The following is a 72,089-nucleotide window of genomic DNA, read 5'->3' on the forward strand; positions in this document are numbered from 1 at the left end:
TCCCAAAAATTGGAAAAACATATGGAATTTGTTTTTCAAAATTTGGGAAAAATTAAGAAAGTTGAGATTTAATACTCAAAAAATATTTTGAAAATTATTAAAGGGCTCGAAAAATTCTAGAAAAATGGAATTAAATCACAAAAATTCCGATAAAATAGAATTAAGCCGCGAAAAAATACGGGAGCACCCAAGAACATTATCTTGGTACGAAATTCAACAAAATACACGTTGTACGATGCAGAAATCTCTATGAACTTTCGATAAATCACTACAGTATTTCTCGAAAGTTGGGGGCAAATGATAGGGGTTGGATTAATTAAGTATTACGACCCGATCCAATAAAGGCTCGAGTAACCAGTTCAACCATGATAAACTCCGCGTCGGCCCAATGACGGCCCAAACCATATGTATATGGATCGTGAGGTAGATTTAGATAGGCTCGAGGCCCATTCGAAGGTCCAACCACGAAGCTGAGTCCTACGATACGGCTGACTCTCGTGGATAAACGTCCCGGAGTCCTAAGTAAATATTGACACCCAAAGATAAGAGTTCTGTCTTATCTGTTGCTTCGAAGCGTACTTCGATACGAAGTCTGGTACGGGGAATCATACTTCCATACGACTTCTGACTCCGAAGTACCTATATAAAAGGCTCTACCCCTCATAACTAGAACTACGTTTTGGACTTGATTCTTCTCCAAGCAGAAGATACGTAGGCATCTCGCACCGAGACCAGTCCAAAGCACGAATCGCTCACCCCTCGTTTTCTATTCCACAACAGTTTGCATTTGCATAATTCATGAAAATATATAATACCGAGTTAATTTCTTGTGATGAGTTCATTTACATAATTTCTTGACTAGTAGTCTTGATCATATGTGATGTCTTGCATGCTTAGAAATTGCTTGTGCGGAAATTTTATTACACTATAAAATGCTCTAGAGACGAGACTTAGGCTAGCTTAATTCTTGAGTCTTAGCTATGAGTCGGGCGTAGAATTTTGACGATTCCCTTTTGAGCTTAGAGTATGTAAATCTTAAGTTTGGGGAAGCTATGGGATGTATACGCCTTTCTTAAAAAAATAGAAATTTGAAAATAAAGTATCGAGTACTCCTTTGAGATCAATGGGTGACAATGTAATGTCTTGTGAAAGGGACGATCCATGTACTTGTGCTGGTATTAAGTGCAATTGTACTAGAAATAAAAAAAATTGGGGATTTTTCACAACCCATGATTACTGGAGAATTACTTGACTTCAAAAAAAAGAAAAAAAAAAGAAAATAATGAGCTAGCGAAGTCTTATGGTTGTCGTAACTTACTTACCCTGAGAAGCGTCCCAACCTTAGACCGAGTATGCTGAAAAAAAATATGTAAGAAAATATAAGAGAGGCATAGAAGTTCCTTTGTGACCCTAAGCTGTAGTTGACTCTAATGTAACGAAGTGATTAAGCATTATTCTGATTAACGGCTCATGGTTAAGACTCTGTTGAAGTTTGTTGGTCTCTATTTTGTTTCTTTACAGAGCATATTAAGCACGCACGATGCACTCCGTACTTGCAGTGGAAGAGTTGCATGACTAATATGTGAGATAGATGAATGCCTTGATTGTTGCATATTCTGAAGATTATATGTTGACGAGGTTAATGCTTTCATGATTTGATTCTAGTCATATTCATTTAGATATTCATATTAGTTGCATGTTTAAGACTTGGCAGAAAAAATTGGATTTTGTGGGTATATCTTCTATAAACCCTCACGAGATAAAACTCATCCTACTAGGGCTGCCTAGGGGTTTGTCGGCTTGTTGCATACGGTCAATGCAATCGTGTCATCTACGAAAGTGGTGTTAGTTAGTTAGTTAAAAGATTTTCATTTCTTTTATTTGCCCGAGGACGTGCAAAAGATAAGTGTCGGGATGTTTGATAGAGTATATATTTACATATATTTTATATGATTATAATCCTCATAATTATTATATCTTGCGTTGAATTGGATATTTATTTAATAGATTTTAATGTTTTATTGTAGGAAGCAAGGAGTTCCTAAACTTGGAAGAAATTGGAATAAAAAGCTTAATTTCAAGATTAATTAGAAGGAAATTCGGATTTATTGGATTGCTTGCACTTGAATCACTGTTTGGGCCATATCTTGAGTTCTAAAAGTCAGAATTGGGTGATCGTACCGCCCACGCGAAGCTTAGAGAATTTTCTTTAATTCAGAGGTGGTCCAATATCCAAAATCCAACAGAAGCAGCCCAGAAACAGGACACAAAACAGAGCTACGAATTTTCCTCGGAAAAACCAATTTTGTTTAGGAAACTGTTTTGTATTCCCTTGTAAGCATTAAAATCAAATATATATTTATAGGGATAGACATTAGAGAGAGTATTGTATTGTATTGTATAATTAGGTTAGGTCAAAAATACCATGTCTCTTCTTCTTCAAGACTCTGGGATTGAAGAATCCACTGTATAATCCATCTTTATTTTCTTTTATTTATCTATTATGCTAGAGTATATTTTATTCTGGAATTGAGTTGAACCCTAGTTATGGTTGATGCATGATTTACGATGATCTCTAGTTGATTATGTTAATTGCTCTTGCTTATTGAGTTGTGTTAATTAACAATTGCAGGTCAGACAAAATTTTGTGTATTGTTTGAACCGATATCTATCTACCATCGCAAGTTGGATTTAGATGGTTGTGATTTACCAATAAGGACATGAACTTCTCCATGGAAATAGGTAGAAGGAATTGTTTGGAAGTTAGGATGCTGTGTTTAATGTCTCTAAACTGCATGATACCATGGAAATAGGCTTGATTGTATTTTTAGAGAAGCCAATAATACTCGGAAGAGGTTATTGGTATTTTATAGGGCGCATCTTTCCTCTTGGGTGATTTGTCTGATTAATTGAGGGAGAAAATCATAATTGCATTAATTCATGCTAGTGGAGAGACTTGATTCTAGATATTTTTTTAGTTAATTGTTTTCTAGATTTTATTTGTATTAGTTTAATTATATCTCTAATTTTTATTGTGTTACTTGTTAGTTGGATTGAATCGAGAATAACTAGTGTTTGATACGTTTGTTTTTGTGGGAATGACTCTGACTTACCCTACTACATAGTTGAAAGGTTTGTTAGATATTATTATTATTTGATAGGCACGCGACAGCCTTGTCAAAGGTACATGCAAATTAAAGGGTTTTCACATTATATTATCATATAATTTAAGCAATTATTTTAACCTTTTTACTATTTTTTGTTTATTTCAGATGGGACAGAGAGCACAACTTGAAAGATTAAGGGGGAAATACTCAAATGCAATCCTTACATCTCACTTGAATGAATACAGAGAGATTGTAACAAAGCAGGCAAAAGCTTCTACAAAAAGATTGCAAACAAGACAGTCATGTCCATTGTACTTGCATGATCAAGTTCAAAGAAACCCAAGAACACAGAAATTTATGGGAAAGTTCTATTTCCAGACATTGAAACAGGACATGAAGAAGCATAATGAAGTACAGGCAGCTAGAAAGTTTAATGTATAGATTTCTATTTGTCGTAAAAACATACATCACTTGTGTTAAATACTTGAATTTCAGTGGTTTTTTAAGGAACTTATTAATTACTTGTTGTGCATGTAGATATCATTCAATTTCTTTTTACTCCTTTTTTACATTCAATAAATAGCAGTTTGCAAAATCATAACCAATTGGCAAACTAAAGAAAAAAGTAAGCGCTTAAATATCAACATACACATAAACATGTATAACACCTAAAAAATGTATTGAAAGCACCAAAGCATTTATTAAACCACTAAATTTACATAAAAAGCCGAAAATAAGTATACAAAGCACTATAATATATATACCAAGCACCAAAAATAAAGTGCATATAATTTCCTTCTTCCTTCAATGTTTAAATAAAAAAACTATTTAATATATACATTATTATAAACACACTTAACTTTATTTCTAACTTACACAGTTTCCCTTGAAATACTCTTTTTTCCTACTTAGAAAATCAAAGAAATCACCAAACAGTATATTCAAAGCACTAAAAATTATATCTGAATGTAGCAAACTAAATATATACACACAAAACACTAAAAAATGTACACAAATCACTAAAATAAAAAATATTTGATGAACTAAAAACAATGACTAAATCTTGACATTATCATCAAATATTATCTTTACAGAGTCTTAGAAAACCACACCATAATTTCTTAATGATATTACAGAGTCTTCATTCAAAAAATTGAGAATATTAATCAGGTATTTTAACTTAATCTTCATCACTTCCATCACTTTTAACTTAATCCTGTCCTGCAGCTACCTTTTTACTTGTTGGACATGTTCTTTTATCATGAAACGTTGAACTACAAAGCTTTCTCTTTCTTGGTCGTTTGTTCCCTTTGTTTAATGCCTTCTCCCTCGCACTAACCAATCGTTTTAGTCCGTAACCTTTATTTTTACACTACTCTGGAGCATGAACAGTAATACCATCACTTGGTTGTGGACCAATTAATAATTCCAGATGCGCTTTCCTTGTTATGTAAGTGTCATCACCAAGATCATGACTAAGCTGTTTAATTATGACTTCAACATAAGCCAACTTTGCAATATCAACACCAGCTTTATCATCAATTTCTGAAAACTAAACCATATATTTTTTTGCTTCAAAGACACAGATTGTATTTTGATAAAGTCATCTGATACACCTGGTAAGTTTGATGAAGACATATTCTCTGTATTCTTACTCCATCTGTTAAGAACAAGGTTTTTTGGGTATTTCACAACCTCAAAGTCTCTAAGAGCACAAAATGCATGTTTACATAGAAGCCCACACATTATAAACTTCTTGCAAGAACACTCTGCATGAAACGAACAGACTTTAACATGAAAAAATGGAATATATTATACTAAAAGAGTACAAGTAATAAGCAAAAGCAATTCATATTTACTAATACCTGATAGGCATATAATTACCTCAAAAACTTGATCTTTTACAAAAACATCTTTCATTTCATAAACCTTAATCCCATCAACCAAAGGACCAATACTTTGAATTCTCATATTATAACCTGATGTCACCATCTCTTTCTGCACTTTGTAGAAAATTGGTCGAGTATACAAATCTGCAGCTTCACCCTCCATGAACAACTTTGTAATTGAAGCTGGTTTTGTAGATGACCCCTCTTGATTAAGCCGGTCAGTTTCATTTCTTTTGCGATCCATTGCACTTTCAAATCGCAAATAAAATTCACACAAAGTTCGCTCTGTCTATGAAATTGACTGAAGAAATTATTCTAACTTTCAGACATGGATCTCGTCCTCATTAAACCAAACATCGGCTTGTCACGGAAAAAAGCAAGAATCCATGAAGCTCTGATAACATACATCTCCCAAAGCCACTATTACCCTCTAATTTGAATTCCTTTAACACTGAATTCCAGCCTTTCTCAAACTCACAAGGTTCTTTATAGAAGACCATATATATATTTCTTCGTTTTCTCCATAAAATCAGTTTCCTTGCACAAAAAGTTCCCAAGCTGCAACCAATATTCGAAACATATAAACATTAATAAATCATAAAATATAAAGATCAACCTCCAAATAAAAAAAACAAAACCAATACCTTCATTGGAAATTTCTCCATGATATGCCACATGCACAAACGATGTTTTGTGGCAGGATTCCCTTCTCTAGCAGCAAATGATCACTACGCCATATATGGTCTACGGCAACATCCAAAAAAAATGTTAAAAATGCTTTAAAATGTTGCTATAAGGTTTAAGGCAACATTTTTGTCAAAATAGTGGGTGTTGGATATCGGCTTGTAGCCTTAGAGCGTAAGCCAACATATTTTAACAAGCTACGGCAACACCCAAAAAATGTAGTGTTAGGTCCATATGGCTACATTTTGTTTATAATAGCAACACCAAAGTGGGTGTTGCCATAAGATCTATGGCAACACAGTTCATTTTTCAGCAACAAAAGGTTGATGTTGCCATTAATTCAATAGCAACATCTTACTCACTCTATGGTAACATCCATTTTCTAACACTGATCAGGTTTTAGCAACATTTTTTATTAAATATGGCAACACCTTTATTAAAGAAATTTTGACATGTTCTTATCTAAAATGTAACATCCCAAAACAAATCAAGCCAACTAATCACAAATTCAGATTCAACAATAAACCAAACATCCAAATTTTGCAACCATAATTCAACCATCCAAGTAAAATAGCAGTTCAAAGTCTTAAAATTCCTACGTCATCATGCATTACATTACAAGTTAAACTTTGCAAAATATGATTAGAGTATCTAAGTGCATCACACATCAAGTCAAGTAGTGTCCGTGGTGGTTGTGTTCGCTCCACTTGCAGAGGCATCATACGTCGGCTCGACACTGAGGTCTTGAATATCAATCTTGAGGTCTGGATTCTTTTCTGCCAACTTGGACACCATTGCCTTGACATTCTCCCGAACCTTCTGATCCATTTTTTCTTCCATCTCTTGAGCAAGTTGTTCTCGGATCTTTTCTGTCAAACTGGCCAACACCTGATCAGAGATAGTAGCCTCACTGTGTGTCACAGATTTCCCCTTTGCTTCCCTTCTCTGAATAAGTCTACCTAGTAGGTACGAGCGGCTGTGTTTCTTGTCACCATATACAAGTTTGTTAGCATCCTCAACGGTTCCCGTTTTAAGAAGTTTTTCAACATTTTCCTACAATAAGGATGTTAAACAATATCACAATCTTACTAAAGTACATCAGGATATAAAAATAGAAACTGTAGGCACATGTTATATTTTACATATATATACTAATACAAAACTCACAATCTTTTTTTCAACCGCATCAGTAGGTAGCTTATACTCTCGTGCAGAGTCTCTTTTGCGTGTTTTCACATAAATGTCAGCATCTGATATTGGTGGTGCTGGTTCATCCGGTTTAGCCGCCTGTTCCCTAGCAATTTCCTTGCATATAAAACACCAATACCACAATCAATAAAAAAAAGAAGGCATAAACATAACCTTACAACACCACAGTGAGTATTTAAAACTGGTACTTCTCACCCACAACAAAACTTAGGCATATTAGCTACCAATAAATTAACTAAATCTGTCTCACTATTTATTTTACTTTTTACCAATAAATTGCCAAATTATACCAACTTTCAATTTTAGACAGATTAATTTCTAAAACTTACAAAGCGAGGCTAATTGCTGACATACCATTTTGTGGCAGACTTGGGCGAAACTCCTAGGCCCGACGGTATGTGTTTCACTTACAAAGCTTCGAGCCCTTATATTTTTTATCGCCTTGTCCTATGGAGGGCAAAAAAGAACAAATCAAAGCACATAATTAATATAAGTGATGCATTGGCAAATAAGAGGAATTCTTACCTTTATTTTTTCATCAGCCCAATAAATTACAAGCATTTTAAAATCTTTCAAAGGGACATCCCTCGGCCTGTTCTCGAGCCTCTCCTCATCAGTACCATACTTACTATAATGTTCCCTCTTGATGCAAGCCTTGTATGCCCTAAACTGATCACGCATCGTTGTCATTACCCATTTATAACCCTCCTCAGGAATGATGTATTTATCCTAAAATAATGTAGGGGAATTTTATTTGTCAGAAGAAATATATTTCATAATGCAGATGTTGATTAAAGTGATAAAAAATAAAAATATTATGTTACCTTCACATACTGCCATAGGATGTCTTTTTCAGGACTTCACTCCAACTACGACATGTTAGAGAAACAAACTCCCTTACCGTTGTTCCTAAGAAATTGCTGAACTCAGATAGCAAATGATCGTCATCATCTGATATAGGTTGGCCTAGATCCGACAGCTTGATCTCCTTCTTCTCACCTCGCGTATGGACATGACCTAGTTTGGATTTTCCTCTCTTTCTCTTCTCTACTTCAGTTGGTGCATCTGATATACATCATATAAAAGCACTGTAAAAATATAATTTAAGCAACTAGAATTCACAACTAAACTAAACTATAATTTCAGTTGGCTTTACCACTTTCTGGTTGGGACTCTTGATTTTCTGGTTGGGATTGGGACTGCAGGATCGCAGCCTGCTTTTCTTGCTCACGTAACTCCAAATATTTCTCCATTGAACCAGGAGCACTACTTTTTAGCAGCTTGAGCTTCTCCACAGTAGGAACATTATTTGATTCATCATTTCCCTACAAAATGATAGTATATAAAATAGATATACTTATCATATATTTATAATTTAGGTGAAATTGATAAAGAAATTCAACTGCAGAATAATAGGTTGCAACCTGATGATCAGTCTGAACCTCAACTCTTTTCACTTCCTTGTCACATGGCTTAGGCATTTTAGATGCTCTGGAACGAGTTCTGGGCCCATCAGTTTGAACCACAACTTTCTTGGCCTTTTTCTTTGCCTAAACAAAATATACATGTTTATAGTAAATTTTGGAAATTAAAAGATGCTAGAACAAATTTTGTGAAAAAATCACAAAAATATACCTTTGACGCAACTATATCCTCTTCATGATCACTCTGTTGCTCTTGGTCATTTTCAGGGCACATATATTCACTTCCATCTTCATCACTCAACACATTATTGGGTTTGTCTTCATTCAGTAGTTGGACAGAATTCCTAGTCCTCCGCTTTAAACCAAGTTCCTCAAAAATTTTCTCGTTTTCCTCAATGTTTCTAATTCGACGCATTTCATACTCATTCACTTCACCTTCATGGACTTCCCCAGCTCCTTCCACCAAATCCTCATGTACCGGAAGAATCTCAAATCTTTTCATATATTCATCCAATCCCATCAGTCCACCTTCCCGCTCTGTTGAAATTGCATCTTCCCGCTCTGTTGACTTCAAATCTTCACCAGCCTTTTTTGTTGGAATTACAGAAGTAGAACTTATTTGTTTTTCCTTCCGAGACTTGTTCAACCTTCGTTCCTTCTCCTGATTGATTTCCTTTATAGTCACAAATTGACGCTTTTTAGGAATCCTCTGCATAGCCTTAACAGGGCATGTTTTTGGCCTTACAATAACATGAGGTTGCATTTGCTTCACCGGCTTGACACTGCTATCAACATCACAGTCAATATACAAGTCCAAAGAAGAAGAATCAGTCGTGAGAATAACCTCATTTATATCCGCATCATTACACAATAATGCCCACTTATTTTTTTCCTCTGCTCTCATATAAACCCCACCAATCTCTTTATAGCCTATCTCTAGCACCCACTCCATCAGTACAGAATATGAAAACAGATCAAGATCATGGACATCGTAAATTACTTCCTCCCCTCCAACATACTTGTCTTTGGTGAAATACCCCTTGTGATGCAGCCGGAAACTCATACCATTACATGCCATCCTGTAGTTAATCAAAACAGTCAGCACCAATAGAACAAAAAAAATTGATGCAGATGATTAAAAAAACAAGGACATATTACAATGAAGCATATAACTAAAAAAACAAGGACATATAACTAAAATAATGAAGCAGTTTATCAAAAAAAGTAATGAAGCATATAACTAAAAATAAAAGAACAAGAACATGTTTATAAGCTAGCTATATATCTACTATATTTTCAGTATATTTTAATATTAATTCTTTTAATATAAGATTATATTAGATAATTACTCACTATTAATGTTGTTTCTTCAGCTACAAATTCTCTTGTTGGGACATCTGCTCTAGACCAGCTACCTTCATCTTCACCATCTTCATTTTCTATTAATGAATGATAACCTGAAGTCTCATGTGTAAACTGCCCATTAATGTCATCATCACTTGCATTTATATCGTGTTTATCATCGTATGGGTCATAAAACTCTGCTGACAGCCTCTTGACAGGATAGTAAAATTGTTTTTCAACAGGATCTTGAATGTAAAACAATTGATGGGCTTGTGTTGACATAACAAAAGGGTCATTTTTATGACAAATCTTGTTAAAGTTGACTCGAGTGAACCCTAAGGAATCCTTGTCAGCAACATACCATGTACACCTAAATAAAACAAAACTAGAAGCCCCCCAATAATCAACTTCAATTATCTCTTCAATGGAACCAAAATAATGAACATCACCAACTGTTGGGTTCTGGTCCTTGGAACTAGCAAAGCTGGTGGTTAAGGCAGTTAAGTAAACACCGCTGTTTTGTGTTGTGCATATATTATCCCTTTTCTTCGTATGGAACCTATATCCATTCACAACATAACCACTATATCGCTTCGCTGCTCGATTAGGACCTCTGGCTAAGGATGACAATTCCCTTGAAACATTCTCTTTTTTCGCAATTTCATTCCTAAACCAATCAACTAATTCATCAGTGTGTGTTCTTGCTCTCTTGAATATGTTGGACTTCACATTTTGGTCAAATAATGCATGATGTTTCCTACAATTTTAGATGATAACAGTATGTCAATAGATGTAAGATAATAAAATATTTAATTTACTAATTTAATAGGTTACAGACTTACTTAATCAACTCTTCTACATCCTTGTCATCATAGTTAAATAAAACGTAACGATGAGCTTTGATCCATACATCTTCAGGCAGATGAATAGATTTCCCCATTTTATTCCTCCCTGAACCAATAGCATATCCACCAGTTTTTGAATTTAAGCTTCTGTATTCATTTGATGACTTTGTTTGGCTGTCACATAGGAATCTTGCACAGAATGTAAGACATTCATCAGCGAGGTATCCTTCCGCCATCGACCCTTCTGGCTTACTCCTATTGCGAACGTATCGCTTCAATTTACCTAGGTATCTCTCAACTGAGTACATCCATCTTTGATGAACTGGGCCGCCAAGCTCAATTTCATTACAGAGATGTATTGGTAAGTGCACCATAATGTCAAAGAATGCAGGAGGGAAAATCATTTCTAGTTGACAAATTATTTAAATAATATCCTGCTGAAGTTTCTTTATATCCTCCACCTCAATTACCTTGGAACATATTTTCCGAAGAAATTCACCGAGTCTAATTAACGGAACTGCAACCTCGGGCTTCAGTGCCTTTTTAACAGCAATTTCTAGTAAGTATTGCATAATAATATGTGCATCGTGACTCTTGTACCCGACAATCTTTCTATCTTGGACACATTTGCTAATATTAGAAGCAAACCCGTACGGAAACTTTGCATTTTCAAATACTGAACAAAATATATCCTTCTCTTTGTTTGTCATGTCAAAATTTGCTGCCCTGATCTCGAGATGCTTTCCATCAGTAGAGGTGATAGGATGAAGGACCTTTCTAATTCCGAGTTCTTGCAAATCTAATCGTGCATTTAAATGATCTTTAGTTTTACCAGGAATATTTAACAATGTACCTAAAATACTATCACATAGATTCTTTTCAATATGCATAACATCAAGGTTATGCCTTATTGAATTTTCACTCCAATATGGTAAGTCAAAAAAGATTGACTTCTTGTTCCAAGGATTGACATCGCAGCTGACTTTCCGTTTCCCGTGCACTTTACCGAATTTATTCTGATAACCTGCCAACAACTTCTTGATCATGCTTCCTGATATAACTGGTGGGGCTTGGCCAACCTCAACTTGACCATTAAACCGCCTTTTGTCTGACCTCCATTTATGATTTGAATCCAAGAATCGTCGATGATTCATATAGCACATTTTTCTGCTATTCTTCAAATACATCGACGATGTCTCGTAACTACAGATAGGACATGCAAGGTACCCCTTGGTACTCCAACCTGACAACATGCCATAACCGGGAAAATCGCTGATCGTCCACAAAACTGATGCCCTTAGCATAAAATTCTGATTCCTCGAAGCGTCGTAAGTTTCTACACCTACATCCCATAACTCTTTCAACTCCTCAATCAGAGGTTGCATATAAACATCAATATTATTTCCGGGATCATTGGGACCTGGTATAAGTGTGGACAAAATTAGATTTTCAGGTTTCATGTTGAGCCATGGAGGCAGGTTATAGTTGACTAGGATAATTGGCCACGTGCTATGACTAAGGCTCATTGTACGAAAGGGATTGAACCCGTCGGAAGCTAAACCTAATCTGACATTACGATTTTCGGATGAAAACATTGGATATTTAGCATCCATCGTCTTCCAAGATATACCATCTGCCGGATGCCGCAATTTTCCGTCTTTCTTTCGATCTACTGCATGCCACAACATTAGCTTTGAGATTTCTTCACACATGTACAGTCGCTGCAGCCTTGGTTTTAAAGGAAAATATCTCATAACTTTTGCTGGAATTTTGTTCTTTTTATTTTCTTCTTGCTTATCACTCCACCTTGAGACACCACAGCTTGTACAAGAAACTAAATCCTTATTTTTACCCCAGTAAATCATGCAGTCATTTGGACATGCATGTATTTTCTCGTAGTCTAGACCTAAATCCCTAATAACTTTCTTAGCAGCAAAAAAAGAACTAGGTACCTCAATTTCAGGAAATGCCTCTTTTAATATTTCTAATAATCCACTAAAACCAGACTCTGTTACTCCACTAAGACATTTCCAGTGGTAAATCCTAACCAAAAAACTTAGCCGAGAATGTTTTTTGGAACCGGGATACAAGGGCTTTTTGCCATCTTCAACTAGGCGATAGAATTTCCTTGCATCTGCATTCGGTCCCCTGTTGGCATAAGTAATATTCAACATCCCTTCCAAATCATCGTCAAACCCCATATTTGCTTCAGAATCCACCAAACTACTACCACCATTCATATTTGAGACATCATACACCCAATCTGCAATCTCCAGTGAAGGACCTTTGCAGATAAGGTGATTATAGACGTCTTCAGGACCCCACCAGTGCTTACTCTTGCATCTACTACATGGACACTTTAATTCATCGTCGACTGCATACTTAACCATGGCATTTTTGACAAAATTTCCGACCCCTTTACTATACTCTTCAGTGAACCGTGGAAGATTTATCCATACTTGGCCTTTATGACTCATAACTACATTTAAAACATTTTGAAAACATAACAAGAATATAATCACCCCTAAATATATAACCTAACTAAGCAATTAATCCTATAATCAGTATAAGATGCACATGATATCTATCATTTCACATAGTAATATTCACACATGAGGTCTGCTTACTTACTTCCCCTGTGAAAAATCATGATTTAAATGTGTGTGCATAGTTATCTATCTCATAAAACCAAAACAGAACACAATGTCCACCAGATTAGCAAATCATCTAAAGCAAATCATTAAAAGCAAGGAACAAAATAAAGCCACAACATCAAAACCCCAAATTAGCCCCTGAAAATCAAAATTAAACAGACAAGCTAGGTTTATACATATATAAATCAACATATCCCCAAATTAAACCCAACTTAAAAATATAAAATCCCTAACTTAAGAATCTAAAATCCCACAGAAATTAGGGTTCATCAAACCCCCCAAATTAGCCCGAGAAAATCAACAATAAACAGACTAGCTAGGTTTATACATTTATTAATCAACATATCCCCAAGCTAAACCCAACTTAAAAATATAAAATCCCACAGAAATTAGGGTTCATCATACCTCCAAATTTAACAAATTACAACCACAAAGAGATGAACACAGACTAACAAATTTAACAAATTAGGGTTTTTAAACCCCCAAATTAAACTGAAGAAGTAAAAGGATGAATGTGTTTACCTCTATGTTGAGATGGTCGAAGAGAGACGTCGAGAAAGACGAGCTGATGAGCCCGGAGAGAGACGCCGAGAGAGACGAGCAGAGAGAGACGCCGAGAGAGATGAGCGGAGAGAGACGCCAAGAGAGAGCGTGAGTGTTTTCGTGTAATAGAGAAAGAGAGATGAGTGTGAGTGTTTTTGTGTAATAGAGAAAGAGAGATGAGTGTGAGTGTTTTTGTGTTTTATTTTTTGTTTTTCTGAAATTAGAATAAGTGGGCGGGAATTGAAATATACAAGGGGCGGGTTTTATGCACCCGCTTTTTTTAGTAAATTTTCGAGTTTCTAAGGCAACACCGAGAGATATGTTGGCATTGAGGTTTTCTCGAGCATCTAAGGCAACACAAATGGCAACATCATGCCCCGATGTTGCCATACATCATTTATTTTCGATTTTGGTCACCTAAGGCTACATTTTAGGTGGCAACATAGCCATTGGGTGTTGCAGTAAGCCATATATGGCGTAGTGGATACAAGGACTGCTTACTTCATTGCAGGACATAATTGGTTAGTAATTATGCAGACTGGATTTTCACCCATTGCTTTAACCAATTCATCAAATTCCCATTTAAAGTGGGGAATATCTTCTTTCGATAAAAGTGCAAAGGCAAAAGTAACACATTTGTCATACTTATCAACACCGGTGAATGGACAAAAAAACATATTATACCTATAATCAACAAAATATAGACATATCATATATCACATATAAATAAAACTAAACAAAGCACCGAATATAACACAGGAAGCACCAATAGATAGCATACACAACATATATAAACAGAATGCAAAGCACCAATAAATATAATACAAAGCACCAAATTAATTATCAAAAAGCATTCTTATTTGTGTCAAATGTAGCATCGAATGAAACAGCATCCCCATAAATCTCATAATTCCTTCTAGCAACTGAATCATCCCAGAATAATTTGGTCAAGCGTCCTTCTCCATCCAGATCATAAGCATAATAAAAGCTTTCACAACTATCTTTTTTAACCCTAAACTTATCAATTATCATTTGTGCATCACGTTCACCAACGTACTCCTTCAGATCTCTACTGAAATTCCTATAGTCCCGAACCATAGCACCAATATTTGAATAACCACCAACCATCTCCTTCATTAACGTATATGCCTTACTTGGTCTAATATTTACTTTTGAAGCATTAAACACAAAATTACGAGAAATGCATGACATTTCACGGTTGACCCTTAGAAATTGCCTACCAATCTCAGAAGCTAAGTCATTATTGTGTGCCTCAACAAATTTGGACACTCGATAACTGCCTCCGGCAACATAAATCAAAACAACTTTTGCATTGCAATCACATCGTCCAGAAACAGTTCTTCTACATACAACTTCATTTCGAATGCCATTGCATAGAACCTCTTTCTTCTTGTTAAAACCAGCTTTACTACAAACCACATATTTGCTAATAGTTGTACCATCATCATTTTCTTTTCAGCACTCTTACGTGTATCAAAACCACAAGCACGACCATACTCCTTATAGAAACTCAGACCAGCTACCAAAGAGTCAAACAACTGATCAACAAATGGTCTACAACTATTATCAGGACACTTGGGCAAATAATACCTACTACCTCCTGGAATTATACTAAGATTGAAACAGAGTCATCACTTTCCACACCTGATACACTACCAGAACCTTGACCACAAACAGATGTAGCATCATCAACATCTAACACGTGCTGAATCTACGCTACCACCACCTACACAAATTATCACAATTAGACATTAAAAAAACAAAAACAAAAATAGAGCAATACAAAATAATATAAACTCTATCGCAAAAACAACTTATATAACTACTCATCTTCACTCGACATAAACAACAACAACAACAACAACAAAGCTCAACAAAAGAACAACATCAACAGAGCTCACATTACAAAAGAACAGTTAAAAATAGATACAACACTAAAAAAAAATCAAAAACAAAATTAACAACGCAATCAACAAAATTAATATTCAGAATCTCAAAAAAACAAAAATCATAAACAACTCAACAACAGAATCAAACTTTAATATACACAAAAATTAACATTCAATATATTCAAAATTACCTTGATTGTCACTGATTCTTAAAATATCTTCAACAATCATACCGAAAAATCTATAATATCAATTCGATTGAAGAAAATTGCTCAATATACTCGTGTTGAATCACCAAACTCCATTAACACATACAGATGGAAATACATAGCAGCGAGTGCTGCAGAGACAGGCAGTACCGGATGAGAGAAAACACGAGAGAGAGATGGGAGAGAGAGGAATCAACGAGAGTAGTCACAGACAAAAATCATGAAATTGTGCGAAATAAGTTTGTCAGGTAAAAGTGTAAGTTAATAAATAGATTTCTGCGGCCAGGATTAACTTTTCTTTTATAAAAATCAATGGCTCACATTAAATCTCAGTTCTCATATTTTTAAAAGTTCTCATTTGAGCACAAGCCTACACACACACACACACACACACATATATATAAACACACACACACACACATAGAGTCATGCTCCAGTGAGAACTTTTTAAAATGAGAACCGTGAGAACTTCCTTAATTTATCATATTTTGGCTAATCTAAACATCAAACTAGTGGGAACCCAATATAAAAAATGTATATAAAACTAGTCTCTCCCTAGCTAGTAAAAAAAATTCAAAAAAAAAATCAAATAAAAAAGTCCACTGCAACGTCATCAGTGATTTTTTTTTTTTAATTTTTGTTTTGGCTAGCTAGGTGGAGACCTTAATGATATACATTTTTTGTGAAGGTGCCCCTGGCGGGGCCCTTCAAATAAATGAGATTTTGATAAATTAAAAAAGTTCTCACGGTTCTCATTTTAAGAAAGTTCTCATTTGAGCAAGTGCCTATATACATATATACATCTATATATATACTTATATATACATATATATACATAGACACACACACACACACATATATATATATATATTAATACAATTAAATTTTTATAAAATATCGAGTTTGTTAACGAGTTCAATTCACGAGCTAGTTCACAAACTACGCTCACGAGCCATGTTCACAAGGTATGCTCACGAGCCATGTTCACGAGCCTAGTTCACGAACCATGTTCACGGCCGAGTTCACGAACCATGTTCACGAACTCATAATTCGAACTTGTTCGTGAACTATCGAGTCGAACTCTACTATGCTCAAGTTCAGCTCGTTTATAAAACGAACCTTAAAATTGTGCTCAAGATCGACTCGTTTATGAATCGAACCGAGATTTTTTCGAACCGAACACCGAACGGTTATCGAGCGTATCAACTCATTTACAGCCCTACCTGGAACTGGTACGTCAATCTCCTCCAAGCTAGGAACTGAAACTTTTGTGACAGGACATTGATGTTTCTCGGTGTTATCCTTGCATCTATCTGTCAAGCGTTTGTCTAATATAATCCTCTGCTGAGTGTCAACACCTCTGTCTGTTAAAAATACAACATAATAATTACATTGTAAACAAAAAAAATTAATAACTTTGCATAAGTCAGGCGTACCCATATTGAAACTTCGCATTAATTGTGCCTGATCGTCGATAGAAGAAATTTATTCTTCGGAGCAATCCTAGACGCTGGCAATTCAAACAATTTAGAGGGTCGGCGGCCATGCTTTTCTGATGCCGATTTTAGCTGCTTGGAAACTAAACTACTTGACCCTATTGCTGGTTTGATAGAAAACTCAGATAGATGAAAATAAAGAAACACATTGAAAACTTCTCACAAACAATCATGTCCTTAAACAAATGTATATTTGTGTTTTTCTGTGTATTAGTACGTGAAAGGTCCACAAATCTCATGCGTCTTTCTAACGGTGTTAAATCACATTTCCAAGAGGTTTTTAGATTCACATTATCTCCGGTTGATATCTTGTGCGTGAGGGCGACACCAGTCACAGAAGAACTTCCACATAATGTATCGCCTACAAAACAAATTAACATCACAAACACATAAAATGGCGCACTATCTCAAATTACCGGGCTAGTTTTGAAGACTCACCTATAAGGTCAACCTGGTTGAAGAGCCTAGATGACGGTGCAACCTTACTCGAAAAACATGCTCTGGATTCAAAATTGCTCCCGTCTAAAATCATAGGTGATGGCGTTGTACTCTAGAGAACACAACTCCTTTCAAAAAAGTTTGCTGCAAAAAATCACATCACATTTGCATAAACAAACCAGAAAGCCTATCCGGTGAATTACGATGATTAGTACAGTTGATGAGGAACCTGGAGATGCACATGAAGGATTAGGCTGCCTCCTTTCAGCATTAGATCCATTCTCTGGAAACATAGAGCACTATGATCTCAAATTATGTACTCTGGAAGTAATAAAACATTAAATTTGAATAATGCTAATTATTCAAGTGCAGGAATCATAACCAATGCCGGGATTCATCGAACGCTGCGTTGCATAGTTAGGATGATGATTCTCCTTCGCCACGGTCTTTCTTTTGTTGACTTTAGTGAAACCATTGTTTGTGCTAGTAACCACAGACTGTCGCTTGGGAACATTGCCACTGATGGAAGGAGACAACAGTGAAAGAGGAACTCGCTTACGACCACCTGCGTAGACGAAGGAGAGTCACGTTGAGTCAATAACTCGAACGAAAAGATACATGTCATACTAGAAAGAACATTACCATTTTTATCCATTGTATACAGATCAACCGCCTGAACAATCTCGACAACGGAGTCTTCGAAAGATCAAATATTTGAAATATAACCCTAAACGTACGATTATACGATAGATATTGAAGAACAACCTTGAAGAACGAAAGCAGAATGCAGACTCCGTCCAAAGAAGAAATTTCGTGAACGGAATATAGATGCACTGTATCATTGATGACTATACATTACAACTGCTGTGAGAGATTCAAATTTCCTGTAATAACGCGAGTCATGCTTGGCAGTTTCTCACATTCTATAATTAAGGTGTTGATTCTGAGTGAATATCTACATTGTATTTGAGATGGATAGTTCCATCTCGGTGGATATTCCGAGATCATGTGTAAAAATAGTGTAAAACTACGTCGGGTTTACCCATTTGTAAATGGAGCATCCGGTAATAAGTAAAAGTACCAGAAAGGGCATGATTTGCTTGATTAAAATAATAGTTTAGGAAGGACAAAAAGTGTAAAATTCCAAACGTAGCGCTAGCAACTATCAATCAATCAATATCAATATATTCTAAAATTGTGCTAGCATTAGGTTCTCTTCTTCCTCTTCGAAATGACTAATCTTGCCCTTCTTAATTTTTACTTACTATTAGCCTACATGTACAATTTAGACATTTTACTTATTCTTGGATCATCCATTTGTAAACGGATCAAACCTATATCCATTTCAGTTGTTTTTAGCGCTTAAGTTGGATTATCCATGGCCATACGGGTTTGAACTGATTTGTCTCAACTGCCTCCCTCCACTCACATGTATTTTATCTTACCATCAGTTTGAAATTCAAATTCTTTGATTCGTGGAGGCCTGATTTTGACACATTTCAATCCTATACTCGGTTGCAACACATTCCGGTGGCGTCCTTGATCAAACACAGGTCCCTTCTGGCTTCTTCGTCGACATGCCCGGTAGGTTATCTGCCTTCCACAGTTCACGCTTATGTCTTCTTCCTCCACGAACTGATAGTCATATTTTGCAGGCAGTGAAGTGTGAACGCACTCCGAACGGTCCTGTGTCTCCTCCTTCCGTCAGTAATGGTATGCCTACTATATGCGATCTTCGTTACAGTAATTATGGGACGTGTTTTTGTCTGATATCTTTCCTCTCGCAGGATGTAAGCGGGTTGCTCTGGGGCTTTTCTCGCCTAATTCAAAGCAAACTGGAAGTGTTTGGCATCCTCCCTCGCATAGAAGATAGTTGTATATAAATCTTCTAATTATTAAAATACAAACCCACAGGTATGTATAATTGTATTATCAATTTTCAACTTGCTTCAATCTCCTCCTTTATGATATATTATTATTATTATTATTATTATTATTATTATTATTGATTGCTAAATTTTCTTCCATTTATGATTTGATATGCACTATTCCATCTTAGTGTTTGATAAAATGCACCAATGAAGAAATTTACTTCCGCATTCAAAATATCTTCGAACAAATGTGCTCGATCAGATTTATTAGCAGGTATACATGTTTGTTTCTCAAAATTTTTTCTTCACTTGATTATTCACGGTCTTAAGTATTTATATCACTGAGCTTTCTTGGGTTTTTCACAGTATTTAACATGGATTTGCACCAATGGTCAACCGTGCGATTGATGTTTCAATGAGATATTCTATGTTTTGCTTTCCTGAGGTTTTCTAGGATACAGTATAATGTGGCATTCTGGCTTACTGTTTGTTCATTTACAGATATCATCTCGTGTTAATGGATGCAACAGGTTAATTAAACTATGGATAGTTGCTTATTGTTTGGTCACAAGATCTGGATGGAAGAGGACAGTGCTTGGACCTTAATGAGAGAAAGAAAAAGATGGAAGGAGAAGAAACATGATCTCTCTGGCTTTGCAAATCATTCTACAATATTTCAGGTATGGAGCTTTTAATTCACATCTTTCTCTTCTCTTTATGTTCATTTGTTTTTATCTTTATGCTCAACTTATTAGCATTCTTATTGTTCAACTTTCTATCATTCTAATATGAGGCAAATTAATGAAATTGATATTATCATTTGTTGTCCATAATGAATGGTTCAATTGCCTGTTCTATGAGTTGTTAAGAAGTTGTTTATTTAAATGGGAGTTGTTGGATGTGTAGAGAAAGTCCTGTATTAATGTTTAGAGGAATGTCTTTATTTGTAGACAGTTATTATCCCAAGACTAAGCAAGCAAGATATGATTGAACTGGGGAGATGTTTCAGGTTGCTGTGAGTTGTAGTGATTGGGAATACATGGCTTGCTGTATGATATTCACACAAGGTGAGTGTGTATTTCTGCTTGATCATCCTTACATTATTAAATTCTGAATTTTTGGGCCATGGTTGTCCAGGTCCTTCCATTACCGGAAGTGCTACAGCTACAACATACATGTCAAGAGTTGATGCAAGTTACTCAAATTTCATCTTAGTGCATTCGAATCCCGACATTCGAATGACAGGTTTTACGGTCAAGCTTTCTATCTCTTGACAAATTATAATGTGTCTCATTAGTATGTCATGCAAGTTATAATGTTGATCAGCTTTGTTATGAAATTCTCTGTATAGACATGTAATGTACTTGCCATCAGTACTGTTTTGACATCCTCTGTATAGGCAGGTAATGTACTTGCCATATTATTGTTTCTTGGACGTTTGCATTGTGTGTTTTACAGGTTCCTCGGGCATTAAAACACCAATATATCTTAGCTCTTCTTCTACGTATGCATATACTCATTCTTCCTATCATACTAATCAAGTCCTCTTTCAAGTACATAAATATTTTCTTTGTAGGTTATGTATTTAGGTTTCAGAGCGGGTCGGAATACAATAAAGTTTGTACATTCTTATATAAAAATATATAATTTAATGGGTGTTCAAATTCTCACCAACCATTTATTAAGTTGTTAGTAGATGAGTAGTGTCAGGACATGAAATTAAAGCTGTTGGCCAAGGCAAGTTAGTTTTTGTTAAAATTTAAATGGAAAAAAAATTGCGGTCATGTCACAAGTTTTAGCCAATTAAGTAAATATTAGTTATGAGGGGTATGAGCAGCAAGTAGAATTTGAGATATAATAGGAAGTTGAAAATAACTTCCATCTTGAAACTCATTTGGTTAGTGGCTTCAAAGATTTGAATTCCAGGATATGTAACTTTGCCATGATGCCTTAAAAGATTTGAATTCGAAGACATGTTTTTGCCAGTCTGGACAAGGAGGCATCTTTATTTGCTTTTATTAGTTTTCCTAAAATATTATCATCTTTTTATTCAACAGGCATGCTGATCTTGCAGAGTAGCCAGGCAGACATCAGGGAAGTAAACCAGCGGCCATGAAATCTTGACAATATCCACGGTTACAGGTTTATGATTTAGCTATGCATAAAAAGTACTTCTTAAATTGCATTTTCAATGAGGCCAATTTAAACACATAAGGTGCTGATAGTTCTTTAAATGTCATTGTCATCTTGCTGTCACATGTTTCTACATATACGCTGTTAGAAAAGTTTATAGATGAAGGTTGGAAACTAAAATAAGTCTCAGCTCTCAAGATTATTGGCCATGATTTCTCCTCTATTACTTAAGTTGGATTTCAGGAAACGTGTTATTCTTTAGTGCCAAAGATTTGCTTATAGTTTCTTATATTGGTAGAACTCTAACATGATCGAGATCATGCTTGGACTTGGATTTGGGCTTTCTCTACTCAAATCTATGTGAACATGTAGAAATCTAAGCAAACCCGGATGACTTGGATGATGCAGGCATGGGAATGAAGACATTGTTGGGGTGAACCATGGTGCTCAAGGAAAAGGATGATAGAAGATTTTGAAAATTCATTACATGATTATAATGTATGATTTCATTTTACTTTTATTTTGTTATGGACAAATCACAAAAGGCAAGCAAAACAATGAATAAAAAGAGTGTTTTTTTTTTTGCTAAATTAAATCAAAGTTGTGTTGAATGTAGTAGAATCATATGTTTATGCATGTTAAGGTGCCAATTAATATTAAGCTGCTAATGTGATGGTATAATCTAATAGTCAAGTTATTTGAATTGTCAAATTCAGATTTTTAAATTTTGAGTACTTCACAGAAAGTAATTTTGAATCGTCAACTTAGAATTTCTAAGCAAATAGGGATTGACAAGTGTTTCAATACTCTTATAAAATATAGTTTAACAAATTATTTTAAAAAAATTCTGAATAAAATTTAATATTTAAAATTTCTATACAAAAAAGTAAAATTTAAAATATAAGTTATAAATCTATTTTAAGATTTTAAAATAGAGCAATTTTAACGAAAAAGAAATTGAATTTCTCATGACAAATGGATTTTTCAATTAACAATGGTAATAAAATGTAAATAAAGTAAATTTTAATTTTGTAAAGTTTGGAGGTCATAATTTACTACATAATTTATTCAAAAAAATTTAAAAATTTTAACGTTCATAAAGGTTTTTAATTTCACCCGAAAATAAAATTTATTATATTAGTTTAACAACGAGAATTATACAATATTTTTGAGGTTTCATGTATGCCTTTTAGGAAATAATATTTAGATATAAAAAGTTATTTGATAATGATTAAAATCAAATATGAATTTATGTATATGAATAATTATATATATATATATATATAATATGCAATAAATATTGATATAATTTTTGAATTTTTTTAGAAAGCACCAAATATTAAAAAGATGAAAAAGTTATATATAACGAATCATATAAACAAAATTCTTCTCACACAATTTAAAAAGTTATTCATTATTTTATAATTAAAATTTGATAACATTATCATACATAGTTATATATTCAAACTAGGCATTAATTGTTAATTAACATAAATAAACGATAAACACCAAAATATAATGAAAAATACAAGGTCGCGTTAACTGAAATAAAATAATAATAAAATTAATTTATAAAAAAACATAACAAAATTACTGTGTGCGAAGCATGGACAATATTAATATGTGATCGAGTCAGCAAGGAATCTTCATCTTTGATTAATATAGACAACCGGTTATGATTTAAAAAATTTAAATGGAACATAGAGAATTTCCGTGTGCGAAACACGGGCATAAAGCTAGTTAAGAATATATTGATATTGATTGATTGATAATAAGAGTTTGGTTATTTGAGTTCAAACAGAAGTATTATATCAAAACAAAACCAAGTTGATATTAATTTCGGTTCAAACTGAAAAATCAAGTTAACCGTGTTTTTGTAAACAATGAAACAAAATTGAATCAAAATTATATACGATTCGATTTTGCTCACAGGTGTAGGAACAAAATTTCAAATATCTTTCGGTATAATTAGCTATGAGATTATCTTACTCAAAACACTTTTACTCCACGTCAGATTTTCTCTGACGTGGCCATCAACTACTGGCCTGCCATAGTGTCATCACACCTATGTCCATCTCCACGTACACTCAAAATTAATATCACTGTTAATAACTCCCCCTTTACACACACACACAAAACACACAGTATTCATTTTCCCCAGATCTGCATACTCTCTCTGTAAGTCTCCGATCTTCTCGTGCTCTAAACATCTGTATGTATATGTTCCGTGTGATCGATCTCAGTTTCAATTGTTTTCTAGATCCAATTCAATCTCGATTTGTTTAATTAGATCTGTTCATGTTGTTATTTTGATGTGATTGTGTGTATATGTACGTATGTGTTGATGTGATTGTCTTATGTTTGCTAAAATTGCAGTGGCATAGTTGTAATTCCAGTCGCTTAATTTCGTGTTTGTAAATGTTGTAATGAAATTGAAGGAGGTGGAGATTCGGGCTTTAGGATGATTTGTTTCTGGATTTATTTAGTTTGATGTTTCTCGGTGTAGTTAAATTGTTATTATATTTAGGTTGTACTTCGAGTGAAATTTATTTTTAATTTCGTGTTTATGTTTAATTTGATATAGATGTTGGAAGTGTGTTTGAAGTTATATATTTTGTGATGATTTTCTTTAGTTTGCTGTTTCTCAGAATAGTTAAGTTTGGAAGAATTGCTAGTAGGTGCTGTGTTTTGTTTATCATTTTATCAGTGTGGCGTTTCTCAGACTAGTTGATGGTAAAAATAATAGTTTGTTAATGTCTTTTCTTTTGACATTATATGGATGAAATAATTGGAGTGTAGATTTTTTTGGAATATAATGAGGTGTTTTAATGTTTTTAATTTCTTTTGTTCGAGGACTTTCGGACTAGTTAGTTATTTATAGGTTGGGAAGAATCTAAAATACGTGAAATGTTTTTTTTACGTTTTTTTAGTTTGACAATTTGTTATAATGTAGATAGGCTTGGATTATATTAAGTAGGTGTTTTAATGATTGTGAAATCTTTAGTTTGACGTTTCTTTTTTAATTAATTATAACAGGTGGGCAGATTTTGTAATTTGTTAAGATGGGAGGAGGTTTTAGAGTGCTGCATTTGGTTAGGCCATTTCTTTCGTTTTTGCCGGAGGTACAAAGTGCTGACAGGAAGGTTCCATTTAGAGAGAAGGTGATATATACTGTGATCTCTCTCTTCATTTTTCTGGTGTGCAGTCAACTTCCTTTGTATGGCATACATTCTACTACTGGAGCAGATCCTTTCTATTGGATGCGTGTGATTTTGGCTTCGAACTGTGGGACTGTCATGGAGTTGGGTATCACATCAATTGTGACATCAGGACTAGTGATGCAACTATTGGCTGGGTCAAAAATAATTGAAGTGGACAACAACGTTCGCGAGGATCGTGCACTCCTGTATGTATATATAACTGCTATAATTTTCTTAACTTTACCTTGTGTAATATTGCCTTGTTATCGCATTAATTTTGCATATCTGCAATATTCTTAAGATAATGTAGCAGAGTTTTTTGTGTGCATTTTGTCTTTCGACACTGTTTCCTCTTTTTATTCTTAATGTTATGAACTTGGCTAATTTCTCTAGAAATGGAGCTCAGAAGTTGCTCGGAATCTTGATTGCTGTTGGTGAAGCTGTCGCGTATGTTCTTTCTGGAATGTATGGCAGTGTTGGTCAGCTTGGAGTTGGTAATGCTATTCTCATTATAGTTCAGCTGTGCTTTGCCGGTATCATAGTGATATGCTTAGACGAGCTTCTTCAGAAGGGATATGGTCTCGGATCTGGAATATCTCTGTTCATAGCTACCAATATCTGGTTAGTCTTTGGTATTAATACTAAGTTAACATAAAACTTTATTGTATACATCTGAATGTAATTGAAAATTTTGTTTGGTGTTAATTGTTCGCAAAAATCTACACGCGCACGTGATCACAAGTAATATATTTGTTCGTTCCCACAGAGACTGGTGAATTAAGAATACGCACCTATGCAACAATGTATGAGTAATTTTCACTGCTAAGACAATTAACAAGGATATGTTCTTTTATACTAATAACTAAATTTACTAATCAAAATCAGAATAGGAAAACACATGGGATTCTAACTTCCTTATCGAATTCATCTAGAATTGAATTTACTGATTAACATGCGACTGCTGATCCTAATCAGACAACACGAAAGTAATACATGCCAACTCTCGTTGCACACATATCATACCAATCAAAATCCGCAATTAAGACAGAGATCTCATGGACACCAACAAAGCTCAGACCCTATATCTCTATAGCGGTAGTGTAAGCAGAGAGGTTTAATAGCAAGTCGTCTATCGTGATTACACAGGGTGATAAAAATAGTTCAAGTCTACCACAAATTATGTTTCATTCACATAATCCTATGTTTACATGGCATAGTTCTAAATTCAATCATCCACTCTCGCTTCAGAAAGAATTAACAAACAACTTAGAAGTTAGCTACGCTCCTAAGAAGAATAAGCACGGCTCATGCAAAGAAATCAACGTATGTCACAAAATCAAGTAATTAATATTCTTTACTAGACTACATCGATAAATCCATTAGAATCCCATGAAGGCGGTTAGTTCATAATCGAACTAATCGACATCATGGGTTCTAATGAAAACATGATAAATAAAATACGAGAATTAAGCGGAATAAAAGTACTTGAATTAATTATAAAGAACACAACGTTACAGATTTGATGTTCACGATCTCGCTCGAAACTGTCACTTCCTCGCGAAGAACGATCCACTACAAAACTGATAATGTGCTTGATTACAAAAAACTAAACTATGATATTATTATCTCTAAAACTACTTGGAGGCTAGGGTTTTATACATGAGAAAATAAAATACATTGACCAAGTCAACCGGGCCTCGACCGCTGCTCAATTCCCTCAGAAAAGCTTCAAAAATCAGCCCGGAACAACTCTGCTGGGCGCAGCCACGCTAATCAAGCGCGGGCGCGCTAATTGACTGTGAGGTAGCGCGGGCGCGCTAGGCACTAGCGCGGGCGCGCTAGTGTCTGCCCCCGGATGGCCAATTTTCTCCAATTCCGCTCGTTCTCGCGTGCATGTCCTTCCTCGCTCTAGTACCACTTCCGTAGGTGATCACGGTTGCATTTAGCACATGCAACAAGCCCTTTAAACCCCTAGATAGCTCTAGTGGACGAGTGCGTTCTCGTGAGGGTTTGTAGAAGATGTACCCACAAAATCCCAAGTCGTGATGAATCCACAATTCTCTATTCTTGCAAATAATGCACCAAAAACAACCTAAAATGAGAGAAAATCACTTCATCACCTCAACTCGTGACCTGCACAGAAAAACACTAAAAACACATCAAAAGACACTAAACACTTAAGTACAACCAACCAATTTAAGTGGAAATGAAGGCCTATAAGTGTGTATAAATACCACTTATCATTAATTTGCAGTGAAAGTATTATCTGGAAAGCATTTAGCCCTACAACTATCAACAGCGGACGTGGTGCTGAATTTGAGGGTGCAGTTATTGCCTTGTTCCACTTGCTAATTACCAGGACGGACAAAGTTCGAGCACTTCGGGAAGCATTTTATCGGCAATGGTTGAGATCCCTAAAGATTTATGCACTAGTACCCATGTAGCGAGCGTTGGGTCAACAATCCCAAACCACGAAGGGCTTTAGGTTGTTAGGCACAAAGTCCCCTCAGACTTAATTACTCGAGTACTAATGAGCTCAACCTAGTTAATTCTACCACTTATTTATTTACTACTATTTCTTTTTTTTTTCTTTTTTTTTCTTTTTTTTTTCTAGAAAGGTATATCTACTCCTCAGTTCCCCCAAACTTAAGAATTACAGACCTAAGCTGAAGGGTGCTCAATTCAATCCTAGAATTCAAGGAATTTCGTCTAAATCCTATCTCAAGAACATATGTGAATTACAATTTCCAACACAAGCAATTTCCAAGTACTAACCAAGCATTGCAATTGAAACTACTAATCAAGAACTACGCACATAACTCATCATAGGCAATTAACTTGGCTTAACTTCATAATTCATGCAAATGCTCGTGATACTAACTACAACAATTGCCACTAAACATGTAAAATAAAAAAATTGAGAAAAATAGAAAAAACGTGAGAAAAATAAAAATAATAAAAAAAAACGTGAGAAATAATCAAAGCGTGAGAAATAATCAAAGCAAAATAAAAAACGTGAACTACATGAACTAACTAACACATGCAATAATAAACAAAATTATAATAATATGCTCTTCCTTAGATTACCACCCCCAAACTTAAAATTTTCAATGTCCCCATTGAAAGCGGTAAAAAGGCTAGAGCACCCACATACCTACTCGGAGTCCGAGTCCTCCCCCACCTCTGCTGGAGGTGAATCAGGTGGAGGATACTGCATCCCTGCTCCGAATACTGGACACTGAACTGTGACCCCCTGTGCCTGGAAAGCATTACCAAGAGCTTGTGTCAAGTCAAATGCAAACCTCTGGTGGATGTCATGCATAGTGTCCATCCGTCTCGCTAGCCGGCGATAATGAACATCTCCCATCAGTTCGGAGCTCCTCTCCGTCTGAGAAGTACCAGCTCCAGAAGCTCTAGTACGCTCCCTCCTAATGAACCCTGGACGTCCCCCTGGCATCTCATCATATATGTACCCTAGGCCTCGAGGGTGGGGAACTCCTCCTTCCCACTCCGTCATCCGGCTGATCGCCGAATGATCAATAGGTGCTGCTGGCAACTGTAATTGCTCGTTGGCTGGCCAACGAACACCGCTTGCTTGACATAGCTTTGTAACAATTGTGCCATACGGAATGGCACCAGTGGTTCCTCCTTGTAAGAACCTCAGAATCCCCTGATGAATCACATGTCCCAGATCAATATACTTGTCCGAGACAATCCCAAAGAGCAGAATAGCTCTATCCACCGTCACCTCATGCCCATGTGAAGATGGCATGATGTTAGCACAGATGAAGGCGTTCCACGCCTTCGCATACCGGTTCAAGGCGGCTGCTGGAAAAGAAACATGTGCCGGCAAAGGAGGTGCCGTCATCTTCCAATTCGTATCCGGCACACACATATCATACACCAACCTATCAAGATCAACCGGATCCTCGTCAAACCGGCGTTTGGCACGCCCAATCCTCTCTACAACCCAATCTTCTTCATTACGGCGCTTGGCACGCCCCCCAATCACTCTACGGATCGCCTCCGCACTATACTCCACACGGGTTCCTCGCACCACCGTGAAACCATCGCGATTCTCCTTGGCATTAGCATAGAACTCGCGAATAATGGCCAAGGGAACCGCCTCCGGAGCCTCGCAAAAAGACTCCCATCCCCTTTCTTGAATCATGCTTAAGAGATCCCCATCTTCAGCTGTGGGTAAGAATCCCCTCTCCTTGACTATCGACTTATTCATAAGCCGTTGAAACTCGGTTCGTGCACCATCGGAGGTGAATTCAACCTCACCCATCGAGGAAGAATCGCTAGATGTAGGGGCTTGGGTGCTTGGTCCTTGTGATCTTCGGGCTCTTTTGGGTGCCATTGATAGAGATCGAAAGTTGCAAGAGATTTGTGTGTAGTGGATTTGAGAGATTTGATGGTGGTTGTGTGTATGGATGTGTATATATATAAGTAGGGTTTATAGAATTAGAATAGGAATTAGAGATGGGTTTTGTGTTTATATAGGGATTTGAGAGCTGAAGTAGGGTTATTGAGGATATATTTCGGGCTAGGCATGCAATATTAGGATTGTGGGCTTTTAAAAACGGAAAATAAAATATTTTTGGGAGAAAATCGGGCTTCTGGGCAGACAGTAGCGCGGGCGCGCTAAGTGCAGCGCGGGCGCGCTGAGCAACTTAGCGCGGGCGCGCTGGACACTAGCGCGGGCGCGCTAGTGTCTGTCACCCAGGGCCAAATTTTCTGGTTTTTTGCGTTTTTGAGGTTTACAACGGTACAACATGGTTCCAATGCGCGGGTTGCCTCCCACGAAGCGCTTGTTTAACGTCGTTAGCTCGACGTGAAGTCCAGAATTAATCCGATTCCGATGAAGTATCCTGTGGAGGATACCTCGTTCCATAACCAAACGAATTCCAAGTAACATTAACATCTAGTGCTAAGAATGCTTCAGCAAGAGAGTCCGTTAATATATCAGCAAAGCGACCGATTCGTTCTTCAACCGCGTCAATACGCCGGATTATTCTTCGGTATTGTGCTTCATTCAATGTTGAATCAGCAGGTGATTGAATTACAGATTGGCTACTCGCACTTGTAGAAAGTAGAGGACAAGTGTTTCCACATGCATTAGGAATTGAGTCGGAGTGAGCTCTAATCCTGTGCCAATTAGTCATCTGAAGTTCCTGAGTGACTTCGACCGCTTCATCATCCTCTGATTCTTCCTCTTTTGGAATTTTCCACTTTAGGTCTCTGTGCTCAGCAGCAGCCAGGTTCTCTATCAGTTCGTAAGCATCATCGAAGCTCTTGCTCCACAGATTTCCTCCAGCTGCTACGTCTAACACTGCTCTACATTGACCATTAAGACCCCTGTAGAAATAATGAATTGCCATTCCAGGAGGCATGCCATCTTCATTGAGATTTTCGAGAATCTTCTTGAACCGGTCCCAAGCTAAACAAAGATATTCTCCCGAGAATTGAGAGAATTTACTTTCGGTGTTTCTGATAGCTGATACTTTAATTAGAGGATAAAACCTGGTACAGAATATTTTCTCCAACTTGTTCCAGCTATTAGTAGTGCTTGCCGAGAGAGAGAGAAACCATGGTCGTGCTACATCACGTAGCGTGAATGGAAAGAGTCTCAGCTTCACCAGATCCTTAGGTCCGATATTGAAATCCAATGCAATACTGAATTCCTCGAATTTCCTTAGATGCAGGTTTGGGTCCTCAAGAACAGACCCCCCAAATTGAATAGTATCCTGCAGCCTGAGAATGATTGATGGCTTAATTCGAATACCCCTGGCTGATATCGCTGGCTCAATTGTGTCAGCCTGATTATCATTGATTTTCAAACGAGAAAATTCGCGTGACGCCTCACCAACTGCTGTCCTTGCATAATCCATTGTTTCAGAATCAGAAGAAGAAGATGAATCAATTTCTTCCTTACGAGCTTTAGAACGTGTTAGCATAAACACGACTCAAGTACCTGAAATAAAGAAAAGAAGAAAAGTGAGAAGAGAATAGAATCCTAGTCAGTGAATTTTAATGCACACTGATGACAAGTACATAAACTAATTAATTAACACCGAGTCCCCGACAGCGGCGCCAAAAACTTGTTCGCAAAAATCTACACGCAAGCGCACGTGATCACAAGTAATATATTTGTTCGTTCCCACAGAGACTGGTGAATTAAGAATACGCACCTATGCAACAATGTATGAGTAATTTTCACTGCTAAGACAATTAACAAGGATATGTTCTTTTATACTAATAACTAAATTTACTAATCAAAATCAGAATAGGAAAACACATGGGATTCTAACTTCCTTATCGAATTCATCTAGAATTGAATTTACTGATTAACATGCGACTGCTGATCCTAATCAGACAACACGAAAGTAATACATGCCAACTCTCGTTGCACACATATCATACCAATCAAAATCCGCAATTAAGACAGAGATCTCATGGACACCAACAAAGCTCAGACCCTATATCTCTATAGCGGTAGTGTAAGCAGAGAGGTTTAATAGCAAGTCGTCTATCGTGATTACACAGGGTGATAAAAATAGTTCAAGTCTACCACAAATTATGTTTAATTCACATAATCCTATGTTTACATGGCATAGTTCTAAATTCAATCATCCACTCTCGCTTCAGAAAGAATTAACAAACAACTTAGAAGTTAGCTACGCTCCTAAGAAGAATAAGCACGGCTCATGCAAAGAAATCAACGTACGTCACAAAATCAAGTAATTAATATTCTTTCCTAGACTACATCGATAAATCCATTAGAATCCCATGAAGGCGGTTAGTTCATAATCGAACTAATCGACATCATGGGTTCTAATGAAAACATGATAAATAAAATACGAGAATTAAGCGGAATAAAAGTACTTGAATTAATAATAAAGAACACAACGTTACAGATTTGATGTTCACGATCTCGCTCGAAACTGTCACTTCCTCGCGAAGAACGATCCACTACAAAACTGATAATGTGCTTGATTACAAAAAACTAAACTATGATATTATTATCTCTAAAACTACTTGGAGGCTAGGGTTTTACACATGAGAAAATAAAATACATTGACCAAGTCAACCGGGCCTCGACCGCTGCTCAATTCCCTCAGAAAAGCTTCAAAAATCAGCCCGGAACAACTCTGCTGGGCGCAGCCGCGCTAATCAAGCGCGGGCGCGCTAATTCACTGTGAGGTAGCGCGGGCGCGCTAGTGTCTGCCCCCGGATGGCCAATTTTCTCCAATTCCGCTCGTTCTCGCGTGCATGTCCTTCCTCGCTCTAGTACCACTTCCGTAGGTGATCACGGTTGCATTTAGCACATGCAACAAGCCCTTTAAACCCCTAGATAGCTCTAGTGGACGAGTGCGTTCTCGTGAGGGTTTGTAGAAGATGTACCCACAAAATCCCAAGTCGTGATGAATCCACAATTCTCTATTCTTGCAAATAATGCACCAAAAACAACCTAAAATGAGAGAAAATCACTTCATCACCTCAACTCGTGACCTGCACAGAAAAACACTAAAAACACATCAAAAGACACTAAACACTTAAGTACAACCAACCAATTTAAGTGGAAATGAAGGCCTATAAGTGTGTATAAATACCACTTATCGTTAATTTGCAGTGAAAGTATTATCTGGAAAGCATTTAGCCCTACAACTATCAACAGCGGACGTGGTGCTGAATTTGAGGGTGCAGTTATTGCCTTGTTCCACTTGCTAATAACCAGGACGGACAAAGTTCGAGCACTTCGGGAAGCATTTTATCGGCAAAATCTTCCTAATGTGACAAATCTTCTTGCTACTGTTTTGATCTTCCTCATTGTGATATATTTCCAAGGCTTCCGTGTGGTATTGCCTGTGAGATCAAAGAATGCTCGTGGACAACAGGGATCCTACCCAATAAAGCTGTTCTATACTTCCAACATGCCTATCATTCTTCAGTCCGCCCTCGTGTCCAACCTTTATTTCATATCTCAGGTGATGAGTCTTTGATTTTACAGCTGAAGTAGTGATGTATGAAATGCGATAGAACCTTACTAAAATCTGTTTTTGTTTCGAACAGTTGCTGTACAGGAAGTACAGTGGAAATTTCTTGGTTAATCTGTTGGGCAAGTGGCAGGAATCTGAATATTCAGGTCAATCGGTACCAGTTGGTGGTCTTGCTTACTATGTGACTACACCATCAAGGTAAATAAGGCTTCCTGTTTCATTTCATTTTCTCTAGTTAATTGAAGAAGTTTAATTAAATTCAATCTAATGATCCCTTATCCGGAGGTGTACTGATTCTGTTATGATGTGATTCTCTCAGCTTAGCTGACATGGCAGCCAATCCTTTCCACGCTCTTTTCTATATAGTGTTCATGCTGTCAGCTTGTGCACTTTTCTCTAAAACGTGGATTGAGGTTTCTGGATCCTCTGCAAGAGATGTTGCTAAACAGCTCAAGGTATTTCTATTTGAGAAACATTAGTGATCTTTTTATCTTATATATCTCCGCAGGACTACAAGAGGTTCTGCATATTCTTGTATGCTTTCATATATCGGCCATGCTAGTTTTTGACAAGAGTAAAATAGCGGAAGGCTAGTAAAACATTGTATATTCATGACAGCACCTGTTATATGGAATTCTAGGTTTTTTGTTTAAACTACTTTAACTAATTATTGCTTTATTATTGCTGTGGATAATATATATATAATTGACCTCCTATGTACTACCGGCACATATGCACATTCTAATGGAACTAGGTGTCATGATTGTAGAACTGGTGTACATTCTAATGGAACCAGGTGTCATGATTTTAGAACTAGTGTGATTGGCTGCTAATTTCTTCTCATGATCTTAATATATTGATCTTCTTACCACTTGTGTAGGAGCAACAAATGGTTATGCCCGGACACCGTGATTCAAACTTACAGAAGGAACTCAACCGCTATATTCCAACAGCAGCTGCCTTTGGAGGAATCTGTATCGGTGCATTAACAGTGTTGGCTGACTTCATGGGAGCTATTGGCTCTGGGACCGGAATTTTGCTAGCAGTTACAATCATATACCAGTATTTTGAGACATTTGAGAAGGAGAAAGCCAGCGAATTAGGTTTGTTTGGCTTCTAATTGCCTTGTTCCTGGTTTAGACATTAGTTTGCCAGACAAGAATGTTTAGGTTGCCATTTCATTTGATCGGAGGGGTTGATTGATTGGGCACACCCTTGTAACATTCCATGGCTTGACAATTAGAAGTGAGGTTGTCAAATCCTAGGGAAAGCATTGACCTTTCTTGTTATAATACTTTGTCGAGCTTTTAAGTTTTAGAGGTGAAACCTACAAATTCAGTAAAGAGATGGTTCTATAAGTTACTTTTGTACTACCACAATTTTAAAATGAGAAAGTTTTTGGGTGTTAGCATTGATGCATTCAGGATTTGTTCTTATGGTATTCTGTTTGTTACCCCACCCACCCTCCAAAATAAAAACAAAAAACCCCGAGATGTATGTTAAAGTGTGATCTGGATTGAAACTGAAATTTAAATGAATACAGTATACGTTGATCTATGACGTGCAGATAATCAATGGGACCATAATTCGGTTTTAATTTATATATGTATATTTTTAATTCTACAACTGAAATTGTGGAAGATATCATTTTTTCAATCCTTGTTTGATACGCATGGCAATATCGAGTATTTCTTCCTTTGCTTTCGTGGATTTGTTTTGACCTTTCTTTGATTTGGATGGAATTTGTGGTAGTGGTAAACTGTTAATAAAACATAAAATGATATAGTTGTGGAAACAAACTCATTTTACATTTTATGAAAATAGAAAAGAGTACAAGTTGTATTGAGTTTTGGCGCTAAAAACGGTTATAATTCTCTTATGAAGCATTGGTTGACAGAGTTGTATAAAAACTGTGAGAAAGATTGTATTGAGCACAAATATACATATTTTCATTACTCTCAATTCTCTATCTCTCTCAATATCTCCATCTCTCTTAATCTCCCCTTCTCTATTAATTTGTACAAGTAAGTCGGGGATATGCATACTGCATCAATGGTATCAGAGCTTTCGATCCGCCATTAACAAATCTGATACCTCAAACACGTAATTCGTCTTCTGTTAGTATGGACAAGCAGCTCAAAGATCAATTTCACTCCATTAATGATCATTTTGCTTCGATCGACCATAGAATTTCTGAGAATGAATCACAATTTGATGGAAAGTTAGAGGAAATCTTGAGGATGATGAGGAATTAGGCACAGGTCATAGCACAAATCAGCCTGAATCATCTTCCAACTCTCAGGGAGGTAACATCAAAACTTTAGTTTTACACCTAAGGTTGAATTTCCACGATTTGATGGATCTGGAGCCAATAGCTGGGTTAAGAAATGTGCAAAATATTTTTCATTGTGCAAGATTCGAGAAGATCAGAGACTCGATTTAGCAAGTCTGTATATATTTGATAAAGCTGAAATTTGGGTTTCCAATTACTTATCTGTTAGGAAACAAGTTGATTGGGGAAATTCGTGAATGACTTGAGTGCTCTAGGGATGAGGTTGGTCATGATGTAGTGGAGCAATTTAATAAGCTGCAACAATTTACTTCTCTTGAAGCTTATATTGATGATTTTGAGAATTTGCGTTCATTACTGCTTCAGAGTAACCACACTCTTCTTGAAGCGTATGTTCTTGAGAGTTTTATTGGAGGGTTAAAGGCCACAGTTAAGCCTTTTGCGAGAGCTTTTAAACCTAAATCTGTGGCTGATGCAATTTTATATGCAAGATTGCAAGAGGAATGTTTGAGCAATGCTCAGAAACTATCTAAACCTAACGTTTCTTCTTCCATTTCTAAACCTCTCTTTTCAACTGTCACCAAAACACCTATTCTTCCCACACCACAGCTAAAACCAGTTTCACAAGGGTTTAGTAAGGAAATTAGAAGCCATTTAAGTTCATTCCAGCTGATGTAAGGGCTGAGAAAATGGCCAAAGGACTTTGTTACTACTGTGATAAGAAGTATGAAAGGGGGCACAAGTGCCAGTTTAAGGAGGCTCAACTTTTTGCTGTAGAAATACCTTGTGAAAAAAAAAAATTATAGAGAAGAGGAGGATTTGGAGGAGGCAAGACAGGAAGAGCCCAATAATGAGCCTTGTATATATGTTAATGCATTAATGGGGAGTCATACTTTTAACACCATGAGAGTTCAAGGTTGGATACAGGGTAAACCTTTGCACATCTTAGTTGATTCTGGTAGTACTCACAATTTTGTAGATATAAGGACTGCACACAAATTGGGTTGTAAGAAAGAAGGTATTGGATTACAAGCTGTGACAGTGGAAGATGGGAATCATATCCCTTGTCAACATGTTGTTAAGAATTTTTGTTGGAAGCTTGGAGGGAGTAATTTCACTGCAGATACGCTGTTGATTGAATTAGGCAGCTGTGATATGGTCTTAGGGATACAGTGACTGAGTACCCTAGGCAATATCAATTGGGATTTCAAGAGATTAGTTATGGAATTTGTATTTGATGATAAAGTGGTGAAACTGAAGGGTATTGCTTCTTAAAAGTTAAAGGTTCTTAAAGGACAACCATCACTAAAATTGATACAGAATAGCACTCAGCTGTGTTTATTACAATTAAGGCAAGTGGATGATTCTCAGATACAAAGCCAAACACAGCTAGCAGAAAAAGAGTTGTGGCAATTGGAAGGATCTCAAGAGACTCCAGTAATTTATAATGCATCTTCAGGAATTCAAGCTAAACTGGAAGAACTTAATGTAGGAACAATCGGACCTTGGCCCTGCATTTTATGATACTGATTAAAAGTTCGAACAGAATATTACCTTAATCACTACGGCGCAAGCGATTCAAATCCACGTCTTCTATTGTATTCCCTGATTCTCCTTGGACGAAGTGTGGCCTTCGATCTCCCAAGGTGTGCCTCTCCTTAAAGCTCCGAAAACCAAAACCCTAGTTGTCTCCTTGAGAAAAACGTCTGCCTCTCTCAAACTCTAGGATGAATTCGTTTTGGTGTGTCTTTCAGCTTTAGGAGAATGAGAATATATATAGGCTACAGTAGGGATCATGGACCATTAGGTCAGGCCTTCCAATGACATTCCGGGCCAGGCCCAATGTCATTAAATATTAATTCAATCCACTAAAGAATTAATATTTGCACTACCTTTCCTAATTCTGTAAATTAATTATTTAATTCGGCTCCCATATTAATTGCTTATAAATTCCCCATGTTTAAGATATCGCATGTCCATTAATTAAATTAATTTCTGACAATTAATTTAATCAATATCTTTTATCCTTGATCATCCACTCAACCTTATAATTATGCAAGAACAAATCTGCCTGCAGGACTAAAGCATAATTATCTTTATGAGCTTTCAAGAGGACATCATCACCCGAATATATTTTTCGGACACGGTTTCCTTCTATAGTCAATATCCCACTCTGTATATAATGTCATTGCCCAATACATAAATTCGTAATTTAAAATAAATTACTTAACTTATGAGTCAAGGCATGTGCATTAAATACAAGTGTCAATCACTATATCCGGATTAAGAACTTAAGCATTAATAACATCATAGAATCTTAGTTCTTTATTTTCAGAATTAAAGAAACAATTATTCTACTATTTTGATCCCGTTCAATATACACAAAGTATACAAGTATTATTCAATAGTCAAGACAAACTATTTTCAAATAATACTTCAGCCGTTCCAGTGGTTTGTCTAACACCACCTCGACTGTGAACCTTTATTATATTATATAAGGAACTCGACAATCTAATCTTCTGCTATCCCATTTGATACTAGATTGTCTACAATATATAATATACAGATAATGTGAAAACATGCATTCAAGATTCTCATATAATTGTTATATACTTCCAACGAATATTTCAGTATAACCCTAACAATCTCCCACTTATACTCAATATATTCTTTGAGTATATCAGTGTTAATTACAAGCAATCCACTACCAACTATAATAACTATGTAAACAAGTATCTGACTCCTATCGCTTCCACGTGCTCCTGAAAAGCCTTAGCTGGTAAGCTCTTCGTGAAAGGATCTGCCCGGTTATCCTTCGATGCTATGGCAGCCACAATGATATCTCCTCGCTTAACGAACTGTCGTATGAGGTGATACTTACGCTCTATGTGTTTCGCTTCCTTATGGGCCCGTGGTTCCTTGGTATTCGCCACAGCACCAGTGTTATCACAATAAATCGTGATTTGCTGTGGCAGATTAGGAACCACATCCAAATCTAGCAGGAAGTTTCGGAACCATATAGCCTCTTTGGCTGCCTCAGAGGCTGCCACATATTCGGCTTCCATGGTTGAGTTTGCGATGCATTTCTGCTTCACACTCCTCCATATTACGGCTCCACCTCCCAAAGTAAAAACACATCCCGAGGTGGACTTTCTCTTATCCTTATCTGTCTGAAAATCCGAATCGGTATATCCCAGAGGCAATAAATCAGAGGACTTGTAAACCAACATATACTCCTTAGTCCTTCGCAGGTACTTGAGTATTGCTTTTACAGCACTCCAATGTTCCTGTCCTGGGTTTGACTGGTATCTGCTAACCATGCCCACGGCAAAGCAGATATCAGGCCTCGTACATAACATTGCATACATTAGGCTCCCACATGCCGAAGCATAAGGAACTGCCTTCATGTTCTCTATCTCCTTAGGTGTCGAAGGGCACTGCCTCTTTGATAGAGTAACTCCATGTCTGAAGGGTAAATTACCCTTCTTGGAGTCCTGCATGATAAAACGAGCTAATACGTCATCTATTTAGGGCTCCTGAGATAAAGCCAACATCTTTTTCTTGCGATCCCTTATAAGTTTGATCCCAAGGATGTATGCTGCTTCACCGAAGTCCTTCATTTCAAATTGTTTGAACAACCATGCCTTTATTTAAGACAACATCTTAACATTGTTTCCAATGAGTAAAATGTCATCAACATAAAGCACTAGAAAAACCACTGCATTTCCCTCACATCTCTTATACACGCATGCTTCGCTTGGACATTGATCAAATCCGTACGACTGGACTGCCTGATCAAAGCGAATGTTCCAATACCTAGAAGCTTGTTTAAGTCCATAAATAGACCTCTTCAGCTTACACACAAGATGCTCTTGGCCTTCTTTAATGAATCCCTCTGGTTGCTGCATATAGATGGTTTCCTCAAGATTTCCATTAAGGAAAGCTGTCTTGACATCCATTTGCCAAATCTCATAATCGAGATGAGCTACTATAGATAAAAGAATACGGATTGACTTAAGCATGACTACTGGCGAAAAGGTTTCCTCATAATCGATACCTTCGTTCTGAGTATACCCTTTCGCAACAAGTCTTGCTTTCCAGGCTTTCACCTTTTTGTCTGATCCCCTCTTTTTCTTGTAGACCCACTTACATCCAATAGGTTTTACACCTTTGGGTGGTTCCACGAGCTCCCAGACCTGATTAGAATACATTGATTCCATCTCAGAATCTATTGCCTTTTGCCAAAGACTTGCATCTCTGTCTTGTATTGCCTCTTCGTATGTCCGGGGATTATCATCATGTTCGCCAGAGACCAAGTCCGAAGACTCTCCCAAAAACATGAATCTATCGGGCTGTCGAACAACCCTCCCACTACGACGAGGAACTGGTGCCGTATTAGTGACCGGTTGCACAGTCTGCTGTGGTTGTTCTACTTGTACTACAGGTTCATTATTCGTCCCTCCCACTAGTTCCTCTAAAACGATACTACTCATGGGTTTGTGATTCATTATATAGTCTTCCTTTAAGAATCTTGCATTGGTGCTAACAGTGACATCCCGATCCTTAGGACTATAAAATAAATAACCTTTTGTTCCCATGGGGTAGCCTACAAACAGCTTTACTTCTGTACGAGATTCTAGCTTAGTCGCGTTCTTATTCAGCACATGTACTGGACAACCCCATATCCGAATGTGTCTTAGACTCGGTTTGTCCCCGGTCCACAATTCTAAAGGGGTTTTAGGAACCGACTTAGAAGGTACTAAGTTCAGAAGATAAGCTGCTGTCTCTAAGGCATGTCCCAAAAATGACTTGGGTAAATCCGAATAACTCATCATCGATCTAACACTCTCTAAAAGAGTCCGGTTCCTTCTCTCTGCTACACCGTTCTGCTGGGGAGTGCCTGGTGCAGTCAATTGGGATTCTATCCCATTCTCTGATAAATATTCCCTGAATTCCCCAAGCAAGTATTCGCCACCACGATCTGATCGTAGTGACTTGATACTTTTATTATGTCGCTTCTCCGTTTTAGCTTTGTAATCTTTGAATTTATCAAAGCACTCAGACTTACGGCGCAACAAATAAACGTACCCATATCTAGAATAATCGTCAATAAAAGTGACGAAATACTAATAACCACCTCTTGCTTGGATATTCATAGGTCCACATAAATCAGAGTGAACCAATCCTAACACTTCTTTGGCTTTATTCCCCTTTGCCTTGAAAGGCCTATTGGTCATTTTACCTTCCAAGCAGGATTCAAAAACTGGAAATGGCTCCACTGCCAATGAGCCTAAAGGCCCGTCTACTACCAGTCTTTGAATCCTCCTCAAGTTAATATGACCTAATCTCAAGTGCCAATGATATGTTTGGTTCAAACTAGAAGGTTTCTTTCTTTTATTAGAGGTAGAAGATGTGTTGTTCAATACCCTATGTTGTAGTTGTAGTGCGGGTTGACTAGGATTAATTATATACAAATTGTCTTGCAATGTACCAGAACATATAATCCGTTTATTCATCATAATAGAAACATTACGATCCAAACAAACATTATAACCATCCATAGCAAGTTTAGAAACCGAAATCAAATTCCTTCTAAAAGAAGGTACATAAAGACAATTGTTCAAAACCAAAATCCTATCAGAACCAAAAGATAAATGAATAACTCCTACTGCAACTACTGCTACTTTCGTAGCATCTCCCATGAACACGTAGATCTCACCATCTCTAAGCATTCTGGATTGCTGGAACCCCTCCATAGAGTTACAAACATGATCAGTGGCTCCAGTATCTACACACCAAGTGCTCGTAGATATAGCCGCTACAAATGTTTCTGTAACTAGAGAAAGAGACATACCAGTATCGTTTGTCTTCTTAGGAAGAGGACAATCCTTTTTCCAGTGACCCGACTGCTTGCACCAGTAGCACTTCCCCTTAGGCTTTTTCACACCACCTTGAACTCCCACTGCCTTCACAGCTTTCTGTGTCTGAGCCTTTTTCTTCTTCTTATTGCCTTTCGGCTTAGAGGAAGAACCTTTCTCAGCCACATTCACTTGAACACTCTGGCGAAATAATCCTTCAGCTGCCTGAAGTTCTGTCAGCAGTTCCGCAAGACTATACTGCCTCTTGTTCATGTTGTAATTCAAGCGGAACTGCTCAAAACTCTTGGGCAAGCTCATAAGGATAATGTCAATTTGGGTTTCCCCGTCAAGCTCAGCACCAAGGATCTCTATCTCATTCAGATGTGACATCATCTTGAGAACATGATCCCTTACAGGTGTACCTTCAACCATCTGAGTGTTCATTAAAGCCTTCATGGCTACTTGCCTAGCAGCCCTATTCTGATCTCCAAAAAGTTCCTTGAGATTAAAGAGCATATCCGAAGCAGTGGCCATAGCCTGATGCTGATGCTGCAAAACACCCGACATTGCTGCCAGAATGTAACATCGCGACATCTCATCAGCCTTTATCCACCGCTTATAATACTCTTTCTCCTCATCAGGAGCATAGGCAGCGGGCTTGTTAGGTCCAGATACGATTGTAGAAGGGGGGGGGGTTGAATACAATCGTCACAAAATAATCGCGGCGGAATAATCTGATTGGAGTTTAACTTGTTAAACAGATTTAAATTAATTAATATAACAATTTTTAAGTCGTTATATAATTAATATGGTTCGTTTTAAAGTCCACTAGTTCGTAGAATAAATTTGACAGGAAGTATTCTAACTTAGCGGAATAAAACAACCGAATGATCAAAGCACAGGAAACTGTGGATTTAACGAATAGCAAGTTACAAACAACTTGAAAGTTTACAAGGCAATGAACAACGAACAAATGAAGTGGTGAAGCCATATATATAGGCAAACCATTGAACTTGTATGACAAAGCTAGGCATGACAACCCTTAGGAAGCTCTATGACAATTACACAAGTGCTATGACAAAAGGTATGACAATTACAAGCATTGTCATGGCACAAATGAGAAGGTATGACAATCTAAGGGAAGGTATGACAATCAGAATGACAATCAGTGGGAAGGTATGACAATTACAAGCATTGTCATGCTGATTTGAATAGGTATGACATCCGTATGACAAACGGTATGACAATCAGTGGGAAGGTATGACAATCAAACCTTGGAGGCTAAGTCTTGAAGTGGTATGACAAACGGTATGACAATCCAAGGGATTGTCATACCTTGTGACTTCGGTATGACAATGATCAATTGTCATGCCTAAGTCATTCGGTATGACAAACCTTTGGTTTGTCATGCCTCCTGACTAAGGCAGATGTCATGGTGCGGTATGACAATCCTTTGGATTGTCATACCGTGCCCAAAAAGCATATAAACAATGATTTTTCTTATATAATTAATCCAATAATTATCCACTTAATTATATTAATTACATAAATTCATAAATTAAATTAATTCGAGTGTGAATTAATTTAATAAATAAATTACATAACTTATATAATTATTTTGAGATGTGAATTAATTAAAAGAATAATTATATTGAGCACAGCTTCAATAGCAGGTCTTCTGTCTTCTTTTAAAAGATCTGATTCTTTGTCTTGATTGAACGACCACCTATAGTTGATGCAGAATATTTAATCGGAGTAGCTGACACACAAATGTACTGTCTGGTTCATCTGTATCTAGCTGAATCACATATTCTTTATCAATTAAACATTTGTGAAGTGGCTTGTTCATCGAGTCTTTGTCTTCGTAGTTCTTCTTCATAAGTAGAAATAGTTTGGAATCTTCTGAATAAATAAAGTATTAAAACTTTATACCTTCTGGACTTCTGGACGTGCTACAAAATATTATTTGTACACTGAGGCTTGAACATATTAATGAACTTCTTTCAGTGGTGTGCAGCAGCATCCTGAAATTCTTCAGACATATGATTTTAATAAATCACTTGACGTTCTTCGTACGGATTCCTTCAATAGTGTTTGCTAATTTACTTTCTTTCTTATCAGAGTTGAGTTGATACTCTTAAATACAAATAGGCTTAACATATGCCTTTCAATCTCCCCCTATTTGTTTGTTAACATAACATGCAAATTATCGAGAGGATAACTCAACTAACTGATAAGACAAAGGATTAAACATGAATTGTAAATAGCAAAAAGTTTCTGGTATTTCATTAAACATTCACCAGAATTCAAACAAGTACAATAGATTACATAAGGATGTTCTTACTGAACATATATTACAAATTCCTTATCAAATCTAAAGATCAACTTCTCCTTCATCGATATCTGAACTGTGAAGGACAGGAGTTGATGGTTCTTCTCTGGTTGGCACTTCTGATGTAGTGGACTCACCACGCTTCTTACGTTCCCGTGCCAGAGCCAGTTGATGTAACACTTCCAACTCTACAGGGTCTTCCTGGAAGTCCGATGGCTGAGCCTTTGTAACATTCTTCATCCTCCGGAAATATTGAGAAATATTCCTTCGGGTGCAGTAAGCTAGAATCACATCATCAGCATCAGACTTGGCTTTAGAAGCGAAGCCCTTGGTTCGAAGTAGAGTGGATGCTAGAGCCAGTTGCTTAGCAGGATACTTTGATAAAGCCTCTTCATTCAGATAGACAGTGCTTAAGAGCTCCTTGTGAACGAACTTTACACAATATGGATTCTTGACAACCTGTGGACTGTTGAAGACAGCACAATCCAACAGCTTATCACGAAGGAGTTCGTTCAGGTTGGAGCATCGCTTTACCTTATTGCGAAGTACCCAGAGCTCAGACACAGAGAATGATTTAAGAAATTCAACAGATAATCTGAATGAACCATTTCTCTGTGTATATACAATCAGCTCCCACTGTTCTAGCAAGTTATTGACTCCAACAGTCAAGTAATCAATTTCTAAAGCGAAGGCATGCATAAAGATATCCTCGTCAGGGTTTACCTCTCGAAGATCGTAGATCAGAGATAAGAACTTTCTGTCATTGAAAGGCTCCCTTTGAGGTCCATTGAAAATCCTCTTTGCGATGTCCCAGCTTTTTCCAACTTTCCTTCTAATATCAAGATTCTTCTGCTTGCACGCAGCATCATAGATTTTCTGCTTCTCTATCTTGATTTGCTCTTCAGTTATCAACTTGTCCTCTAGAAGTTCCTGGTAATCACGAAGCTTACGCTTCCTAGCTTCATTCTCAGCTTTAAACTTCCGGACATTTTCTTCGTGTTCAGGGTCAACAGGTTCTTCATCCTGAAACAGATAGCTCTCCTCAAATTTGCCTTCTTCCTCTGCTTGACGGTAGGTAGCATCGAAGACGTCATCATCATCCATGTCTTGTGGAAAATCATCATAGTTATCAGAATCAAAGACATTCTCAGATTGATGTGCCGGCTCTTTGCCTTTAGACTTTCCAGAATTGTCAGGAGCAGATTCAGAAGTATTCCCTTTGTTACTTTGATTCGAACTATTGCCCCTGTCACCTTTGTCTCCATCTCCTCCTCTATCTCTTCTATTCTCCCCCTTAGTTGAGGGATCCTCTCTGGAGGTATCAGCATCTGACTTTGAGTTCCTTAGGAGTTGATCCAGTTTCCTGTCGATATCATCAAATTTTGACATATACAGTGCATGATTAGATCTCATCTCGACAGTTAACTCATGAATTTCTCCTTTAAGCTCATCCCTGGAAGAACTGGATGGCCTTTCATCAGCTTTCTTCTCTAGGGTCACCAACTGTGCACCCTTTAGCCTCTCATTTTCAGCTATCATCCGGGCTAATTCAGCTCTAAGCTTAGACATTTGTTCCTCAAACAGAGCCGGGTCAGTGTGTGCACTCACCTCACGTACACTCATAGCTGTTTCACTAGCCTCACGTGCATGTGTATCGCTCGGTGTTTGCCTTTCATCACTCATTGTTTGCACTCTTCCAGCTGTACCTGTATAAACTACCAATGCTCCCTGAGATGGGTTCAAAGGTAGTGGAGGAACAAACTGTCCCCCGGAAGCCTGTGAGGGCAAGTTTACTTGCACATTGCCAAGTACCGCCTGATCAGAAAAGAAAGTTTGATCAGAATAGTTTTCATACATGATAAACTGGTTTTGAAAATCTGTGCAATCAGTAAACATAGGAACCTGTGTATTTGTTTGGTCTTGCACTAGCGTGAGTGCTAGCGCAGTGCTTGACTCTGTACAGGGTACCGTGGCAGAACGGTCAACTTCAATGGCTTCATCCTGTTGAGAGAATGAATCCAGAGACTGTTTCATTGCCTGTTCCAAGTCCAAGCCTTTTTGGGAAGGCAAGGATGAGGCTGCAGATGTCTCCAGGGCTTCCAACCTTGGCTTTTTTATGGAAGACAGAGCTGCGGGTTGACTCATTAAACTACTCGAACTCCGTTTCCTCGCAACTTTACGAACAGGTTGCATTGAAGTGTTGGTTGATGTGTTTGGAGAAACGAATATTTGTTGAAGAGAATCTTCAGCTAGGTTATGAACCTGTGTGTTGTCAGGTTCATTGCTGGTAGGCTGGAAAACAAAATCAATGTCACCAACAAAATCTGATACATCAACATTAAAATTAGATGAGAAGTCAGAAAGTACCTGAGCTACCTGTAGGTCCTGTCGAAAGGACTGCAACTCTGGATTTGATGTTGAGTCAGCAGGTAAAGGTTGGGAGGTTGATTGTGTTTGTGGTATATAGTGGGTGTGTTGTTGTTGTGGTAGAGGTTCAGATGAAGACGGTTGAGCTTCGAAGAAGTTGTATTCCTGAGGTTCGTCTTCAAATGATTGTGATTGATGTGTTTGATGTAGAGGGGAATGGTGTGGTGATTGGTATGGAGATTGATGTGGTGATTGGTATTGGGATTGATGTTGTTCTGGTTGTTGTATTTGGAGTGGTTCTGGTTGTTGTATTTGCTGTTGTTGTTGTTGAGCTTGTTGAGGCTGTTGCAGATGAGGTTGTTGCTGTTGAGGTTGAGCCACTTGGAATTGATGAAGTTGTTGTGGCTGAGCATTGATCTGCTCCATCAGGTATGGAGTCACTATGAGTGGAAGATTCTCATATTTTCTTTTGTTTGTCAGAGCTTTCATCAACTTCGTACAGACACGCTGAGTTGGTGCAATTGGAGAGTTGAAGTATGAATTCTTCTCAGCGTCCGTCATCTTATCATTCAAAAACAGCATTAAGAACCGAGGGTAAAAACAGACAACCCTGGGGTTCTGTGCAACTGATCGACTACTGAGTGGTCCCAACTTCTTTAGAATTGACTGAAGAATCAACTTGCCAAAGTTGATTCGTCGATTGTGAACAATGCAGAATCCAATGATTTGAAGAAGGGAGGATATGATATTGAAGTTACTTCGAGTGGTTGGGGAAAAGACCTTTGCCAGTGTATCGAAGAATAAATCCCACTCAGGTTTCAAGTTCCCTTTCAGCATTCTTGGTAGATGTATCTCTCCCTGATAAAGAATGGTCTGAAAGAATTGAGTAATTTCAGCATCTGTTGGAATCTCAGCAAAGTTGTTTCGTGGAAACCCAAGAATTCTGTTGACATCATCTACTGAAATGGTAATGCTCCGACCTCCAGTAATATTTCCCGAAACCCTGTAGCTGTCCAAGAGAGTGGTATTTAGTGCAGAGGAGTAGAAGTCTTGGAGCGGACGAATCTGTAAATCAGCATGAGCAGTGATGGCCGTGCTGACTAAACTTTGACTATTCAGAAACCTCACCCAAGGTCTGAATCTCTCCAAGCTGGAATCAGGGTCCAAAAATCCGTTGTAGTTGGTCTCACCGATAACAAATTGGCCAGCCATTTTATAATTAAAAATTGAATTAGACGAGAATTTTTCAAATAAAATGATAGTTCTCAAATTTCTCGTAATTTTCAATTAATAATTAATTAACAATTAACCAATTAATTTATAATTCGAATTAACTGATTAAACTCGAATTAAAAATTAATTAAATTGTAAATGGCCAATTTAAATCCACAATAACCCAATTAAGTCCTACTAATCTTCACTTAGCCAAACGAGTCCCTAAATCACTTAAAAACCCTAAAAATTCGAAATACCAAAAGAGGGTTTCGAAAATTTTTGCCCCAAATCAGCTAACAATCGATCAACACAGACAATCCAAGGTCCAGGAATCACAAACTCGGCAAAGACTCGCGAAAACTCGGTCAAAAACAGGCTAAATCGTTCGACTCAGTCGGACTCGGTTCGAGCAAGAATTTGGCAGAAATTCGACTTAATATGTGATAATCAACGAAACCAGCAAGCAAATATAGCTTGAAATAAGTAACCAGCAAGTTTTGTATCGAGAAAACTTGAAAAATCGATGAAAAAGAGCAATGGAGATGTGTGTGTGTATCGACAGTGTATGTATGTGTATGACAATGCGAGTATAACAATGAAGGTGAATGTCATAGGGGATTTAAACTGCGGTATGACAAACGAAAATAATGTCATAGGGGTTATTAGACTTCGGTATGACAATCTCTGTGATTGTCATACCGAGGTTTTTATCCGCGTGGTAGGTGAGAACAAGACTCGGTATGACAATCATTACGATTGTCATGCCGAGGTTTTGAAGCGTAATCAAAACGTTTCACATGACCTGAATATGACAATCCACAATTGTCATACCGGACAGAAAATAAGACAAACACACACGGTATGACAATCCACAATTGTCATACCGAAATAAATAAAAAAAATAATATATGTATTATGATTTTTGATTTCTTTTGAAATAAAACCTTTTTACACATAAAATCAAAAACCTAATACAAATAATATCTAAAATATTACACAAATATTTTGTAAAATTCAACTTTAATTAAATATAAATATTTATGAATTTAACTTTAATTCATTAAAATGAATTAACTTAAAAACTAATATTTATGCTTAATTAATTTCGAAAAATACAAAATAGACACAAATAATTATCTAAATGCTTGAACAATAATACAGGGGAGTATGCAGCACTTAGAAAATTAACATAAACATATATGAACATGCATAATTACTCAGAAAATTATCAGATAATGTACAAACAATTATATAAAATCTAATAAAATATATATAATTACACAGAAAATTCACGAACATATGTAATAATATATAAAACAAATATATAATATATACAAAGAGAATCATGGCATATTTAACATCCCTAGCTCACAAACCAACTTAGAGAAAGTGGATTCATCAAGTGGTTTAGTGAAGATGTCAGCAATTTGATCAGCCGTGGGTACAAAATGTAACACCACAGTTCCATTCATGACATGTTCTCGAATAAAATGATACCTGATATCTATGTGCTTGGTCCGGGAGTGTTGCACTGGATTGTTTGAAATGGCTATGGCACTGGTATTGTCACAAAATATTGGAATTTTGTCGACAGAAATACCATAATCATTTAATTGGTTTCTGATCCAGAGAATCTGAGCACAGCAACTGCCAGCAGCTATGTACTCAGCTTCAGCAGTAGAAGTGGACACAGAGTGTTGCTTCTTGCTGTACCAGGAAACCAACCGACGTCCTAAAAATTGACAGCTTCCAGACGTACTCTTTCTATCAATCCTGCAACCTGCATAATCAGAATCTGTATAGCCGGTTAAGTCAAAACCAGTATTCTTAGGGTACCAAATACCTAAACCAGGTGTACCCTTAAGATATCTAAAGATTCTTTTGACGGCTATAAGATGTGATTCCTTAGGATCAGCCTGAAACCTAGCACATAAACATGTTGCAAACATGATATCTGGTCTACTTGCAGTAAGATAAAGTAATGAGCCAATCATACCTCGATAGCTTGTAATATCAACTTTCTTACCAGATTTATCCTGGTCAAGCTTTGTGGCAGTGGCCATGGGTGTCTTTGCCGGAGAAGAGTCTTCTAGATTGTACTTTCTTAGAAGATCTCTGACATACTTTGACTGGCAAATGAATATTCCATCTTCCTTTTGGCTTACTTGAAGACCAAGGAAGTAGGATAGTTCACCCATCATACTCATCTCATAATTACTCTGCATTAACTTAGCAAACTTCTTGCACAAGTTATCGTTAGTAGAACCAAATATAATATCATCAACATATATTTGAACAAATATCATATCATTATCATGCAATTTGTAAAAGAGAGTTTTGTCTATGACACCTCTAGTAAATTTATTTTCAATTAAAAATTCAGAGAGGGTGTCATACCATGTTCTTGGTGACTGCTTAAGCCCATAGACAGCTTTGAATAGGAAGTACACAAAATCAGCAAATTCTGGATTTTCAAAGCCAGGGGGCTGTTCCAGATATACTTCTTCTTCTAGCTTTCCATTCAGAAATGCACTTTTTACATCCATCTGATAAACTTTGAAGTTGGAGTGTGCAGCAAATGCAAGAAATATTCTGATGGCTTCAAGACGAGCAACTGGAGCATAGGTTTCATCATAATCAATTCCTTCTTCCTGAGAGTAACCTTTTGCAACCAGTCTGGCTTTGTTTCTCACAACAATGCCATCACCATCTAACTTGTTACGGAAGACCCATCTAGATCCAATTGTAGACTTTCCTTTTGGTCTTGGAACCAGGGCCCAGACTTCTTGTCTCTCAAATTGATTGAGTTCTTCTTGCATGGCAAGAACCCAATCAGGATCAGCCAGTGCTTCATCAACTTTCTTTGGTTCTAATTGTGATAGAAAACCAGAGAATAGACATTCATTTGTCGTAGCACTTCTAGTCCTTACACCGACATCAGGATCACCAATAATCAGATCAAAGGGATGATCTCTGCTCCAAATCCTTTCCCTTGGAAGTTGTGTCCTTGATGATTCAGCTGTATTATCATTAGGCTGATGTGTATGACTAGTTGATCCACCAGCTCCCCCTGAGTTGTTGCCAGGTTGACTTGATGATCCACCACTAGCATCAGTGGAATCTCCAGCATTATTGCCATTTCCTCCACCATTGCCTGGATCATTATCATTGTTGTCATCACCTGTTGCAACCTCAGGTGGCACATCATCATCTGAATCAGAATCTGGATAGTTATCAAACTTCAGAGATTCAGATGGATCAGCAGATTGTATACTTGGAAGTTTAGTGTCATCAAATGTAACATTGACACTAACTTTCACTGACAGAGTATCAATTACAAAAACTCTATAAGCATTATTAGTATAACCAACAAAAATTGCTTCAGATGCCTTTGGTTCAAACTTGTTCAAGTTCTCTTCACCATCCTTGAGAACATAACACTTGGCTCCAAAGACATGAAGATGTTTGACATAAGGTTTCTTGTTGTTATACAGATGAAATGGAGTTTTCATATGATCCTTATTGATCAAAGTTCTATTCTGGGTATAGCAGGCAGTAGACACAGCTTCAGCCCAAAAGTACAGAGGAAGCTTCGCTTCAGCAATCATAGTCCTTGCAGCTTCAATCAATGTACGATTCTTTCTTTCGACGACTCCATTCTGTTGTGGAGTCCTTGGTGCTGAATACTGCCTTCTAATTCCCTTTTCAGAATAAAAGTTGATTAGAGTTTGATTCTTGAATTCTGTGCCATTGTCTGACCTTACAGCTTTGACTGGCACACCTTTATCCAATTCAACTAACTTTATATGATCAATCACTGTCAACGGGGTTTCATCCTTAGAAGCCAGGAAGTAAACCCAAGTAAATTTCGAGAAGTCATCCACAATGACTAAGGCATATCTTCCTCCATCAATAGATGCAACATTCACGGGGCCAAACAAATCCATATGCAACAAATGAAGTGGATCTGTAATGGTATTGATGGTTTTGCCTTTGTGAGATGCTCTCTTCGCTTTTCCTTTCTGACAAGCTTCACAAAGATCATCAGATGAGAATTCCAGGGAAGGCAAACCTCTCACTAGATCTCTCTTGACTAGAGAGTTCATGGTTTTGAAGTTGAGGTGTGAGAGCTTCTTATGCCATAACCAACTATCTTCAGCAGATGCTTTGGCGTAGAAACAGTGAACTTCGTTTCCCGGTCCTGAAGATAAATCAGCTACGAATATATTGCCTTTCCTTATGCCACATAGTGAAGGACGCTTATCCTTGATATGTTTAATGATACATATCTCCTTTTCAAAATGAACATAATATCCTTTGTCACAAAACTGACTGACACTCAGGAGATTATGTTGAAGTCCTTCAACTATTGCAATATCTTCTATGATGATCCTTCCAATTTTGTACTTGCCATATCCCACAGTGCGACCTTTGCTATTATCAGCAAAACTGACTGTAGGGCCAGCTCCTTCTCTTATGTCCTCCAGCAGGGATTTGTTGCCAGTCATGTGCATTGACGCTCCACTGTCAAGCACCCAGGTAACACGAACAATTCCACTGGCACCCTGAAAGCTTCCAGCAGGAGGAGGTGAAGATGATCCAGCATTAGCCATGAGAGCAACATTCCCAATCTGCTCTTCTTCATCACTATCTGTATCATCCCAGCTTTTCCCTTCTGCTAGATATGATTTGCTCTTGAAGCTTTGACTTCCAGAAGTACCATGATGCTTTCTAACCAGTGCATCATACTTCTGCTTCAGCTCATCATACGAATCTTTTCTTTTTCCTTGAACCTTGGGCTGTTTGCATTCAGTTGCAAAGTGTCCAGGTTCACCACAATTGAAGCATTTGAACTTGCTTCTGTCCACCATCCCAGTCTTGTATCCTCCTTTGCTTGTAGAAGATGAATAACCTCCTTTTTGAAACTTGTTGACAGTAGGTTTGTACTTGTAGGAGGGGTTCTTCCTGAATCTCATGTTTCCAAACTTCTTGGCAAACAGGGATAGAGATTGATCTTCTAACAGTTCAAGCTCTTCCATTGTATAGAACTCTTCGTCACCACTGGAAGAAGCAGTCTGACCCATCTCAGGTACAACAAGCTCCTGAGTAGTCTTAGAAGGAACAACAACATCCTTCTTCTTTTCTTCCAGTACAGGTGACTCAACAACTAGAGCTCTCGAATGGTTCTGTGTTTTACCCCAGCCATATCTCTGTTTACTCTGAACTTGCTCCAGTTCATAAGTTTTCAAAACTCCGTAGAGTCTTTCCAGAGAAATCTCATGCAGATCTCTGCTTTCCCTGATGGCAGTGATTCTGTGTTCCAGATGTTCGGGAAGGGTCAAGAGAAACTTCAAGTTGACTTCTTTCTTGTCGTAGAATTTCCCATTCAGATTTAAATTATTTATCAAATTATTAAGTCTGATAAATACTTCTGAAATCCCTTCACCGGGATGAGAACCAAACTGTTCATACTGAGCCATCAGTATCTCTTTCTTGTTTTCCCTAACTTCCTCTGAGCCTTCATTGATAATCTCTAATGTATCCCAGATTTGCTTGGCGTTCGTACAATTTAGAACAGCATTGTACATCACTGGATTTAGAGATTCAACCAAGATTAGTTGAAGAGCATCATCTAAGTTCATCTGATCACTCTCTTCATCGGTGTACTCAGAAAGTTCTTTCGGAATGACCTGATGAGGTATCAACACACCATCCTCTTCGTGTGCTAAAATGACCTTCATCGGAGTAGTAACACCTTTGTCCAAAATCCCGATGTATTTTCTGTTCGCAGTGCGGAGGAATAGGAACATGTGCCTCTTCCATAGGCCAAAGTGTTCCTGGCTGAACGGTGGGATTTTAATGCTACTGATCTTTTGCGTACTCATTTTTTAAAGATTAAAATGAATAGTGTTTGGATGAGATTTGGATTTTTGAAAGAAAAATATTTTAAATCAAAATTAATTTTTTTTAAAAAAAATTAATTCGAATTAAAAATATTTGGACGTTACAAAGTGTGTATAGGATCTGATACTGAAAATGGTATCAACCGCTCTGATGCCAATTGTTAGGTCCAGATACGATTGTAGAAGGGGGGGGGTTGAATATAATCGTCACAAAATAATCGCGGCGGAATAATCTGATTGGAGTTTAACTTGTTAAACAGATTTAAATTAATTAATATAACAATTTTTAAGTCGTTATATAATTAATATGGTTCGTTTTAAAGTCCACTAGTTCGTAGAATAAATTTGACAGGAAGTATTCTAACTTAGCGGAATAAAACAACCGAATGATCAAAGCACAGGAAACTGTGGATTTAACGAATAGCAAGTTACAAACAACTTGAAAGTTTACAAGGCAATGAACAACGAACAAATGAAGTGGTGAAGCCATATATATAGGCAAACCATTGAACTTGTATGACAAAGCTAGGCATGACAACCCTTAGGAAGCTCTATGACAATTACACAAGTGCTATGACAAAAGGTATGACAATTACAAGCATTGTCATGGCACAAATGAGAAGGTATGACAATCTAAGGGAAGGTATGACAATCAGAATGACAATCAGTGGGAAGGTATGACAATTACAAGCATTGTCATGCTGATTTGAATAGGTATGACATCCGTATGACAAACGGTATGACAATCAGTGGGAAGGTATGACAATCAAACCTTGGAGGCTAAGTCTTGAAGTGGTATGACAAACGGTATGACAATCCAAGGGATTGTCATACCTTGTGACTTCGGTATGACAATGATCAATTGTCATGCCTAAGTCATTCGGTATGACAAACCTTTGGTTTGTCATGCCTCCTGACTAAGGCAGATGTCATGGTGCGGTATGACAATCCTTTGGATTGTCATACCGTGCCCAAAAAGCATATAAACAATGATTTTTCTTATATAATTAATCCAATAATTATCCACTTAATTATATTAATTACATAAATTCATAAATTAAATTAATTCGAGTGTGAATTAATTTAATAAATAAATTACATAACTTATATAATTATTTTGAGATGTGGATTAATTAAAAGAATAATTATATTGAGCACAGCTTCAGTAGCAGGTCTTCTGTCTTCTTTTAAAAGATCTGATTCTTTGTCTTGATTGAACGACCACCTATAGTTGATGCAGAATATTTAATCGGAGTAGCTGACACACAAATGTACTGTCTGGTTCATCTGTATCTAGCTGAATCACATATTCTTTATCAATTAAACATTTGTGAAGTGGCTTGTTCATCGAGTCTTTGTCTTCGTAGTTCTTCTTCATAAGTAGAAATAGTTTGGAATCTTCTGAATAAATAAAGTATTAAAACTTTATACCTTCTGGACTTCTGGACGTGCTACAAAATATTATTTGTACACTGAGGCTTGAACATATTAATGAACTTCTTTCAGTGGTGTGCAGCAGCATCCTGAAATTCTTCAGACATATGATTTTAATAAATCACTTGACGTTCTTCGTACGGATTCCTTCAATAGTGTTTGCTAATTTACTTTCTTTCTTATCAGAGTTGAGTTGATACTCTTAAATACAAATAGGCTTAACATATGCCTTTCAGGGCTGCTCAGGCTTGGGTTCGTAAGTGCAAAACTTGTACTCCTCAGCATTCAACACAATGTCCAAATTACGTTTCCATTCAATATAGTTAGGTCCGGTAAGTTTGTTATCCTTAAGTATGGTGAACAGTGGATTAAAGCCCATTTTATCCTGAGAATCATGCATGAAAAAATCACATTACACATAAAGAAGGGTGCATTAAAAATTAAGACCTATTGGTTCCTCTAACAATTATTAAAATTAAATGCACTAACGTTTAAACACCATAAGTTTCTGGTACGTCACGATGGGTGACATGTATACCACCTAATTTTGTTTAAACGTTACTTCGGTCCTATTACTAAACAATAAGCCACGTTGGGGTGGTCTATATTATTTTTCAAAGCTAAGTGTATACCATCATCAAATCTTAAATTATCCGAAACCTATGGAACTTGGTACGCCACGATGGGCGGCATGTATACCTTCCAATATTCCTTGAATAGAATACTTCAATTCAATATTCGTATCTGGTCTGATTTCTAGGCAGTGGAGGAGTCACATCGGTCTCACTTAATACCCATAAGCCTTAGAAATCGCCCCAAATCAGAGATAAAGAATATTCGTATCTATTCGTATTAATTTAAGAAGTTTGTTCCAGTAATATCTATAACATTCTAGACACCATAAATTACATGCCACGATGGGTGACGTATACATAATTTATATTCGTCTTTATGTTAAATTACATACAAACAATGATGGAGACCATGGGATTTAATATCATATTAACTCCCTCTCCCACTTAAAATTTACTTTGAGGATTTTAATCTAGATGCATCGCCCTATGTTAGTTCTTCGAAGTCCACATGCATACTATCATGGTCATAGCAACACAAAGAACACATAACATGGCAGCATACTATCATGATTAACGCATTAATGAAAAACATCCCTATGTCCATGTCATTCTAGCATGCGAAGGGTTAGTATCACATGGCATAACAACAAAGACAAGAAACACATAACAACAATAATCAAGTATAGTGTAAATCATAATAAAACACATCCACTATTATGGCTCCGGAAAAAACAGCTTCGAATTCATCCTTCGAAAGATTCCAGAAAACTTCGAGTGCCCGTTTGGAGGCCTAAACGGCCTCAGAATGCCTCGAAAAGTTCCGAAAGCAGCCTCTAAAACACCTCAACCTGGGTTCCCCGGTTGTAGCTAGCTCATTCTCGTTCTGCCGTCTCCGAAAAGTGCTCGTTCGCCCAAATCGGACACCGTATGCAAAAGTTACGGCCAAAACAGTGCCACACCCCCGAAACCCTAATCGCAGCAGCGGAAGATCTCTGTTTCTTGCAGCCCCGTTGATCAAACAATTACATACAAATTGTACAGACGAACCAGCCTATTCTATTACATCAGATCATAATCTAAAACAATTACAAATTGAATTACAAGATCAAAACTATCACGATCAACCCTCGTGATTTACAACAGCCACGATAAACCTCGTGGAATCCAAACATAACAGAATAACCACGATAAACCACGTGGGATCCAAAACACATAATTAAAACATGGCCATAATAGTGGATAACAACCCGCATCACAGAACCACTACATACATGCATATATAATCATGACCTGGACTACATATCATAAAACGCAGAACCGCAACCTGGCTCTGATGCCATTGTAGGAACAATCGGACCTTGGCGCTGCGTTTTATGATACTAATTAAAAGTTCGAACAAAATATTAACCTTAATCGATACGGTGCAAGCAATTCAAATCCACGTCTTCTACTATATTCCCTGATTCTCCTTGGACGAAGTGTGGCCTTCGATCTCCCAAGGTGTGCCTCTCCTTCAAACTCTAGGATGAATTCGCTTTGGTGTGTTTTTCAGCTTTAGGAGAACGAGAATATATATAGGCTACAGTAGGGATCATGGACCATTAGGTCAGGCCTTCCAATGACATTCCGGGCCAGGCCCAATGTCATTAAATATTAATTCAATCCACTAAAGAATTAATATTTGCACTACCTTTCCTAATTCCGTAAATTAATTATTTAATTCGGCTCCCATATTAATTGCTTATAAATTCCCCATGTTTAAGATATCGCATGTCCATTAATTAAATTAATTTCTGACAATTAATTTAATCAATATCTTTTATCCTTGATCATCCACTCAACCTTATAATTATGCAAGAACAAATCTGCCTGCAGGACTAAAGCATAATTATCTTTATGAGCTTTCAAGAGGACATCATCACCCGAATATATTTTTCGGACACGGTTTCCTTCTATAGTCAATATCCCACTCTGTATATAATGTCATTGCCCAATACATAAATTCGTAATTTAAAATAAATTACTTAACTTATGAGTCAAGGCATGTGCATTAAATACTAGTGTCAATCACTATATCCGGATTAAGAACTTAAGCATTAATAACATCATAGAATCTTAGTTCTTTATTGTCAGAATTAAAGAAACAATTATTCTACTATTTTGATCCCGTTCAATATACACAAAGTATACAAGTATTATTCAATAGTCAAGACAAACTATTTCCAAATAATACTTCAGCCGTTCCAGTGGTTTGTCTAACACCACCTCGACTGTGAACCTTTATTATATTATATAAGGAACTCGACAATCTAATCTTTTGCTATCCCATTTGATACTAGATTGTCTACAATATATAATATACAGACAATGTGAAAACATGCATTCAAGATTCTCAAATAATTGTTATATACTTCAAACGAATATTTTAGTATAACCCTAACACTTAAGGAGCAATATAAATATATCTTCAAAGAGCCCGAACAGTTACCACTAGCCAAATGATTGTTTAACCACAGAATACCCTTAGAAGTGGGTGCAAATCCTATCAGCATTAGGCCTTATAGGTACCCTTTAAAGAAGAGAGACATTATAGAGAATATTATTGAAGAAATGTTGTAGAAGGGTATAATTCGGCAGAGTGCATCACCTTTTGCTACTCCTGTAGTATTAGTAGGAAAAAAAGATGGAAGTTGGAGGTTATGTGTGGACTATAGGGAGCTGAATAAGAAAACTGTTACAGACAAATTCCCTATACCAGTAGTAGATGAGTTAATTGATGAACTCTCAGGGTCTAAGGTGTTTAGCAAAAATAGACCTAAGGGCTGGATACCATCAGCTCAAAATGCATACTGAGGATGTGTTTAAAACAGCATTCAAAACTCACAGTGGTCACTATGAGTTTCTTGTAATGCTTTTTGGGCTTACAAATGCTCCAACATCTTTTCAGGGGTGAATGAATGCAATTTTTAAGTGTTTTTTGAGAAAAAGTGTACTTGTATTCTTTGATGACATTCTCATCTACATCAAGTCTTTAGAGGAACATTGGTGTCATTTGAAAGTAGTTTTTGATCTTATGAGATGAAAGGCACATGTTTAGCCTATTTGTAATTAAAGAGGTACCAACTCAACTCTGATAAGAAAGCAAGGTAAATAGCAAGTACTTGTTAGGTCCCGATACGATTGTAGAAGGGGGGGTTGAATACAATCGTCACAAAATTCGTGCGGAATAAATCTGATTTGGATATAACTGGATAATCAGATTTTAATTAATTAAATAAACAAGGTTCAAGTAAAAAGTTATTTAAACTTGAAAGTCGTTATTAAATTAATTAGGGTTCAGTTTTAATGTCCACTAAATATTTTAGAATAAATTTGACATGAAGTATTCTAATTTAGGGATTAAAACAAACGAGTGATCAAAGCACAGAAAACTGTTGAATTTATGTTGAATTACGATGTAAAATTATTTATTTTTGTATTGCATATATATGTCGATTTTGTAACCGAAACTGACCCGTTTACAACCGCCGAGGTTTTTTAAACCGAAACGAAATCCAAACCGGCGGTTGCGGTTTTCGATTTCAAAAACTGAAGATATATAGTTGCGGTTCTGGTTTTACGCAAAAACCGGACCGAACCGACCATGCTCTCCCCTACTTTGAGGACAATCAATCACCTCCTCTAGTTCATAATGATCTACATAAAGATCAATTCGACCTAAGGTCCCATGTATCTCTACCTTCTCTCTCACTGTATTATCATCAAACAACAACCTTGTACCACTTTTAGATGTTCTCCCGTCATTTTTGAAATACACTAAATCATTGGGGTCATACTTATATTTAGCAACAAACTCATCCAAATCTCTAAAAGATAGCAAATCAGTGTCAAAATCATTTATAACATCTACTTCACCACCAACATACTTGACATTAGGATGAGGTGTGAAATCACCATGGTGGTGTATGTATACAGATACCTTCGAATCCATACTGTAACATGCAAATAAATCAAACAACTAAGTATGAAACAAAGTTTCATATCAATTTACAACATTACATACTAATCTACACATGTCAATCGCACATAAATACCCAGATAACACAACAATCGCACTTCAAATAACGGATATTAGGGTTCGATTAAACATACCTCTTAAGTTGCAGGCACTTTCAAAAAACTCCGAACTCAAACGAATTGAATTCCTCCAACGATCGCATATTAGGGTTTATCTTCTCCTTTAATCCCCAATTTGAAATGTGTCACCTGTGACCGTTGCAATCTGAGTACGATATAACTTTTGAAACTATATGCTCACTTCAATGACCAATTTCATATTTTTCCCGTTTGAAAATAGATCTTCGTACTCCACACTCTGATCAGCTTCAGTATCACCCATTTGATCAGAGGTCACTGATTCATCCTCAGTATCAGAAGTGTTTCCTGAAGTAAATCCTCACCACCTTCAGATTCTACTTCAGCTTCAGAATCTACAGGATCATCAGGAGGATGCTCTTCATCTTCGGCAACTATAACTTCAACTTCTGGAACATCAGCAGCTTGAGCTTCAGGTACTTGCACTTCTATCACAACATTTTGCGCTTCCTCTGGATCAGGTTCAGGAACAGGCTGTACAGGTGGAAGAGGCACATTCAGATTTCGAAAGAACTACCACAGCGTTGTTCTCTTAGCTTGTATGGTTGTGCAGAACCATGATATGTCTTGTTGTCAAATAGCAAGACTCAATGGTTGGAATAAGTACATAAGCAGTTCTTTCAGCATCAGTCATGACATGATTGAGTACTATCTAAAAGAATCTTGGATATAAAATGAGGTTGCGAAAAGTTCCAAGAATTCCTCCATAATGAGAAGACCAATATGGATACGTCTGTTTTCAACGATTGCGATGCTTGTCTTCTGGTTGAGACGAGTAATTCCATGAAAGCCTCCAGTTTTCGGAGCAAATTCATGAGAGATGGAATTAAAGAAGAAATTCCATTCTTCGGGAAGATTCTTGACATATATCTTGTTTGGTAAATTCCCATTTGGTCCTCCTGTACAGTGAATTCCCATGAAAAAGTTAATCCGTTCAGCTTCTTCAGGAAATTCACCAAATTTGTCAGTAGGCAGATGTAGAGCAGTATTCAGGGTTTTCTCAGTAATTTGGATGGTCTACCCCTGAATAGTACTAGACACAGCTTCATGTCCTACATTCACAACATTAGCAGATCGAACGAAATCTCAAATGAGATTATTAATTAGTTGTACCGATTCAGTCACAGCAAAACTTGCAAAATAAAATTCACTCATATATCGATCCCATCGTCGATAATTTGCTTGCGTGATTAAATTATTATTTTGAACAATCGTGTAATTTGTCTTCAAAATTTCAAAATTTGAAGCCATTTTTAAAAATTTAAAAATGATTAAAAATTTTGATTCACGAAAAGTAAAGACAAATAACCACTTTTGGACGGAAATAATTAATTAAACACGTTTCGAAAAACCCTAATTTAAGAATTTCGGATTTTGATGAAATCGCAATATGTTGTTCCTCTCGAAATTCTAAGAATAATGATATCGGTTTCGCAAATTATTGACAACTAAATCACGTTCAAAACTAGCCTAGAAGTCAAAAAGTTTCGAAAAAACCCTCTCGAAAAGCGACGACAGATCGTCAAGAATTTGATATGAGAATGAAGCTTTTGACAGGGGAATACAAAACAAGTTTCAGAATCTAGAATGGAAAAGGATTGGTGGGTGATTTGTGGATTCAAAGACACTCGACTCCGTGAATATTCAAACAACATGCGTATGTGTTCTTGCGTGTGTGTATATAGCAGTTAACTAAAAGCAAAAATAAAACAAGTTAATTGTTATATGGATAGGATAGGATGACTAATTGTAAATATCCAATGCCATGTAATTTTGTCTAAGTGAAGGATATTCAACTGATAACTTGTAACAATTCAACTGATGAAGAGTGCACTATGTTTCAACTGATGAAGACAAAGCATTCAACTGATGAAGACAAAGTATTCAACTGATGAAGACAAAGTATTCAACTGATGAAGCTGAAGTATTCAACTGATGAGACTAGAACAGTGCTCGATCGATGAAGTCTGTAATTCGTTCGATGGATGAAGGCACTTTCAACGGATGAAGCAAACAACCATTGAAAGTGACTAGAGCTTAATCCTGACAAGTCACATGGATCGAATTACACTAAAATAGACATTGAAAGGCATATGTTCAGCCTATTTGTAATTAAAGAGGTACCAACTCAACTCTGATAAGAAAGCTAGGTAAATAGCAAGTACTGTTGAAGGAATCCGTACGAAGAACGTCAAGTGATTTATTGAAATTATATGTCTTAAGAATTTCAGGATGCTGCTGCACACCACTGGAAGAAGTTCATTAATATGTTCAAGCCTCAGTGTACAAATAATCTTTTGTAGCACGTCCAGAAGTCCAGAAGGTATAAAGTTTTAATTCAGAAGATTCCATACTATTGTTACTAATGAAGAAGAACTACGAAGACAAAGAATCGACGAACAAGCCACGTCTCAAATGTTTATTTGATAAAGAATATTTAATTCAGCTAGATACAGATGAACCAGACAGTACGTTTGTGTGTCAGCTACTCAGATTAAGTGTTCTGCATCAACTATAAGTGGCGGTTCAATCAAGACAAAGATCTACAGCGTTTAAACATGTCTGGAGTCCCTGCTGCTTGAAGAAAAGAATTATATAAATATTTCTTTAATCACTTCACTTATCAAAACAATTGAATTAGTTGTATAATTTATTTATTAAATTGATTCACCTTCGAATTAATTTAATTTATGAATTTATATGATTAATATAATTAATTAAGTGATTATTGAATATTTATTTAATTAAAAAACAAGTGTTTTAGTCATTTAACATCTCGGTATGACTTTATTAGTTAATGTCATACCGTGTGAAGTAATATGACTTAAACTGGTGAGATGACATTGTCTAATTATGTCATACCGTGTCTAGCAAAGCGACTTTAGCAGGTGCAATGACTTTATTAGTTAATGTCATACCGTGTCTATGGAAACTACATATTCTGGCATGACATATAGTGTCATACCGTTTGTCTTTGAATGACATTCAGTGGTATGACTTAAAAAGTCATACCGTGTCATCCAGAATGGCTTTTTCCTTTTGTCCTTATGTCTTGTGTTGTATGACTTAGAAAGTCATACCGTTTGAGCCCTTATGACTTAATAAGTCATACCGAATGATTGTGTATGACTATGGCTAGTTAAGTCATGCCAAAGGACCCTTGAAGGCCAAGGAAATAATGTCATACTGTGTGTGGCAGTATGACATTCCTTTTTAATGTCATTCCTTCCTTCCTTTTGGCATGACTTTGCTTTGTAATGTCATTCCTAAGCTACTAAGTCATTCCTTTCAATGTCATACCTAGTTCCAAGTGCTTTGCCTATATATATGGCTTCACTTCTTCATTTCCAAGTTGTTCATTGCATTGTAAACTTTCAAGTTGTTTGTAACTTGCTATTCGTTATATCCACAGTTTTCTGTGCTTTGATCACTCGATTGTTTTAATCACTAAGTTAGAATACATCCTGTCGAATTTATTCTACGAACTTTAGTGGACATTAAAACGAACCTTATTAATTATATAACGACTTAAAACATTGTTATATTAATTAATTAAAATCTGATTAACCCGTTTAATTCAAATCAGATTATTCCGCCGCGATTTTTAGTGACGATTGTATTCAACCCCCCCTTTCTACAATCGTTTCAGGACCTAACAATTGGCATCAGAGCGGTTGATACCATTTTTCCGTATCAGATCCTATACACACTCTGTAACGTCCAAATATTTTTTATTCGAATTAATTTTATTCCAAAAATTAATTTTGATTTAAAATATTTTTCTTTCAAAAATCCAAATCTCATCCAAACACTATTCACTTCAAATCCTTAAACATGAGTACACAAAAGATCAGTAGCATTAAAATCCCACCGTTCAGCAAGGAACACTTTGGCCTATGGAAGAGGCACATGTTCCTATTCCTACGAACTGCGAACAGAAAATACATCGGGATTTTGGACAAAGGTGTTACTACTCCGATGAATGTCATATTAGCACACGAAGAGGATGGTGTGTTAATACCTCATCAGGTCATTCCGAAAGAACTTTCTGAGTACACAGATGAAGAGAGTGAACAGATGAACTTAGATGACGCTCTTCAACTAATATTGGTGGAATCTCTAGATCCAGTAATGTACAATGCTGTTGTTAATTGTACGAACGCCAAGCAAATCTGGGATACGTTAGAGATTATCAATGAAGGCTCAGAGGAAGTTAGGGAAAACAAGAAAGAGATACTGATGGCTCAGTATGAACAGTTTGGTTCCCATCCCGGTGAAGGGATTTCAGAAGTATTTATCAGACTTAATAATTTGATAAATAATTTAAATCTGAATGGGAAATTCTACGACAAGAAAGAGGTCAACATGAAGTTTCTCTTAACCCTTCCCGAACATCTGGAACACAGAATCACTGCCATCAGGGAAAGCAGAGATCTGAATGAGATTTCTCTGGAAAGACTCTACGGAGTTTTGAAAACTTATGAACTGGAGCAAGTTCAGAGTAAACAGAGATATGGCTGGGGTAAAACACAGAACCATTCGAGAGCTCTAGTTGTTGAGTCACCTGTACTGGAAGAAAAGAAGAAGGATGTTGTTGTTCCTTCTAAGACCACTCAGGAATTTGTTGTACCTGAGATGGGTCAGACTGCTTCTTCCAGTGGTGACGAAGAGTTCTATACAATGGAAGAGCTTGAACAGTTAGAAGATCAATCTCTATCCCTGTTTGCCAAGAAGTTTGGAAACATGAGATTCCGGAAGAACCCTTCCTATAAATACAAACCTATTGTTAGTAAGTTTCAGAAGGGAGGCTATTCATCTTCAACAAGCAAAGGAGGATACAAGACTGGGATGGTGGACAGAAGTAAATTTAAATGTTTCAACTGTGGTGAACCTGGACACTTTGCAACTGAGTGCAAGCAGCCCAAGGTTCAAGGAAAGAGAAAGGATTCGTATGATGAGCTGAAGCAGAAGTATGATGCCTTAGTAAGAAAGCATCATGGTACTTCTGGAAGTCAAAGCTTCAAGAGCAAATCATATCTAGCAGAAGGGAAAAGCTGGGATGATACAGATAGTGATGAAGAAGAGCAGATTAGGAATGTTGCTCTCATGGCTAATGCTGGATCATCTTCACCTCCTCCTGCTGGAAGCTTTTAGGTAGATCCTACATGCCCTAAACTGTTTATGCAATTAGGACTTGAAAGAGATGATACTATTAAAAAGATGAAAGCTGCCAATCTTAAAATTGATACTTTAGTCTTAGAAATTCATGCTTATAAGATGAATGAGATGAAAGTATTAAAACCTAAAATAGAACAATTGACTATGGATTTAGGATTACAATGTGCTAAAGTCAAAGTTCTAGAGAAAGGTGAGATTGCTTTAAGACTTCAGCTAGACGAAGAGAAAGTTAAGTGTAAAGCCTTTAAGGATGCCTCCACTATAGTCAAAGAACTTAATGATAAACAAGAGATCAAGAGAACTGTTGGAATAGGTTTTGACTATAACAAATCCGTAGGTAAGGCTAGTAACATTACTCCTTTTAAGAAGAGTGCTGAGGAAAGAGGGATTCCTTTTGTTTTGAAAGATTCCCTTAAACCTTTGTTTAAAACCTCAGAAGCTGAACCTCTTTTAGAGACTCCTGTTGTCATTAGATATGAACTCAAACAGGAAGACCTTAAATTGAAAGAGAGTAATGAGAAGAGAGATGAGATCCTGACATCACTGAAACCAATCAAAGTGAAAGGCAATGTTAGATTGCCTAAAGCTGGTTTAGGTGTCAACTCTGAGAGAACTAAATTCAACAAGCCTAATAATTTTGTGAATAGTAAGAACAAGAACAATAGATGTCATTCTACTGAGAACTTTAAATCTGATAACAAGGTTAGAGTAGAATCTATTGATGTTCCTACTACTATGACTGATACTCCTGTTGTTCCTGCTTTTGATGCATGTCATAAATGTTGTGGTGTTGATAATTGCATGACTTGTGCTTTCAATATGATGTCTGCTTATTTTAGAAATTTGCATGCTAAAAATGAAAACACATCTCCTAGACAACACACAAACAATAAGCATGCTAGATCAAAGACTGCTAGTCCTCCTCGTGTCAGGAAGGAGACTTATGTTTCAAAGCCTAAAACCAAGGTTTTTAAGGTTGTTGTTAAGGAAGTAAGTTCAGTCAAATCAGAACCAAGTATCAGTCCAAGAGGCTCTGTTGTATTACCTGATAGAAATCAATTCTTTAAGTTTGCTGGACCCAATCAAGTGTGGGTCCCAAAGAAGGTTTAATCAGTATGTCTTTTGCAGGGTGCCAGTGGAACTGTTCGTGTTACCTGGGTGCTTGACAGTGGAGCGTCAATGCACATGACTGGTAATAAATCCCTGCTAGAAGACATAAGAGAAGGAGCTGGCCCTACAGTCAGTTTTGCTGATAATAGCAAAGGTCGTACTGTGGGATAAGGCAAGTACAAAATTGGAAGGATCATCATAGAAGATATTGCAATAGTTGAAGGACTTCAACATAATCTCCTAAGTGTCAGTCAATTCTGTGACAAAGGATATTATGTTCATTTTGAAAAGGAGATATGTATCATTAAACATATCAAGGATAAGCGTCCTTCACTATGTGGCATAAGGAAAGGCAATATATTCGTAGCTGATTTGTCTTCAGGACCAGGAAACGAAGTTCACTGTTTCTACGCCAAAGCGTCTGCTGAAGATAGTTGGTTATGGCATAAGAAGCTCTCACACCTCAACTTCAAAACCATGAACTCTCTAGTCAAGAGAGATCTAGTGAGAGGGTTGCCTTCCCTGGAATTCTCAACTGATGATCTTTGTGAAGCTTGTCAGAAAGGAAAAGCGAAGAGAGCATCTCACAAAGGCAAAACCATCAATACCATTACAGATCCACTTCATTTGTTGCATATGGATCTGTTTGGCCCTGTGAATGTTGCATCCATTGATGGAGGAAGATATGCCTTGGTTATTGTGGATGACTTCTCAAAATTTACTTGGGTTTACTTCCTGGCTTCTAAGGATGAAACCTCGTTGACAGTGATTGATCATATAAAGTTAGTTGAATTGGATAAAGGTGTGCCAGTCAAAGCTGTAAGGTCAGACAATGGCACAGAATTCAAGAATCAAACTCTAATCAACTTTTACTCTGAAAAGGGAATTAGAAGGCAGTATTCAGCACCAAGGACTCCTCAGCAGAATGGAGTCGTCGAAAGAAAGAATCGTACACTGATTGAAGCTGCAAGAACTATGATTGCTGAATCAAAGCTTCCACTGTACTTTTGGGCTGAAGCTGTGTCTACTGCCTGTTATACCCAGAATAGAACTTTGATCAATAAAGATCATATGAAAACTCCATTTCATCTGTATAACAACAAGAAACCTTATGTCAAACATCTTCATGTCTTTGGAGCCAAGTGTTATGTTCTCAAGGATGGTGAAGAGAACTTGAACAAGTTTGAGCCAAAGGCATCTGAAGCAATTTTTGTTGGTTATACAAATAATGCTTATAGAGTTTTTGTAATTGATACTCTGTCAGTGAAAGTTAGTGTCAATGTTACATTTGATGACACTAAACTCCCAAGTTTACAGTCTGCTGATCCATCTGAATCTCTAAAGTTTGACAACTATCCAGATTCTGATTCAGATGATGATGTGCCACCTGAGGTTGCAACAGGTGATGACAACAATGATAATGATCCAGGCAATGGTGGAGGAAATGGCAATAATGCTGGAGATTCCACTGATGCTAGTGGTGGATCATCAAGTCAACCTGGCAACAGCTCAGGGGGAGCTGGTGGATCAACTAGTCATACACATCAGCCTAATGATAATACTGCTGAATCATCAAGGACACAACTTCCAAGGGAAAGGATTTGGAGCAGAGATCATCCCTTTGATCTGATTGTTGGTGATCCTGATGTTGGTGTAAGGACTAGAAGTGCTACGACAAATGAATGTCTATTCTCTGGTTTTCTTTCACAATTAGAACCAAAGAAAATAGATGAAGCACTTGCTGATCCTGATTGGGTTCTTTCCATGCAAGAAGAACTCAATCAATTTGAGAGACAAGAAGTCTGGGCCCTGGTTCCAAGACCAAAAGGGAAGTCTACAATTGGATCTAGATGGGTCTTCCGTAACAAGTTAGATGGTGATGGCATTGTTGTGAGAAACAAAGCCAGACTGCTGGTTGCAAAAGGTTATTCTCAAGAAGAAGGAATTGATTATGATGAAACCTATGCTCCAGTTGCTCGTCTTGAAGCCATCAGAATATTTCTTGCATTTGCTGCACACTCCAACTTCAGAGTTTATCAGATGGATGTGAAAAGTGCATTTCTGAATGGAAAGCTGGAAGAAGAAGTATATCTGGAACAGCCCACTGGCTTTGAAAATCCAGAATTTGCTGATTTTGTGTACTTCCTATTCAAAGCTGTCTATGGGCTTAAGCAATCACCAAGGACATGGTATGACACCCTCTCTGAATTTTTAATTGAAAATAAATTTACTAGAGGTGTCATAGACAAAACTCTCTTTTACAAATTGCATGATAATGATATGATATTTGTTCAAATATATGTTGATGATATTATATTTGGTTCTACTAACGACAACTTGTGCAAGAGATTTGCTAAGTTAATGCAGAGTAATTATGAAATGAGTATGATGGGTGAGCTATCCTACTTTCTTGGTCTTCAAGTAAGCCAAAAGGAAGATGGAATCTTCATTTGCCAATCCAAGTATGTCAGAGATCTTCTTCGAAAGTACAATTTAGAAGACTCTTCCCCGGCAAAGACACCCATGGCCACTGCCACAAAGCTTGACCAGGATAAATCTGGTAAGAAAGTTGATATCACAAGCTATCGAGGTATGATTGGCTCTTTACTTTATCTTACTGCAAGTAGACCAGATATCATGTTTGCAACATGTTTATGTGCTAGGTTTCAGGCTGATCCTAAGGAATCACATCTTATAGCCGTCAAAAGAATCTTTAGATATCTTAAGGGTACACCTGGTTTAGGTATTTGGTACCCTAATAATACTGCTGATTATGCAGGTTGCAGGATTGACAGAAAGAGTACGTCTGGAAGTTGTCAATTTCTAGGATGTCGGTTGGTGTCCTGGTACAGCAAGAAGCAACACTCAGTGTCCACTTCTACTGCTGAAGCTGAGTACATAGCTGCTGGCAGTTGCTGTGCTCAGATTCTCTGGATCAGAAACCAATTAAATGATTATGGTATTTCTATCGACAAAATTCCAATATTTTGTGACAACACCAGTGCCATATCCATTTCAAACAATCCAGTGCAACACTCCAGAACCAAGCACATAGATATCAGGTATCATTTCATTCGAGAACATGTCATGAATGGTACTGTGGTGTTACATTTCGTACCCACAGCTGATCAGATTGCAGACATCTTCACTAAACCACTTGATGAATCCACTTTCTCTAAGTTGGTTTGTGAGCTAGGGATGTTAAATATGCCATGATTCTCTTTGTATATATTTTATATGTATTTTATATATTATTATATATTTTTGTGAATTTTCTGTGTAATTATATCTATTTTATTAGTTTTTATATAATTGTTTGTAAATTATCTGATAATTTTATGTGTAATTATGCATGTTCATATCTGTCTCTTTATTTTTCTAAGTGCTGCATACTCCCCTGTAAAATTCTCCATGCATTTAGATAATTATATGTTTTTATTTTGTATTTTTCAAAATTAATTAAGCATAAATATTTGTTTTTAAGTTAATTCATTTTAATGAATTAAAGTTAAATTCATAAGTATTTATATTTAATTAAAGTTGAATTTTACAAAATATATGTGTAATATATTATACATTATGTGTATTAGTTTTTTTTTTAAGTATTCAAAAGGTTTTATTGTTTTTATTTTATCAAAAATCATAATATGTATTCTGTTTTTTTTATACCTGTTTTTCAAGTCGGTATGACATTTTTATATAATGTCATACCGTTCCAAGCTTGTTCAGTACACTTCAAAACACGGTATGACATTTCTCAATAATGTCATACCGAGTTTTTTCTTTTCTGTTTTTACCTCATCACTTCGTCGGTATGACATTCTATAGTAATGTCATACCGTTTGCTCTGATATGTCATATTCAAGAGCACGGTATGACATTACCTTGAAATCTCATACCGCCCCCTGAAATCCCATATGACTTAAGCTGAGAATCTCATACCGCCCCACTTCATCTTCTTCACTTTGTTTTACACGCATACACCGACTACCATTGATTCAAGCACAAGTTTTTCAAGTTTTTGCTTCAAATAACTTGCTGGTTACTTATTTCAAGCCTAAACGCTTGCTTGTTACTGATTTAAATCACGGTTTTAGTCGAATTGCTGCCGAATTTTTGATTTTTCAAACCGAGTTTGACTGGGTCGACTGAGTCAGGACGTGTTGGACCGAGTTTGCCCGAGTTCTTGCCGGTTCTGTGACCCTCTTGCCGTGGATTATCTGTTCTGATCAGTGTGTGGAAGTTTGAATCAAAAGCTTTTGAAACCCTTGGTTTTGGATTTCGAAGTTTAGGGTTTTAAGAGTGTATTTGGGGATTTTTGGACTAAGTTGAGATTAAGGCATTGTTTGGAGACTAATTTGAGCCATTTTAAGATTAATTAAGTTTTAATTCGAATTTACTCAATTAATTCGAATTATTAATTAATTAATTGATTAATATTTAATTATTAATTGAAATTTGTGAGAAATTTGAAAATTAATATTTTATTTGAAAAATTCTCACTTAGTTCAATTTTTAATTTTAAAAATGGCCGGTCGCTTTGTAATTGAGGAGTCGAACTTGAATGGATTCTTCGACCCCGAGGCAAGTTTGGCACGTTTTAGGCCGTGGGTTCGTTTTCTGAATAGTCAGTCGCTCGTCAGCACTGCTATTACAGCTTCTGCAGAACTCCAGATTCAACCGATACAGGATTTCTACTCTTCAGCATTAAATACTACGTTGTTGGATAATTATCGAATGTCTGGAGAAGTACATGGAGGACGTACCATTCACATCAACACTGATGATGTGAATAGGATTCTTGGGTTTCCAAGGGAGAATTTTGCTGAACTCCCTACTGAAGCTGAACTCACCAATTTCTTCGAGACAATATTATATCAGGGAGAGATCAATTTGCCTAGGATGTTGAAAGGCAATCTGAAGCCTGAGTGGGATCTCTTCTTCGACACTTTAGCTAAAGTGTTTGCTCCGATCACTCGCAAGAACTTTAATGTCATAACTTCTTTGCTTTAGAAGATTGGGTTCAGTATTGTCTATAATCGTCCAATCAACTTTGGTAAGCTTATACTGCAAGCCATTATTTCCAAGTTGGGACCGCTAAGGAACAGATCTGTTGAACAGAACGCGAAGGTTGCATGCTTTTATCCTCGCTTTATCATGTTATTTCTCAATGATAAAATGACAGACGCTGAGAAGGAACACTACTCCAACTCTCCTGTGGCACCAGTTCCTCGTGCCTGCACCAAACTTATGACTCAGTTGGATAACAAGAACAAATTTGCAGCTATTCCCCTTGTCACTACTCCTTACATGCTACAAATGTTCAATGCTCCTCTTCAACCGTATCAACTTCAAGTGGCTCCTCCACCTCAACCTCAGCAACAACAACAACAGCAACAGCAACCTCAAGAACCTCAACCCCTGCAGATTCAACAACCTGCACAACAACATCAACAACCACTTCTACAACAACAACCCATCAACAACAACAATCTAACCCTTCATTTGAAGATCAATCTTTGGATTATGATCTCTTCGAGCATCAACCATCTTCATCTGAACCTCTCCCACACCAAACACAATCCCAAATCATACCACAAACACAATCTACCTCACAACCCCTTCCCTCTGACTCTCCTATCAACCCGGAGCTGCAGTCCTTCCGTCAGGACCTACAAGTAGCTCAGGTACTTTCTAACTTATCATCTAATTTTAATGTTGATACGTCGGATTATGGTTGTGATCTTGTTTGTGACCTTGATTTTGTTTTCCAGCCTACCAGCAATGAACCTGACAACACACAGGTTCATAACCTAGCTGACGATTCACTTCAACAAACTCTCGTTTCTCCAAACACATCAACCAACACTTCAATGCAACCTGTTCGTAAAGTTGCAAGGAAACGGAGTTCGAGTAGTTTAATGCGTCAACCCACAGCTCTGTCTCCCTCAAAGAAGCAAAGGGTGGAAGCCTTGGAGACAACTGTAGCCTCATCTTTGCCTTCCCAACAAGGCTCAGATTTTGAAATGGCATATGAACAGTCTCTGGACCCATTCTCTCTACAGGATGTGCCCATTGAAATTGACCGTCCAGCCGCGGTAATCTGTACAGAGTCAAGCACTGCGCTAGCACTCACGCTAGTGCCAGCCCAAACAGATTCACAGGTTACTATGTTTACTGAGTGCACAGATTTTCAAAATCAATGTATTATATATGAAAACTTTGCTGATCACCCTTTCTTTTCTGATCAGGCGGAACTTGGCAGCGTGCAAGTTAATCTGCCCTCACAGGCGTCCGGAGGACAATTTGTTCCTCCACTACCTTTGAACCCATCTCAGGGGACATTGGTAGTATATACAGGTACAGCGGGAAGAGTGACTGAACAGAGTGATGTAAGGCAAACACCGAGCGATACACATGCACGTGAGGCTAGTGAAACAGCTTTGAGTGTACGTGAGATGAGCGCACACACTAACCCTGCTCTGTTTGAGGAACAAATGGCAAAGCTAAGAGCTGAGCTTGCCAGAATGATTGCTGAGAACGAGAAGCTCAAGGGTGCACAGTTGGTGACCCTGCAACAGAAAGCTGAGGAGAGGCCATCCAGTTCTTACAGGGATGAGCTTAAAGAGGAAATCCATGACTTGGCTGTTGAAATGAGGTCTAATCATGAACTTTACATGTCCAAATTTGAGACCATCGACAGCAAGTTAGAT

The 72,089-nt window shown here is 37.1% G+C and overlaps 5 protein-coding genes and 1 pseudogene across 15 annotated transcripts; 2 read left to right on the forward strand and 4 right to left on the reverse strand.

Annotated features, from left to right (window-relative positions):
• Window positions 1-6,183: 6,183 nt before the first annotated feature.
• Window positions 6,184-7,579, reverse strand: LOC135150129 (uncharacterized). The gene is made up of 4 exons (XM_064086277.1): window positions 7,415-7,579; window positions 7,244-7,336; window positions 6,848-6,985; window positions 6,184-6,733 (listed from the first exon to the last, which is right to left on the reverse strand). Exons 1-4 carry the CDS (start codon window positions 7,577-7,579, stop codon window positions 6,353-6,355), a joined length of 777 nt encoding a protein of 258 aa, XP_063942347.1. The 3' UTR covers window positions 6,184-6,352.
• On the reverse strand, window positions 7,483-14,082 carry LOC135150128 (uncharacterized). Its single transcript, XM_064086276.1, has 6 exons — window positions 13,679-14,082; window positions 8,525-9,392; window positions 8,314-8,439; window positions 8,046-8,214; window positions 7,714-7,954; window positions 7,483-7,618 (listed from the first exon to the last, which is right to left on the reverse strand). Exons 2-5 carry the CDS (start codon window positions 9,389-9,391, stop codon window positions 7,716-7,718), a joined length of 1,401 nt encoding a protein of 466 aa, XP_063942346.1. The 5' UTR covers window position 9,392; window positions 13,679-14,082; the 3' UTR covers window positions 7,483-7,618; window positions 7,714-7,715.
• On the reverse strand, window positions 10,925-12,979 carry LOC135150469 (uncharacterized). The gene has a single exon (XM_064086779.1). It carries the CDS (start codon window positions 12,977-12,979, stop codon window positions 10,925-10,927), a length of 2,055 nt encoding a protein of 684 aa, XP_063942849.1.
• Window positions 14,083-19,075: 4,993 nt separating the features above from the next.
• Window positions 19,076-22,367, forward strand: LOC108206404 (uncharacterized). 11 transcript variants are annotated; one of them, XM_064086986.1, is made up of 8 exons: window positions 19,078-19,336; window positions 19,408-19,465; window positions 19,540-19,666; window positions 19,812-19,897; window positions 19,990-20,303; window positions 20,633-20,690; window positions 20,761-20,868; window positions 21,681-22,367. In XM_064086986.1, exons 5-8 carry the CDS (start codon window positions 20,166-20,168, stop codon window positions 21,737-21,739), a joined length of 363 nt encoding a protein of 120 aa, XP_063943056.1. In that variant the 5' UTR covers window positions 19,078-19,336; window positions 19,408-19,465; window positions 19,540-19,666; window positions 19,812-19,897; window positions 19,990-20,165; the 3' UTR covers window positions 21,740-22,367. The 11 variants fall into 11 exon arrangements, 7 of the variants coding, with proteins under 7 accessions (XP_063943061.1, XP_063943057.1, XP_063943056.1 ...); XM_064086988.1 differs by having other exon boundaries at window positions 20,154-20,303; XM_064086991.1 differs by having other exon boundaries at window positions 19,076-19,336; window positions 19,540-20,303; window positions 21,681-21,765; window positions 22,165-22,367.
• Window positions 22,368-23,868: 1,501 nt separating this feature from the next.
• On the forward strand, window positions 23,869-34,367 carry LOC108207023 (uncharacterized). Its single transcript, XM_017377489.2, has 7 exons — window positions 23,869-23,934; window positions 24,793-25,162; window positions 25,350-25,577; window positions 32,593-32,947; window positions 33,033-33,157; window positions 33,279-33,414; window positions 33,840-34,367. Exons 2-7 carry the CDS (start codon window positions 24,819-24,821, stop codon window positions 34,077-34,079), a joined length of 1,428 nt encoding a protein of 475 aa, XP_017232978.1. The 5' UTR covers window positions 23,869-23,934; window positions 24,793-24,818; the 3' UTR covers window positions 34,080-34,367.
• Window positions 34,368-41,242: 6,875 nt separating this feature from the next.
• On the reverse strand, window positions 41,243-54,725 carry LOC135150131 (uncharacterized; annotated as a pseudogene).
• Window positions 54,726-72,089: the final 17,364 nt, after the last annotated feature.

This window comes from Daucus carota, chromosome 2 (genome assembly GCF_001625215.2).
Source record: "Daucus carota subsp. sativus chromosome 2, DH1 v3.0, whole genome shotgun sequence".
Classification (NCBI taxonomy): domain Eukaryota; kingdom Viridiplantae; phylum Streptophyta; class Magnoliopsida; order Apiales; family Apiaceae; genus Daucus; species Daucus carota.

What these genes read in the sequence shown, in the direction of transcription:
- LOC108206404 (XM_064086991.1), top strand. Translation starts at nt 20,166, where the DNA reads ATGGATAGTTGCTTATTGTTTGGTCACAAGATCTGGATGGAAGAGGAC. An exon ending in ATCATTCTACAATATTTCAG is followed by an intron (nt 20,304 to 20,632) that starts GTATGGAGCTTT and finishes GAGATGTTTCAG; the next exon opens with GTTGCTGTGAGTTGTAGTGA. An exon ending in TCCCGACATTCGAATGACAG is followed by an intron (nt 20,869 to 21,680) that starts GTTTTACGGTCA and finishes TTTATTCAACAG; the next exon opens with GCATGCTGATCTTGCAGAGT.
- LOC135150129 (XM_064086277.1), bottom strand. Translation starts at nt 7,579, where the DNA reads ATGACAACGATGCGTGATCAGTTTAGGGCATACAAGGCTTGCATCAAG. An exon ending in GGGCTGATGAAAAAATAAAG is followed by an intron (nt 7,337 to 7,414) that starts GTAAGAATTCCT and finishes TGCCCTCCATAG; the next exon opens with GACAAGGCGATAAAAAATAT. An exon ending in CCCAAGTCTGCCACAAAATG is followed by an intron (nt 6,986 to 7,243) that starts GTATGTCAGCAA and finishes TTTATATGCAAG; the next exon opens with GAAATTGCTAGGGAACAGGC.
- LOC108207023 (XM_017377489.2), top strand. Translation starts at nt 24,819, where the DNA reads ATGGGAGGAGGTTTTAGAGTGCTGCATTTGGTTAGGCCATTTCTTTCG. An exon ending in CGCGAGGATCGTGCACTCCT is followed by an intron (nt 25,163 to 25,349) that starts GTATGTATATAT and finishes TAATTTCTCTAG; the next exon opens with AAATGGAGCTCAGAAGTTGC. An exon ending in TATGTGACTACACCATCAAG is followed by an intron (nt 33,158 to 33,278) that starts GTAAATAAGGCT and finishes TGATTCTCTCAG; the next exon opens with CTTAGCTGACATGGCAGCCA.
- LOC135150128 (XM_064086276.1), bottom strand. Translation starts at nt 9,391, where the DNA reads ATGGCATGTAATGGTATGAGTTTCCGGCTGCATCACAAGGGGTATTTC. An exon ending in AGGTTCAGACTGATCATCAG is followed by an intron (nt 8,215 to 8,313) that starts GTTGCAACCTAT and finishes ATCATTTTGTAG; the next exon opens with GGAAATGATGAATCAAATAA. An exon ending in AGAGTCCCAACCAGAAAGTG is followed by an intron (nt 7,955 to 8,045) that starts GTAAAGCCAACT and finishes GATGTATATCAG; the next exon opens with ATGCACCAACTGAAGTAGAG.
- LOC135150469 (XM_064086779.1), bottom strand. Translation starts at nt 12,979, where the DNA reads ATGAGTCATAAAGGCCAAGTATGGATAAATCTTCCACGGTTCACTGAA.